At 29.1% G+C, this 72,089-nt stretch overlaps 4 protein-coding genes across 7 annotated transcripts; 2 read left to right on the top strand and 2 right to left on the bottom strand.

Moving 5' to 3' along the window:
* The first annotated feature begins 28,318 nt into the window (after positions 1-28,318).
* On the top strand, positions 28,319-32,603 carry LOC109803586 (protein REVEILLE 7). Of its 3 annotated transcripts, none has more exons than XM_020365220.3 (7): positions 28,319-28,487; positions 28,771-28,867; positions 30,371-30,493; positions 30,614-30,725; positions 30,814-30,875; positions 31,092-31,517; positions 31,607-32,603. In XM_020365220.3, exons 2-7 carry the CDS (start codon positions 28,856-28,858, stop codon positions 32,312-32,314), a joined length of 1,443 nt encoding a protein of 480 aa, XP_020220809.1. In that variant the 5' UTR covers positions 28,319-28,487; positions 28,771-28,855; the 3' UTR covers positions 32,315-32,603. The 3 variants fall into 3 exon arrangements, with proteins under 3 accessions (XP_020220809.1, XP_082930619.1, XP_082930621.1); XM_083074493.1 differs by lacking the exon at positions 30,814-30,875 and adding an exon at positions 30,141-30,264; XM_083074495.1 differs by lacking the exons at positions 28,771-28,867; positions 30,814-30,875.
* A 649-nt stretch (positions 32,604-33,252) lies between these two features.
* Positions 33,253-35,849, bottom strand: LOC109803991 (uncharacterized). The gene is made up of 4 exons (XM_020365714.3): positions 35,493-35,849; positions 34,420-34,488; positions 34,155-34,261; positions 33,253-33,485 (listed from the first exon to the last, which is right to left on the bottom strand). The coding sequence occupies exons 1-4, from the start codon at positions 35,803-35,805 to the stop codon at positions 33,438-33,440; spliced, it is 537 nt and encodes a 178-aa protein (XP_020221303.1). The 5' UTR covers positions 35,806-35,849; the 3' UTR covers positions 33,253-33,437.
* A 5,089-nt stretch (positions 35,850-40,938) lies between these two features.
* LOC109804248 (DHHA1 domain protein) lies at positions 40,939-45,416 on the top strand. 2 transcript variants are annotated; one of them, XM_020366041.3, is made up of 7 exons: positions 40,980-41,478; positions 41,586-41,684; positions 41,772-42,102; positions 42,855-42,989; positions 43,211-43,296; positions 44,832-44,937; positions 45,183-45,416. In XM_020366041.3, exons 1-7 carry the CDS (start codon positions 41,210-41,212, stop codon positions 45,258-45,260), a joined length of 1,104 nt encoding a protein of 367 aa, XP_020221630.2. In that variant the 5' UTR covers positions 40,980-41,209; the 3' UTR covers positions 45,261-45,416. The 2 variants fall into 2 exon arrangements, with proteins under 2 accessions (XP_020221631.2, XP_020221630.2); XM_020366042.3 differs by lacking the exon at positions 44,832-44,937 and having other exon boundaries at positions 40,939-41,478.
* An 11,753-nt stretch (positions 45,417-57,169) lies between these two features.
* NAC057 (NAC domain containing protein 57) lies at positions 57,170-61,372 on the bottom strand. Its single transcript, XM_020366283.3, has 3 exons — positions 61,091-61,372; positions 60,270-60,547; positions 57,170-57,785 (listed from the first exon to the last, which is right to left on the bottom strand). Exons 1-3 carry the CDS (start codon positions 61,245-61,247, stop codon positions 57,504-57,506), a joined length of 717 nt encoding a protein of 238 aa, XP_020221872.1. The 5' UTR covers positions 61,248-61,372; the 3' UTR covers positions 57,170-57,503.
* Positions 61,373-72,089: the final 10,717 nt, after the last annotated feature.

The raw sequence follows: 72,089 nt of genomic DNA, 5'->3' as shown, positions 1-72,089 counted from the left end.
GGCTACCTTACACATTACAATATGCCTCACATATCTCAAGAATTACAAGAGGAAAAGAGAAAATTTTTTAGCTATCCAAGACTTAGTAGATGAATTTTTTTGGTCCCGGGAGCAGTGCCCAACTTTCCTATTTATAAACGTCAGATCTGACTAGAACGGTCTATTCTAGTTTCGGAACGGCCCATTCTTGACCAATTTGTTAAGGCCAAAATTTGAATCTAGAACGACCTGCTCTAAAATCGGAATGACATGTCCTAGATTTGAACTTTTTTCTTAACAAATTATGTTGAAATGGCCTGTTCTAGATTGTGAACGACCCGTTCCGGACTCCTAATTCGCTCTTATTGGGCCTTAAGCCTTCTGATGTCATATGTTGAGATTTCCGTTGAAACACTTTTGTTAATATTTGTAAATTCGTTTAATTCTATCAACGGTCTCAAACACGGCAAGTATATCAGCCGTTCAAGTAGTAAAAATATCGTATCCACAGGGATTAGAAGGTAATATAAGCATTTATTGACTATTCGTGACTAAAGAATAATTCCAATTTCACAATTTGTGCAGTGAATTCAAAGTTGTGACTATTGGAATGAAAGCTGTAAATAAATATTGTTTTGTGAGTGGAAAAGGTAAGGAATGGTATTGTGGTATTGTGAGGTTGTGGGGGTCAGATTTCACCAAACGTAACACTAATGTATCCTTAATCTCTTGTTGAATTCATTGCTTAGTCAACCCAAGAGTTTACTCAAACCTAATCCCTTAGAGAAAGAGCCTAGGTGCGGATATTGAATATCAATCCCTTGAGTACCCAATATCTACACCCGCATTACGGGCTAGGGTTTAAGACTACTAATGGGTCAAGCTTTATCCCTAGATACAATCACCACTAGGCATATGTTTCAGAACTAGTTTCAAAGGTTATTTTCCAATACCCATGGAACCTTAAATCATGCAAAGGGTGATCAATCCAAAGCAAGCATTAAGAATAGAAATAAACACAACAAAGAATAAAACAACATGTATATATATCATTAAAACCGTAAAGATTACAATAGAGTACGTTGGTTACATCTAACCCCACAAAATGGGTGAAACCACTCACAACAATGAGGGCAAATACAAAAATAGAGATGGAAGAGGAAGTGAAGAACTGAAGGAAAGATCCGCACACGGACGATCCCAAGCCCTGGGAATCCCTTCCGCAGCTCCTGGAGGCGCCCAATGTGAGAATCAGGGTTTCTCCCCTGAAAATGGCTTCAAATACGAGCCAGGGAGATCAGATTAGGGTTTCGCGCCCGGCGTGTAAGTCTTCGCGCCCGGCGCGGACTCTTCTGTGCACTTTCTACCTCAGTGTAAGCCCGACGCAATTTCCTTTTACGCCCGGCGCGATGTCTTCCAGAGAGTTTCAAGCACTCTCTGTCTCGACCACGCCCGGCGCGTGTATTCTCTCGCCCGGCGCCATGGCTTCCAGACTCTGTTCTTCTCAAGCCCGGCGCGAGTCATCTTGCGCCCGGCGCAATTTCTTCTCTGCTCCTTAGCCTCTTGGATTCTCAATCCTAAGAATCTCCAATCCTCACTTCTCTAGCTCAATACCTGCACAAAAATGAGGTGTATTAAGGTATTGTTAGCTAAATTTGGGTTAGTTATATCTGCACACAAAATGAACCAAAAAGAGAACAATTATATTGCAATGGTTCAAAGGATGAGTGGAATTTGTTCAATAAGTCTCATCCAAAAAGAGGTAAAATTGAGACTTAACATCATATCGTATCGTTTTTGGGCTTACGGGAACTCCTTTTCTTCATGCTCAGTCCATTTCTTTGTTTGTATGCCTAGACGAAATTAGGTGTCTACAATCCTTAATTGTTTCTCATAGAGTTTTCCGTAAGAACCCACATAACACTCTAAATCATATCAAAACATATCCAATATCAAAATTAAACATACATTCATGCTCACAATCCATCAAGGAACCCATCAAAAGCATCAAATGTTAAAATAGAAGACGTTCATAAGTTGTCTGTTCTTATAGACATATATCAGGCAAGGGATTGGGGGGTCAATCTTACTACCTAAAAGATATTCCCGCACCCCGAGCGAGATTTCTCACTCCCTCCTTACCTTGATGAGCAAAAGATGAAGCACATGCAGAATTTAGTTGGTCTCCTTCTCTTGATTCTCCTTGGTCTTCAAAGATCGTAGAAAGGAAATGAACAGAAAGAAAATGAGTACAAGAAACTGACTCTAACAACTCCCTTTTACTCAATTAACAAAATAATAATAGTAATTAGCAAATTACCGCAACGTCCTTCCTTCTTGTTCTCATAAAATAATTAGTATAATAAAAATATATTTCCTCCCTCTAATAAAATAACACCGGTATTGTTCTTAATAAAATACATTTCTTAAAACCCGTCTCATTTTAAATAATCAAGATATTAATCAAAACCATATTTTGTATTAAAATAGAGCTCTCATAAATAATTAAATAGTATCAAAATTCCTTTAATAGACGCATTTAAAATATTAAAATAACTACTAAAATATTATTAACATAAAACATGAAAATCGAGGTGTTTCATCCTTAATTGACTAATAACATAATCAAATTAAAGTATAAAAGAGAGGAATAATATTTCTCACCTTACAAGATGATTTTATGAGGTTTAATTAGCCTTAAAATTAACATCCTAACATAATATTAGAGTATATCCTAATAATTGTTGTTAGGCATATCAAGTCATCATTGGATCATGTGCAAATGTCCAATCTTATAAATTTTATACTCAAGATGTCTTGTTATTAATATGAAGAATTGTACTAAAGATCTCACACTAAATAATATGACCAAAACAAAATATATAAATAAAGAGTAATCATCACTTTACAAATCAATTATATAATATTAACTTAAATTTAAATGACTTTATAATTAGCATTTGAGAATACTTTTGATGGAAATAAAAAATAAATTATAATTTAGTTACAAATGGATAAAAGTGTCTAGGCAGCTCACAAGTCACCTATGTGAATTAACTCCACCAAAACGAAAAGGTAAAAATTTATCGACACAATTTTCATTGACTTAAAAGAAATATTTTAATTCACATTCCTCAATTGATATTTCATTTGTTTCTTATTTAACTTTTGACGAAGTTGAAATATCGAATATAAAATATACCTACATGTGTAATGTTGTCGATGATATACATAAATGTGAGAGTGACATACTTTTTTTGGCCCTTGTGCATATACTTGAGAGAAGAGGTAATATAATGAATTTGAAACACATGATGGGGGCAAGGTGAAGTGGAAATCACGATGAGTTTTGGAACAAAACATGTCCCATTGTCCAACACCATGCAAATATTCTTTGTCTTCTCAAACCCATTTTGTTGGCTCAAGTTGGAACTTTAAGTTGTTTGCTTTTATCTTTCCTTCAACGGTGGGTTCCCACCTTATTTTACTATTTCCAGACACAAGATTAAAAGCACACATGCCGGTTTAGGAAAATTTCCCTAAATCATTAAAAGGGCCATTTTAGTCGAATCCAAGAAAATGTCATGTCCCTGTATATTTATTTTTTTAAGATTAATTTAAATTCATTCGAAAAATATATATATCTTAGTATTTTCTTATATAACGTGTATCTTTTTTCAGAGTTAACTTTTTTTTTAAAATACTCATAAACAAAATATGAACATCTCTTTTAAAGGAAATTCAAATTTAGATAGATCACATTATGGGAAATGAATGCGTTGTACTATAAATTCAACTTGTGGTTGTTAGAGTTTTTAATAGGAAGAAGCATGTGACATATTTGGATTCAACAAGGTAAATTCTGACAGCTCAACGATAAATTTATTTTTATCATTTTTCAATTTATTATTATTTTGTTTTCTTTTGACAACATTATTCATCGGTTTTCGTTTGTGGAAGCTTGATCCTTGTGCTCTTCTATGGACCGTGAATACTGGCCCGTCTCTGCTGTGCTTCTTCTTGTTAATTATTTGGGCTTCTCTTTTTCTGACTGCACCCCTCTTATTATTATAGGGGTGGTTAGAAAAAAATCAGATCATGATATATACACCTCCTTTTTTTATAAATACACTTTTTTTTTTTGTAAAAAAAATAATTAAATTCTTAAAATGTTCTTAATTTTTAATTTTTTAATTTTACACTCCTAACATTTAATTTAACACTTTTTTTACATGTTTCTTTCCTTTATTTTCACATGTACCCCCTTAATTTTTCTTCACCTCTACCTATTTTGGTAAGTAATTTTAATTTTTATAGTTTTATATTATTTTTTTACCTTTCCTCTTTCAGTTTTTTCACTGATTTCACTATCTGCATAGTACTTTAGAATAGTGAAAATGTATTTTTCATAACACTAAACTTAATGTTAAGATTTTTGGAGGGGTGAAAGAAAAAGAAGTGTTGAAAGAAAAAATGTGTGTCTAATTTGATAGAAATTGTCGAGAAAACTATACGTACCTACAATGTTGTCATCTACCAGTTTTGTGATTTGGGTGCATGTGAAAAAGTGAAAGAAGTGAGAAAATAAGAGTAATATACAAATCGAGAAAACTAAAATTACCTACTAAAATAGGTTAGGAATTAGAGGAAGACAAAATGGTACATGTGAAAACTAGAAAAAAGAAGGAAGGAGGTGTGTGAAAAGAAAAAATAGTAAAATAGTAAATTGAAAGTTAGAGATGTAAAATTAAAAATTTAAAGAATAAAAATTATAAATATTTTAGAATTTAAAAAAAAAATTAAAGGAGGTGTACTTATAAGAAAATGGGGGTGTATATACCATTAGCCAAAAGATAATGCAAGATGTAATTCCCCCTATTGGGCTTGGTCCATTTGCAGGATCCATGATTCACGTGTCACGTGTGGAAACCTAGGATACTATATAGTAAAAAATATTACTATTGAAGTTTTTGGTTATTATTAACAATTGTTAATGGGTGATGTTCTCTGGTCTCTCGTGGCTCAGTAGCCCACGAAACTAGGCTTGTTACTCAATCCAAAGTTAACTTATGTTCTTTTGTTTTGAATTTTGGGCCTATTGTCTCTAAAATATAGCACGCATAGTAAGTAATATACTAATGGTGTAATTTAATAAAAAGAAGAAAAAAAACCGCTTTGTGCAAAAATGATAATATATACTAATGGTGTGAGTTAATACATAAAAACCTTTTGTGTAATAATAATAATAATAAATAAATTAGTATTTTAAACCTTAATTCTTTTTTCGTTGTTGTTGCCCAAATGAATTGTGGGCTTATTCCTAAATCAAATTTAAATTGAAAACAATAAAGAGATGCGATGTCTTGATTATTTCCATCTTTTAAATATTTTTAAAATAATAAATATTTAAGGGTTTATTTAGATAAATTTCTTTAAAAGTATTTATAGGTAAAGAAAATAGGGGGAAAAAAGTCTATAAGCTAAAATTAACTTATGCTTAAGTTAATTTGTAGAAACCTCCTCATATTAGTTTGTCAAAAAAAAATATTTTTAACTTATGTGTAAGTTATTTTAACTTATAAAAAAATATTTTATTTTATTTTCATATTTTTATTTTATAAAGAAATTTATTTCAAGAAACCTTAATTTCAACTATTTTAGATGCACTTATTATTTGGCTACCATGAGAACCTTACACTTTGGTGTATGAGATGTGACATCTTTACAATTCTTATCTTTTCCTTAAAAGAAGGATCAAGGTTACTCAATTATTTTAATGCACTTTCTATCTGGTTATCATGAAAACCTGAAAATATAAATAATGATTTTTCATACTATTTTATGATAATATAATTAAAATATGTAAAATATAATATTTGCAAAAAAAATTATGTGACCGTAAGTTCTTCATTTAATTAGTAGGAGTGAGAATCAAATTGTCAAGCCAATTATATTAATTTTCTAAAAAATACGTGACCATAAGTTCCCCATAATTTTTTTTTATCACATAAGAGAATTTTTGGGTTATTATAATTTATCCTTTGAGATAACTATAATGTGTTTAATTATAAATTAAGAAAGTTACATACACGTTCAATAAAATTTAAATATATTACCATGTCATTCTATTCACAAATATGATGCACCGATAAATTAGTTCTTTTTGTGTAAAATTATTTTATGAAGATAGAATATGTATGTTAAATTATTAATCTCAACTATTGTATTCATTAAATTCCAAGCTACACTTACTCTTTTTTCATTTCACTGTACTAATAGTCTAGTACCTAGAAATCTTAGTCGAATCAACAAATATAAATTTGGTCATTTTAGACATTTTGTCTTTGTTACAAATTATGAAAATATTAAAAACTCTCGTCACTCTCGTGTACACTGCATCAATGTCGTTAACTTCTTAGTTTAACAGCTTGATCAACAGTGTAATTTAATTATCTCTAAAAAGAATCAGAAGAATTGCTTGCAGTTTCTTAATTGAAAAGGAAATAAGTATATGTACACTTAAATACTCCAAAGATATTTAGTCTAATTTCCCCAAAAATATATATATATATATAAAAAATAATGTTATGGGGGAGAACAATGAAGGTGGTCCAATAATAATTTACATCATGCCGACATGCTCACATATAGAAGTCAAGCTAAGATTTTTTGAAGAGTCGAATCACGCCCAAGATTTGAAAGCACCAATTTGACACATTAAACTTTGTTTATCACTATTAGATATTATTCATATAAATAATTTATTGAATATTGTATATAACTATATAAAGACATAGAACAATAGTTTTAGTTTGATATGTCGAAAGTTTAAGCTTTGATATAATTAACGAAAGAGTTTATGATGTATGCAACTTTTGAACCAACACTCATATCCTCATGGACGAAACTTGCTAAAAAAAACATTTAAAAATACATTAAATTGGACATGTTTTATTATATGGATAAACTACAAGACTATATATACGTACGGATGTAACAGTTATGTGTAAGTAATGAAGATGATTAAAAAATTGAGGATTTGAGTGATTAAATGTGATTAACTTATTTGAGTGGTTATACGGTTAATTGTTAATATTATTTCTATTATGTAAAAGAACTAAAGGTAAAATAGCATATAAAAAATTGGAGATGAAAAGTAGTTATAAATCGATTTACTTCTTTTATATAAACTAGTAGCAGGGTTGAGGTCTCTATAAATTTTATTTAAATAAAAAATATTTTAAAAATAAAAATAGTGATGTCACTCTATAAAAGTGGTGATATGCGGTTAAAAAAATTTTAAAACTAATAAAATTATTCATACAATTACTCAAAAAGATTAGGAGGGATCCATTTATTTTAAGAGTAAATCTTGACTTACCTTACTCAATAATTCAACTCTACATCAAATTTTAATAAATTAACTGTTAAATTAAAATTTATTAATATATAGATCAAGTTTGTAAATTTTTAAAAATTTAAAAATCATATGATGTTTCATTAAATAGATTTTATTCAATGTATAAAATATATTTTTTTATAATTATCCCTCAACTTAAATTAATAAAACGAACTGTCAAATAATTTTCAAATTTTTTAAAATTTACATACTTGATCTATGTATTAAAAACTTTTAATTCAACAGTTAAATTATTGAAATTTGATATAAAACATGAGTTATTGGGTGCAGTAAGTCTAGATAAATTTACTTCAATCAACAATTTATGTTCTATATCAAATTTATACATTGATTTAAATTAATGAAACGAAATATTAAATAATTTTTAAGTTTTTTAAAACTTTGCAAACTTAACATGTGTATTAAGAACTTTTAATTTAATGATTAGATCGTTGAAATTTGATGTAAAATATATGAGTTATTAAATAGAGTAAATCTAGATCCATAGACTTACTCTTAAAATAAATAAATCTTTATATAAATAAATAAATAGATAGATAAAAGAATCTCTTTATAATACGGTATCAGATTAAATTTATTTACTTAAAAAAAGGACTAAATTTTATAATAAATAAAATATATGATACAACAACCTGATTAGTTATTTTCATCTCTAACTAAATATATGTGTCTTGTGAAATTAGTTTAAAAGTAAGAAAATAAAATAAAATTGAATCATGGCGATCAGCATCAAATTGAAGCGACCCCACCACATAAAATGATAAGGAAAACACAGAAGTAGTATCTATATAAAGAGAATCGGAATAAGAGTACTTGATCAAAATAGGTTATCAAAATGAGTTGTACATGCATTAATAGGAGAATGAGGATGAAAGTTATTAGATTCTTACTAGACAAGGTCCTCATATGATTGGTTATTATCCAAAATCACTTGTGCCCTACCCACCTACCAACAGGGTCATCCACTACCACATATTTTTTCTTTTGAAATTGACACATATTTCCATCTCCAAGGAGCAGTATATCTTTCCGCAGCAGTAAGCCTGTCCCCAGTAAATATCTATGAAAATGAATAACAATTTTTTTTAATATTTAATAGTATGATGAATATATTTTTAAAATTTTGGTAACTTTTGAAATATACACATTAGGAAAAGTACATAGAAGGTGATTTATTTTAATAAAAATCAGCTATGAATTACACTTACATTCTTAAAGTTCTACAAAATTGTATTAATATATATTTTTTTATTTTAAGGTTTATAGTAATCTCTCTTATAAAGTTTTATAAGATCGTTTGTCAAATAATTAAGGAGTTAAAATGATGTAAAAGTTCTATTAGTATAGTATTTTTGAAACAATTAAGGGGAGTTATTTTGTAGAATACAAAAAGTATAAAGTATTGTACAATTTTATGAAACTTCATGGAGTATTAGTATAATTTACTCAAAATAAAATGATTGATGAAAGCTTCTAGGACTATTTTAAAAATAATGATGGAGGGATATATAATATATTTTATTAAACATTTTATACTTTTAGAAATAATTACCCATATATAAAAAAAAAATTAGTCTGAATCTAACTCAATATCAAAAGTCAATTCATGACATAGAGTTGTCTTTTAATTATATATTTATTTTAGTCATTTTTATGAAAAAAAAGAAGAAAAAAACACAAATTTATATATGTAATATTTGAAAAACTAAACATTTGTGAATAGTTTATTAATGAATTTAGAACTTGTAACTATATAGGCCTACCAACAATTATTTAGATATATTTTGTTATGATCTTAAAATTTATATGTTTAGTCTAACTCAATCTTAAAAATTATTCTAATAAAATATGATTTATTCTTAATTGTATATATTTTAGTTATATTATTATAATTAATGTGATATTTTTAATAAAAAAAATATTTTAATTTTAACATAAATATTTGAGTTTAATGATGATATATTTATATTGTCAATCAATTAAAAATTATTGTTGATATTTTTTTTTAAGTAATTAGGATAAAAGTTCACAAATTAACACATACATAATTATTTGTAATTAGTTGAGAGTGTAAAATTATTAGTACACTGTCAATTTTTTCGTAAAAATTTTATGTTGAATAATGTTTTATACTTTTATTATGGTCCTATGGATGATGGACACTCGTAACATTCTTTAATTCTAATGAAAAAATAGAAAATATAATGGCACTTCACGATGTGGAATTGTGAGATTGATATAGAAAGGTAACCCGTCATGAACACGTACGTGTAGGAACATGCATTATTATTGATAGCCTCTAACAATGACTAGATAGGTAATATTGGCCAAGTGGTTGTTCCTCAATCATAGTTCTTCTAAAGATCATAGATATTTTGGAAACAATCACTGTTGTATATTTCCATATTGTCTCTCCCCAATAACTGTCTAATGCCAATTGCATTCAGTGCTATAAATTCCTGGCTAGGGAGGTACAAGGAAAAATAATAGGCTTAGTGCGACATGATTAAGTAGGGTTAAGAGATGAGAATAACTCCACTAACTTGATATTAATCTAATTAATTATATCAATTTTAAAAAAGAGAAATTTAAAACAATTTGTATCATAGAGAAAGAGGAGAGAGAAATTTAAAGTGTAATAAGTGATGTGATAATAAATAATAGACATATAAAAAAAAATACAAGGTTGATGAATGATTTATTGTACGTATAATTACTTTTAAAAATGTTGGGTTGAATGAGTATAACAAGCTACACATGATGTAAAATTAATTATCATAAAATCTATTTATTTAGATTTAGTATTGAATTTGTATATAATTATATGTTCAAAATTAATTAACTCGATCATCTAATAAGTGTGATTTAGTTGACAATACATATTGAGTAGTGAGAGATGACTTGTATTTAATTTCCACATAACATATCTTTAGGGAGGGATAAAAAAACTTTATACTATATTGAAGTCTTGAATCAAATATTAGTCTTGTAATTCTTTTGAAACTTGTGAGAATATCTTGGTAACCAACTCAAAAGATTGAAACTTATGAGAATATCTTGGAGTATTTGTTGAGCTAGTTGCTATTTCTTGAGCCCCTATCAACCTTTGGATTAGCTAGTGAGTAGAGTTAAATTTGATCCTTTTAAAAAAGATTTTATGTTAAACTCTTATAGATTAAAAAATGGTTAGAAGAATATATCCTACTAAATAATTAGCTAGATTTTTGGATAAAGATTAATCATTAACTAACAAAGTTGATAAATATTTCACATTAGTAATATAGCTTAAAAAAAGCTATTAATACCGTATAAAAATTGCTATGCTATCAAATTAATTTCAATTAATTAAAAAATGAAAATTCATCTTCCTCCTTTTTTATTACTTTGTTGATACACAAAGTTACATCTCAACATGGTTTTAGGAGATATTCAATCCTTTGTTTTTGCTACTGATAACTTATCTTTCACTTTTCTCTGCTATATGTATAATGGAGAATCTTGACATCGACCTCACATTAATTCCCTTCAATTCCTTCAGCCCTGAAATAGTCCAATGACTTTTTTCTGTTATCCCAGCCTCTAATAGTTGACTATTATAATGCTTGGAGCGAATCTAAGAAGATTGCTATTAATTAATGCCAAAAATAAATTTGGTTTTATAGATGGCACCATCCTAAGTTTTATGGTTCTGATCCATAGTGCTTCACCAAGTTGAAAGCAATTTGAAAAGGAAAAAAAATGCTTGATGTTTGCTTTGTTTGGACCTGTTCTTGTGGTGGCGCACAAACCTTGATTGACAAAGCTAATAAATAAATATGCAATGACTTTCTTGATTGGATTACGAAAGGACCATGCTCAAATTAGAAGGCAGATTTTGAAGATAGATCCCTCCCACCCATTACCAAGATTAGTGATTTAAATAAAAAGAAAGAGCGATATGATGAAAACAACGTGGAGTTAAACATGATTTATGAGATTTTATCAAACAATTTATATTAATGTTTGGCGAGCAAATGAGATAGAATTTTGTCATGTTATATTCTTTTTTATTTTACCTATTTTAATAAAGTAAAAATACAACATTTTTAGAGAATCATGAAATTAGTACGAAATATTTATTGACTTTATCGATGAATAATTTTTATAAAGAAATCTGGTTAACTAACTTTAGTATAATTTCCTGTTATAAATATGTTTTTTTTCCTAAAACAAGACTCAAACTTGAAATCTTATTTCAAAAGATGAGGTTTAATACTACCCGGATCAATGATTTGGTAAAAAAAAATTGTTAGTATATTTTATATTTTATATTTTATATTTTATATGATAATTAAAATACAACAAACATATGTCTCATTCTAATACATTTACTAGACACTATCTTAAGTTTTGTGGGAGAGTTTATTTTAAAAAAATAATCCACTTTTTACCTTTCAAATTTTGCTGAGAAAAATACATTTAAAGAAATTTCCTCAAATGAAAATAAAAGAAGTGTGAATGAAACCTTTTTTTTTTTTTCCTTTCATAAGTACACGTATAACCTACTTTTTTTTCCAACATACATTCCACCGAGTCCAAAGGCCTAAAACAGAACCTAACTCAATGAAAAGATAGATAGATAGATAATTTGCATTGGACTGTTGAAGCGGGCCCTTGTCTATAATCAAAAGGGGCCTCAGAGGATTGTTCAAAATAAAGTATGAATTTATCAATGTCAAAGCCACATTGAATAACACAAATTAGGAAAGCTAGAATAAACGAGAATATACCATGAGAGAAAGTACAATAGCTATTGAATTCCTTCACTTTCGGTTTATAGTCCCCTCTTCCCATTTTTTGCACTATTTTTGGTATAATCTGACCTTATTTGGAAAAGGGTATTTACTACATACTACTAATAGTTACTATTCATTACAAAGCCATTCAATCAAAATTAGTTTTCTTGAAAACAATTTTAGAAAATGATAGAATTCTAAAGGAAAATTATGACCAATTCACACGAGGTTGTTTTAACTTAATTGATAGGTTCGAATTTAAATTATAGTAGGCAGCTGTATTAAATACTTATAGAATGAGTTTTGTTATTCTTAAAAATTTTATCCAACTTATACATGGTCTTTCTTCTATATATAGGGTATTTATTATCTTTACCAAAATTAGTCACAAAACATAAAGTGATGGTTTTCTGAACCATACCATGTATACAAAACTTGTGGACAATAATATTACTAGTTTTTTTTTTTTTTTTTAGCAAAGGAAGAAGATAAATTTCCTAGGAGACTCAGTTCTGTTTAGAATGAGATGGAGGATTTTTTTTTCTTCCCTTTTTATTCAAAATGCATATCCACAACGTGACCTATCAATTTTATGAATTTTTGTATTAGGCATATCCATCTCATCTTATCCCCCAACAAACCCATGTGAAGTTTGTTCAGTTGCCCATGTTTGTAGGTTTCCTCTACCCCCAAAACTAGAGGTCTCAATTCACTCATGCTATCCTTAAAGATCAATTTTATGGCCCAGAATGAAAACCCAAACCCCAAAAAGATAGAGGATCGTGTGATCCGCTGTAAAGGACTTGTCTAGAGAAAACAAACATTGTAATAAACATTTTAATATGTAAATGAAAAATCACAAGTACCCTAAGCTAGCTATTGAATCACAAACGAATTTTTCCACACAATAAAAATTAAGTACAAAATTTTTCACTAAACAAATCATTCTTACAGCACATGATGTCTCTAACAAGTATCTCATTTGCATGGTAATGAAGAGGAAAAGATGAAAAAATGGTGGGGCCAAGGACAGATCCGAATGGGTAGGGTAGGCTGAAAGGACATAAGACAGATCTGGCTGAGATTTGTGCTTGCGTTGTTATTGACTTGGAAGTGTTATCAAAGGGTACGTGTCACAAAGACCTTCAAGCTTTTCGATTTCTCCAACTAACAAACAAACAACTTGTCCTAAACCCTAGTGCATTTGTGGCTCACAATTTTTTCTTGTTTTTATATTCTGACCAGTTACTATATTTGAAAGCAATCTCTTCTTTTTTTCCTTATTAAGTCTAGTAACTAGTAAGCACCAAGCCTAGATACTTCTTCTCTAGATTTTTTTTTTTTTTTAAATGCCCTCACTAATTTCACTAATTCTTACCTTTTATAAATTTAGCCCGCATTGTATTTTATTATTTCCTCTTTAAATTCAACTTTCAAAAAAATAAAAGAAAGGTGTTTTTTTTTTTTTTTTTTTTACATGAAGAGATGATTATTTATTTATATGCTACTTACCCAAAGTTTAGATAAATGAGTATTTGTTGCATGGATTTATAGAGTAGAATATTTTAGAAGGTAGAATGCAAGATAAAAGAAATTTTTTTTTTTTTGTTCTTGTAGTATCCAAGATTTAATGCGGTAGCATATACAAAATAATATTTAAATTCTTCACTGCTTAAACGTGAATCAATTCCTACCGCTAAACCACAAATTATAATGAATGAGAATTAATATCTTACACAGGAAAGGTATGATAAAAAATAAAAATAATAAATAAATAAATAAATAAAAAAGAATTGGCGTTTACGGTAAATAAGGGGAAGTGGAAAGCTGAGTTGGCAATAAAGCGCAGGGGAAGGTATGGTGGGGACCACACCATGGAATCACATTCACATATACAGGCACCACAACTCACACCATGTCACCAACTAGGCAACTACCCCTCTCTGTCTCTCTTCTTTATTTTTAGTGCTTTCATTTACATTTTATCTCCTTTTCTTAAGGATCGAAATAATTAGAACCATAAAAATTTAGATTTAATTCTTGTTGTGATTATTTTTATAATTTTTTTTATTTAAAAAAAAATACTTTCATAAATAAATATTTTTATGTAACATCCTAAAATTTAAATATAATATTATTATATTATTATTAAAATAGTAATCAATTTTTTTTATGATATTTTATAATTTTAATTTTATTGTCAAAATTTTCAGAAATTAAAATGAAAATAGATAAATATTTAGTTAAGATTTAAAAATCTTGTTTATGATGTATTATTTTAGAATGATATTTTAATTATAAACTATTAATATATATATATATATATATATATATATATTTTGGTGAATTTAATTTTTATTTTTAAACATTTGAATTATGATATGAAGATACGTATAAATATATGCGGATCACCATTTTTCTTTTCTTGGAAAAATATTTATTTTTAATTTAAAAAAAATGCAATAAATGCCCGGATAAGAAGTGCAGAGTTAAGCCTCAGCACCTTATCCCCTTATCCCGTGGAATTCAAAACAATTCCAATATTACCTAATTCTAACTATAGGTACCAACATAAGTATAATTGAATGAACTTACCATTACATATTAACCAAGTAATCATTACTTGGAGTGCTATAAATAGGTTCACTTGTGGTAAAAAAATTGGAGACATCAAAACTCACGATAATAGAGCAACAGAGAGACGAAAGTGAAGAGAGAAAAAAATAAAAGGAGAAGAAAGAAAGAGAGACAGAGAGTGAAGTAAGAGATTTCTTTTACACAACCACTCTTTGATAAATCTACATTTTAAGGTAAGGGGGAGGAGAACTTTGTTTCTTTAAAATTTTATTTACTACTATGTTATTTATTTATGTTATTTTCTTGATACATTTATCTAGTGAGGTGCTCCTAACCTCATTTATTTACTTAATCTATGTTTATTTTTATCTATAATAATTGTTAATGTGTTCATATTTTATATTGTTTAATTATTTTATAATAACTGTTATATTTATTTATATCATTGATATTCTTAATATATTCTTGTTACGTAAATATATTTATTATAAATATATCTATAATCAACTATGATATAATTGTGATATCTTGGACTCGTCTTGTTGTTATTTTTCATGGACTTATGAAAATAAATATTGTTCTATGGCCATAGAAGATAAAGTTTGAATTATTTGTAGTTGGAGGTTTGACCTTGGGGATTTAAATGAGTAAGAAATGAAGGTGAAATATCCTCTTGTTGGTTAAGGTGAAATATCCTTTTGTTGGTTGGTATTATGATGATGCTCATTTATCCTAACTAGTCACTACAAATATAATTCAAATTTTATTGTATCATAAAAATCTAATATATGATCTGTATATATATTTATATTTCTATATATATATATATATATGTTTAATATTGGTTTTAAATAATTCTGTTTATTCTTTTGAATTATTGTATTTATTGGATATTGTTCTTACTCCTCTCTTTTCTTTGTTTTTAAAATTAAATATATTATAAAATAGATGGATCTACTTGGGATTCCATAGCATTTTGCAGTGATTATAGTTGTTGTCTTTCTTGGAAGAAATTGGAATGTGGAGGCTATTTAATGAATCTATTATAATTGTTATTGTAAATTTATTTCTATTATCAATGTAAAGTTTGTAATAGAAGTGAAAGAAAGAAATATTGTGTATAATAATACATTATTATAAATACTTTAGAACGATATGTTATGTATTAAATTCACAAAATATTCTGTTTCTTTATTTTTATCCATAAAAAAAATATTGTTAACGATATATTTGCGAAAATATTATATAAGAAATATATAATTATTATTATATAAATTGGGCATTAGAATCGGGCGTTACTTAAGTGGTATCAGAGCAAGTCGATTCAATCGGCCGTGAGTTATGAGTTTACGATGCTTGTTTGGTAGACGAAGTCTATAATTGCAGCGATTGAATCCAAGGAGGATGTATGTTGAGAATTAGAGTTTTAAATATTTTTTGATGAAAGACTTAAGTGTGCATCTCTATTATTTTTTTTTTTTTACATGATTTGGAAGTTATAAATTATTCTTAACTAGGAGGCTCTGCCACCTTTACTGGAATGAATTTATAATTTTCTTTATTACTTTTAAATTTGTTTTAATATGATTTTTGAGTTTTGATGCTTACATGTTAATTTTTATTATTAAGTTACGTGAGGATTCTATTTCAACTTCTAAACCATTTGTGCTAAATATGTGAGTTGTTTGGTTTAAGATTGTAAGAAGAAACTTAAATAATGGTTTGGAAGTGTTTTAAGGTATTTTTGGAGGCTTTAGACTTTGGTGTGTTCTTTTGCTAATCCATGCAGGGAATGTCTTAGCTGTAGTTTTATTGTGCCAGTACAAGTATTATATTGGCAGAGTATTATATTGACAGAGTTGGATTTTATGATCTTCATAAAAGTTGTAGTCTTGGATGTTATCTTTTTAAGGGCACCAAAATCAGGTACAATGGTGATCTAGAACTTTCGATATGACTATTTTAGTGAACAAAGGTCTGGCTGTTAAGCGCTGATTATATCTACTACAATTTTTGGAATTTTTAGCTAAGTATATGATCATTTTAGAATTTTAAGTCTTCATAAGAGTGATAGCTTATCTTGATAGCTTTCTTTTGGTAATAGGTTTGAGATCATTTAGTGATAGCCTGTATCATTTTCTATGTATCATTTTCTTTGATAGTTGTTAAAGGGATATATATGTTATCATGATATTTGTGAGTTATTAGGAAATCGATTTTATTCTGATGTTCTGAGGTGTTGTCTTGTGGATCAAAAGTTTCTTTAAGGTTGTATGATGTTATGTGGTAAAGGCTATTCATGTACAGGTTATACGTAGTAAACGGTAATTGATTCATACATGCTTAAGGATGGTATATATGAAGGTTTAAAGTAGGTATTCTAATATGATTTGATATGCATGTATGTTGATATGTGGATAAATGATCTTAGGGATCAATTAATGAATATTGGTGTGTCTAGTAAGATTGACCTTAGGATGTGGTATCATCATATTGAAATTGAGGATGAAAATATATTCAAAACAACTTTACACCAAGCTATTTAAGTATGAATTTCTATTGTATGAGGTGAACTTTCTAGGTCTTGTAATTTTAGTGGAAACATAATGTAGATCTATTTGTGGTAGAAGTGATGCTTAAGTGGGAGATACCAAAGTCAGTTAGTGTAGAGATGAGTTTTCTTGAATTAACTTATTATTATAGGAGATTTATTGAGAAAATTTTCTAAGATAACATTACCTTTGACTGGATTGACCATAAATAGATAGTTGCCTTTTTGGAATAGTGTAGTAACCCAATTTCGTCCGGGAAATGTCAATTTTTGTTTAAAAAAAAATAGAAAAAAGGTATATTCAAAAAAGAATAAAAAAGACAAAAATACGTAAGTCAAATGTAACACCTCATTGTTTATACTTTTATGGAGGGTAATTTACTATTTTTTATAAAATTTCTAGCCCAGAACGGGCCGTTCCCAATCTGGAACGGGCCGTTCTAACTTTCCAAAAAGCCTTAAAATTTATATCCCAGAACGGGCCGTTCCAAAAGCTGGAACGGGCCGTTCCAACCTTTCAAAAAAGCCCTAAAATTTCTAGCCCGGAACGGGCCGTTCTGAATTCAGAACGGGCCGTTCCAACCTTCCAAAAACACCTATAAATTCTAGCCCGGAACGGGCCGTTCCAAAACTGGAACGGGCCGTTCTAGCCTTCCAAAAAGCCTAATATTTCTTGCCCAAAACGGGCTGTTCCCAAAAATTGGAACGGCCCGTTCCCAAACTGGAACGGGCCGTTCCAACCTTCAAAAAGACCTATATTTTTTAGTCCAGAACGGGCCGTTCTCAAACTACCAAAATACCTAAAAATTTTAGTCCAGAACGGGCCGTTCCGAAATTGGAACAGCTCGTTCCGAAGTTGGCCGTTGTGAGTAAAATTGCAGCCCCGGAACGGGCCGTTCCGGATTCAGAACGGGCCGTACCGGTCCCTCCAGAAAGTCTATAAATAGCGCCCTTCCCCTTCCCAAAGGCACCAACACACACATCTCTCCCCCCTTGGCCTTCCCAAAGGATACCCTTCCCACACACATCTCCACCTTGGACCAGAGGGAACCCAGAGAAGGAGACCCACTTCTGTAGCGAAGAATTGTGAGTATATTAAACTCATTTCTTTTTCTTTTTTTTATTTTATTATTTTTATATTAGTAATATCTTTAGTCCTTATTTAAATTCAAAATTTGATTAAATATCATAATATAGTTTTAAAATATTTAATATAAATATATGAAATTATTGTATTAAAAATTTTATTGGAGGAATGGTTAATTAGATGTGACATCTTTTTAACCTTTGAATTTAAAGTACAAGTTGTGACAGCTTATCTTTAAATTTTTCCTCCAAAAACAAAAATGCCCGACTAAGAATTTTTAACATCATAACATCGCTAGCAATAATTATAATTAAAATTTTATTGAATTGACTTTGGTGTACACCTTAGTTAATTTTATATTTTTAAGATGAATGAGCTGAGACAGTTCAAGAATCTTATATTTAACAAAAATAAAATTTAATTAAAAAATATCAACACACAAATATTTTTTACAAAGAACTACGTGACTCTGATTCTTCATTACACATGAAGATACGTAGGAGCAAGAACTAAATCTTGTCGAGCCAAAAAAATAAAAAAATATATTATCCTCCTTTTTATATAACAATAATAATTTTAACCTTTTTTTTTCAATGCATAATTTAAATTAGTTAAATAAAACATATTTGATAATTTTAGTGAGATAAATATTTTATAAATTATAAATAATTAGTTTAATTAATTAAAGGTAATCGTCTTAGGACGAACGTTGTGAGGTGCTAATACCTTCCTCATACGTAATCGACTCCCGAACTCAAAATTTGGTTTTCGCAGACTATTTTCTATTTTATGGTTTTTCCAATGTTTTTCCGTAAAAAATAACATTGGTGGCGACTCCCTCTTTTTCAATTTATTTTTCGCCGTCCCGTCGCGACCGAGGTTGCTACAAATAGTGTGAGAGTATTTTCCAAACTCTTAAGAAAAAAAAAATTGACTAGTGTTAACATTACCGGACTCTAGTAAGTCTTATGTGGTATACAGTGATGCTTTGAAGACAGGTTTGGGTGGATTATTCCCATGACCTTGAATTAGAGGTTGTGATAGTTATGCTTGAGATTTTGGAGACATTACTGGTATGATTCTAAGTTTGAGATATTTAGTGATCATAAGGATCTTATATATCTGTTTGATCCAAAGGAGTTGAATATGAGACAGAAGAAATAGTTAGAAACTGTTAAGGATTAAAATTTTAATCTTAGTTGTTATCTGGGTAAATCTAAAATAGTGGTCGATGCTTTGTGTAGGAAACATCTATATTTATCTTTCTTTATGGTTAAAGAGATGTATCTTTTGGCTCAAATTAGGAATTTAAGTTCGACTTGTGAAATTATTCCTAGTAGTATGAGACTAGGTATGACTCGAGTAAAGAATGGACTATTGAAGGAAATTAGAAAAATATCATTAATTGATTCATTTTGATGACAAGACATGAGACCATAAGACAAGGTAGTAAATATGAGGTTGCCTTGGGTATAGATAAGGTGGTAAGACTTAGAGATTGATTATACGTACCAAGTAAACTTATGCTTAAGTACTTGATCCTTGGAGAGAGTCATAAAAATTAAAGTAATATGGTGACAAATGCCTTAAGTAGGATGATCATTCATTTTGATAATGTAAGGGTTGAATTTGATTGAGGAGATTACAAACTTAAGCGTGATGTGTAAGCTCACCCTTAGGAGCATTGAATTGAATATGTTGAAAGGACTAATAGATTAATGGATGTGTTTAGAGGACCCAGGAGTTAAATCCTTTCCTAGTAAGCCAAGTGGAAAAAATATTGGTAGAGGTATAGATAACCCTTTACACTTGGAAGTTGATGGTGTTTTGAGGTTCAAATATAGAATCTGTGTGCCTAGTAATCTCGAATTAAGGAAGATGATCTTAGAGGAATGGCATAAAAGTACTTTTAGTATTCATTTAAGAGATATTAAAATGTATCAGAGTGGCGCAATGGAAGCATGGCTTAAGGAGAAAAGAGAAGTAGAGGAATTTGTATACTAGTATATAGTATGCCAAAAGTTTAAGGAGGAACACTAGAGTCTTTTAATATTTTTACTGTCTATAGATGTCCTAATTTGGAAATAAGATTCTGTATCTATGAACTTAGTTGTAGTTATATGCTTAAGAAATTTGATCTTATTTGGATTATAAAGGATAGGTTCGTTAAGTTGCTCACCTTGTACTTATTAACATTAGACATTCGTTGGTGAGATGATCAATAAAGTAACATAAGAATTAGAAAGCAAGATGCGAGGAACATACCCATTTTTATTTTCAAAAAATTTCGAGGACGAAATTTCTGTAAGTAGGGAAGAATTGTAACATCCTAAAATTTAAATATAATATTATTATATTATTATTAAAATAGTAATCAATTTTTTTTTATGATATTTTATAATTTTAATTTTATTGTCAAAATTTTCAGAAATTAAAATAAAAATAGATAAATATTTAGTTAAGATTTAAAAATCTTGTTTATGATGTATTATTTTAGAATGATAATTTAATTATAAACTATTAATATATTAATATATATATATATATATATATATATATATATTGGTGAATTTAGTTTTTATTTTTAAACATTTGAATTATGATATGAAGATACGTATAAATATATGCGGATCACCATTTTTCTTTTCTTGGAAAAATATTTATTCTTAATTTTCAAAAAAAAAATGCAATAAATGTCCGGATAAGAAGTGCAGAGATAAGCCTCAGCACCTTATCCCCTTATCCCGTGGAATTCAAAACAATTCCAATATTACCTAATTCTAACTATAGGTACCAACATAAGTATAATTGAATGAACTTACCATTACATATTAACCAAGTAATCATTACTTGGAGTGCTATAAATAGGTTCACTTGTGGTAAAAAAATTGGAGACATCAAAACTCACGGTAATAGAGCAACATAGAGACGAAAGTGAAGAGAGAGAAAAATAAAAGGAGAAGAAAGAAAGAGAGACAGAGAGTGAAGTAAGAGATTTCTTTTACACAACCACTCTTTGATAAATCTACATTTTAAGGTAAGGGGGAGGAGAACTTTGTTTCTTTAAAATTTTATTTACTACTATGTTATTTATTTATGTTATTTTCTTGATACATTTATCTAGTGAGGTGCCCCTAACCTCATTTATTTACTTAATCTATGTTTATTTTTATCTATAATAATTGTTAATATATTCATATTTTATATTGTTTAATTATTTTATAATAATTGTTATATTTATTTATATAATTGATATTCTTAATATATTCTTGTTACGTAAATATATTTATAATCAACTATGATATAATTGTGATATCTTGGACTCGTCTTGTTGTTATTTTTCATGGACTTATGAAAATAAATATTGTTCTATGGCCATAGAAGATAAAGTTTGAATTATTTGTAGCTGGAGGTTTGACCTTGGGGATTTAAATGAGTAAGAAATGAAGGTGAAATATCCTCTTGTTGGTTAAGGTGAAATATCCTTTTGTTGGTTGGTATTATGATGATGTTCATTTATCCTAACTAGTCACTACAAGTATAATTCAAATTTTATTGTATCATGAAAATCTAATATATGATTTGTATATATATTTATATTTCTATATATATATATATATATGTTTAATATTGGTTTTAAATAATTCTGTTTATTCTTTTGAATTATTGTATTTATTGGATATTGTTCTTACTCCTCTCTTTTCTTTGTTTTTAAAATTAAATATCTTATAAAATAGATGGATCTACTTAGGATTCCAGAGCATTTTGCAGTGATTATAGCTGTTGTCTTTCTTGGAAGAAATTGAAATGTGGAGGCTATTTAATGAATCTATTATAATTGTTATTGTAAATTTATTTCTATTATCAATGTAAAGTTTGTAATAGAAGTGAAAGAAAGAAATATTGTGTATAATAATACATTATTATAAATACTTTAGAACGATATGTTATGTATTAAATTCACAAAATATTCTGTTTCTTTATTTTTATCTATAAAAAAAATATTATTAACAATATATTTGCAAAAATATTATATAAAAAATATATAATTATTATTATATAAATTTGGCGTTAGAATCGGGCGTTACACTTTTATATATTTTTCTTTTTTGTTAATACTGTTAAAAGATTTTAAATCATGCGTGAATTAAGCTCAAACACTTAAAAATTATATCAAACTCTATTTTTCTTTATGCATTGGTTGATGGGTGGTGTCTGGATTTTTCTTTTCCACCTGTCACCATATTGCGAAACCACACTTTTCAACCATTATACCACGATAAATGTTGATCATTCATTTCTCATACACTTTTTAAAATACATTTTTTTACATCAATGTTAATTTATATTTTTTGAGATATAATTTTTATTGATAAATATTGATTTAACACATACCAAAATTTATGTTACATTTAAATTTGCAGTAAAAATAAAATATTAGAATCCGTGTGTTAAATATGACTAGTTTCATATGATGATGACTCTTTCTAAACTTTACTTGTTTCCACACAAATTCTTTTTTATTGCAAAAAATTATTGATAAATATAACATTTAAATTTAGTTTATGCCAAAATTTTCACATATAATATGTATAACATAATTTGTATATTTTTGAGATTTTTATTTTTGACCGACGCATTCCAGAATATTACAATAAATTATCAGAAATTTTTATTCTTCTTTTTTTATTTATTTTTGTCTTTGTTCGTTGTTTTCTCTGGACGTAATTATAAGATTAATCTTCTAAGCTAAGGAGATAAAATAAAAAAAAAAGTTTACAGCTGAGAAGTGCATATGTATGATTTTATCTTAAAACTTCACTGATATGAAAGGTGATATTTAATTCTGATCCCAGCAATTGGAGAGATCCTACCCACATCTTATAATTGCTAAGATCATGTGACATATTCATGTACACACTTTATATATAAAGTCATAACCTAGTGTCATCTTCAAACAAGTAGGGCCAAGTTGTATGCAAAATTAAAGGGAAAAAAAAAGTTGTTTATTATATACTTTTATTTCAAAAATACAAAGATAGTCAACATAATGTTGTAAATTTTTATTTGTGTTAAAATAATATTTAATTAATAAAAATCATGTTTTATAAATATAAATTAGTCTTTGTTAATGAATATTGTATAAATTATGTATATATATATATATATATATATATATATTTAATTCTTATATGTGTGTGCAATTAACCAACTATTGTGTCATAGATTTCTTGGACAACAATTACTTGCATGAGCTATTGGCTTGGGTTATTGTGTAGTAACTCAACATCTTTTGGCCTATTTTTCATCGTATCGCGGCTATTGACTTGACTTTAAGATCAACTTTCAATTTGTGCACATGAATTGTGGATCTATTTCGAGCATATTCAATATTGTCCATACAACAAGATCAGAATTCTCCCTTAAGATGTCCTTTAATTTCACTTTGATCATGGTCAACAAGTTAGTTCATATTTGCATTGATTGTACGAGGTCCATGTTGATATGAAATTTTAAAATTCTTCTTCGAGTTGTGATCTCATATTAGACATTCCTTCATTTGTGTTGAAGTTGACTATTAGTATGTTAGTGCCTATTAGAGACTCTTGCCTTATTTTTTTGTAATTGGTTTTGAAATCTTCAAGGATTCTCTATAATAGCTTATGACCATGACCTAATCGCCTCAAGTTGTCATAGTTTTCCCTTCATTTAAATAAATTTTTGTTACCAAATGCATTGTAGAAACCATCACCCAAGAACAATGATGACGAGTCTGCCTATAATGATGTTGTATCATGTATGTTAATGGGCATTCCACCACCAAGAATTTGACTTTTACCAACTTGCTTAATGAGGCTTTTCCCAACATGGACACTTACTATTGGTGAATATCGATATGTGTGTAGGATGTGAATTAATGGATTATGTGATCTTATTATTATGTTGTTGGAAAGTCTTTTGTAGAGATGCATTAATCTACATTTATGTATTCATTCATTGCATTTGATTACTATTTGTGGTATGATATAAATTGCTCAATTTTCTTATTTATGTTGTGATAATATGTTAAGTTAAGCCCCCTTGTTTGTTTTGTTACCACATGGTGCCTTAGCTAAAAGCTTACCTTTATGTCTATCTTTCCCTATGTGTTTTTTTAGATGGCAGGTTCACTAATTCCTTCTGACACTATGATTATTTTGTTAGTTTCAAACCAACCAATGAAGGGTTCTTTTTGTTGACAGTATTTAAGCTAACATTTTGTTAATGATTTTATGATGCCATGTATGAAATTGATACTAATTAATTGTACTACTATTTTGGCCATATTGCAGTTGTGTATATATACTTATTTTTACAGACTAGCTATGATGTATATACATCATGTACGACTTCATGTTAATTATGTTATATTCTAATGTTTATACATATACAAATTATATTTTTATATAACAACAAAAATATTATGATTCTAGAAAAAAGATAGTAAAAATTTACTCCATATCCTATTTTATTACGTAAATGTTTGTATGCAACAAATATTCATATTTACATTGATGTTATTTCTTAAAGTATAAGGTAGTTAGGGTTAAAGTTGCACATTAAATGTGAAGTTTTGTTGTTTTTGTAAATCCTAATTTTCTTAACAAGATGAGTTAATAAGATAATAAACTATCTTCCTTATGTAACATAGTTACCTTTTGGCCAAATAATAAAAGTCTTTGAATATTAAGGAACTTGTTGCTTATTAGTTGCTCCAATTTAAGTCTATTGAGTCAATTTTTCTGTTTATAGTCAAACAGAGTGAACTTTACTAAACTTGAACTATGCTACCTTTTCTAGACATTATGTCAGGAAGGAAAAAAAAAAAGGGAAAGCATCCACAAGATCAATGCTAGGTTTGGTGAGGTAGATAACTGATGAGATCCATCTCAACTCAAAACCTCTTCCATCAAGAAATGGAGAGAATGATGAAAGAATGCATGTAAATTTTTAAAAATACCAAATTCTCCTTTTATATCTATTTTCTATTATAGGAATATTTATGTTATTTTATATACATTTTTTACACAACTAGACAACCTTTCATTTCTTTCTACTACCTAACAAATTGTCTCATTTTATACTATATATTTTTCTTCTTTCCTTTTCATTTCTCTCACTTAATTTCTTAAATTAAACTTCCCGATTCTTATGTCAGTCTAATACTGACAGTTACTTTAAGATATATGGCATAAGATGATACATTAATTTGACCTCTCCATTTAACTCATATATGTCAATATTCTATTTTTTTAATTATTCACTACGAAAAAAAATATCATGTAATGACTCATATTTTATAGTAATATAATTATTTTTATCTATATATAAATATAATATATATTGATATATTGTTAAAAAAATATATACATAGTAATTCATAATTATAATGATTTATAATGTATATTATTAAATATGATTCAAAATTAATATTAAAATTATGTGTATATAATATGTGTAAATAATATATATTGATATATTATTAAAAAACTATAAACTCATAATATATATTATTAAATATGATTCAAAATTAATACTAAAATTATGTATATATATATATATATATATTATTTATGGTGACACTTTATATATTATATAACATTTCTGGTAGAGATTATTTAATTGTGTACATATTGATTTGTATTTACGTTGTATATGCTTAAATATTTTATTCACAACTTGATTTATAACTTTACGTGACTCTAACTCTTTTTTATTTATTTATTAATTTATTACTTAATATATTAATTATATAATATTAAATTTACATTGAATTATTATATTTATTCAACTAATACACTGCGATAAAATCAGATATGAGTATATACTTGGATATCTTTGAAAAGTCTGATTTTTAAAATATCTATCACATATATAACTGCAATTATCACATTTATTAGTTCACATAAAAAATAAAATAATAAAATTGTGGCCTCGACTTTCACATTTTTCTCCCAAAAATCATTGTGTTTGACAAGTCTTCAACACCCACCTTAGATTTTGCTGGATCACCTGAAAGTGTGTTTGTTTTGTTGGACTGATCGATGTCCTGTGTTCCTACCTTAAGCTAAAGTAAACGCTATTAATTTATTAGTTTTTGTTCGTTGCTAGAGTATCCATCGCCGACAGTAGTGACTAATCTCCTCGCTACGTTGGAGGGTGGGATAGCTGGCCCTAAGATTTAACGCGGCTGCATACACAAGGCAGGATTCGAACCCCTGACCTTGTTTAAGGGTGGATCAACCCCTACCGCTGAACCACACGCTTGGAATTTTATATTATGCCATTTGATTTAATACATAAATAATTATCCTTTGATTTGAACTAATTGTAAGCTAACTATAACTAAAGCCAATTAAGACAAGCATGACTAGACCGGTGTGACACTCACATAATTGATGTGCTAAATATTAATTGGAGTCATTAAAAATATTATCTTGTTTTAATAATCATTTCAAACCCCAAACACAAACTATTAAAGGTCTATTATACTAATATTAAAGCTTATGTCAATTACTATACTTATTCTTATTTCTTTATTCATTTACTAAATATGTTTACAAGCATACTAAAAAAACTATTTTTCCTAGTCAAAAATAGTGGTTTGAAAAAGTCATTTTCATAATATATACCAATTTTAGTATTTAAGTATCAACCATTTGTCTAAATTTGAATTTAACTTTTATTCTAATAATGTATCCCGTTACTATTTTATTATTATACCTAAACATAAACTAAATGTCAATATGAGTGAAATTAGAACAAGATGTTTTCAAATGAAATCTCGTGTTTTAATCATGTATATGAAAAAAAATTATATTAGAAAATAAATTTTTAATAAAAGTGTTGAAATAGATTATGAGTAAATAGGTGATATACTATTAGTGTAAAATAATCTTATATATCATTTAATTATAAATTATTATTTACAATAATTTTATTAAATTTTAAATCAATAAATAAATAAATCATACCAACAATAATATCTAAATGATCAACAGCATGGCATTATTTTATATTATCAATACATAAACTTTAATCTCTTAAATATTTCAACAAAAAAAATAGTAATTGATAAAGACTTCACAACTTAATTATCAAAAACAAAATATTTCAATATTGTACCAGAATCCTACGGCCAAGATCAACAAATTGTTGAGTTAGTTCACTTAAATGAGATTTTAAGATTAAGTCTTGTTGATAAAGAAAATAACTAAAAATAATCAATCGAAACTTTTAATAATATTAGCCATATACGTATCCTCACAATATGTTCTATAATATATTAGGGAAAAAAAAAACACTCATTCAAGGTTCAGATTCACATGTTAGAAGTAGAGGAAAAGAAAATCAAAAATGACAATAAGTCAAAAAAGGCACACTAAAATACAGAAAAAAAAAATCTTATATCTTATAAGTTAATCACTTATTCACTGTCAATATAAAAATTTTTATATTAATAATCAATCAAAGTTATTAATAATATTTTTTTATTTTAATTTAATTAAATAAATAAATAAAAATATATTATTAACAAGTGTAAAAAAACTCATATTTTGTTATAATAAAAATCTTGTGAATTATCTTCTCAGCACGGATGGCTTCCACAATAAAATCTGCATCACCACATTTTCCAATTTCCACCAAATGTTTATTTTTCCCAATCAAAATTAAATATCAGACATCACAAGCAGTCGCCACGTGTCTTTGGGCCCGGACCGTTGTCAGCCACAAAACCTCAATGGCTTCTCGAATCCTCCATGGAAAATTATTTTTCCTTTATTTTTTCTCCCAAAATATTTTCCCAATCTGACGTGTCACTCTCTCATTTTTCCCTTATTCATTTTTTTATTTTTATTTTTCGTAATTTATAATCTCTCTCTTTCTCTCCTTCTCTTCCCCTTCTCTGCTCACACCTTCTTCCTCATTCTGTCCTTCTCTTCCGATTCTTCATCCGGGGTGCCTTGATTTTCTCGGAAAGTTTCATATTTTCCGAGAAAGTTAACGCTTTTACTGTTGAATCCAGATTTCCCGATTTGGGGTGTCCCAAATTCCGAGGTATCCATTGTTCTCAATTTTTGTGTTTGGAACAAGAACAACATGATTAGGATTCAGTTCTTTACGTGTTTTTGGCATTGGTAACTGATTGATCTGATTTGTGCATTGGTTCTTGAAGTTGTATTTGAAAGAAGAAAAAGAGAGCTGTTTTTTTTTTTTTTTAAATGGTATCTGAGAGATAACATGTAACATAGAGAGTGTGGAGATTATGAAAAATGCTATGTGATCTTTTTTATTTGCCAAAAAATTCACTTTTTTTTTGGTGTGGTTTGATTGGTGACAGCTGTTTTGTTGTTGGCTGCTGGGGTTGGTCTCTGTGGAGGTTTGGGTGTTTTCTGAGGCAGAGCTGACTCTCTCATTTTGCTCCAATGGAGATGCAGGTATAACAAGGAACAGTCCAAGCTGCCACTGTTTTTCGAACACCCTTTGCTTTTTTATTTTTTTTTTAGCAATTTGGGAGCTGAATGATTAGAAACATGGAACTGAGGGTGATTCTTTTTTTGGGAGCTGTTAGTCTTCTATTTGTGTAGAAGCTATGTCTCATATGTGGAAGTTGTATGGGAAACGGATTGGAACATTGATAGATTTATAATTTATTCAATAGTTTATCTCGAAAGATATCAAATTGACAAGGTGTTTGAATGGTAGCTCGATCACACAATTATGGTTGTGTAAAGTGCTTTTCAAATTTCCAGTTTATTGGCTTCTAATTTTTAGGAGTATTATCAATACAATTCTTGATCTGATCATCTTAATTCAGATTTCTAGTACTGCTTTGAGCTGTTATTCTTATGAGAGAAAAGGTAGATGTGTTTCGTCGGTGGCATCTAAATATATTATGGGGATTCTGAAGCATGGATATATCATTTGGTAATTGGGTATTTATTGAAAGAACAATGGCTAGGTGACTTGAATGTGACTCTAATTAAAGAAGGCGTGGCTTGGGGTATGGTTAGGTTTGTCTTATATACTACCTAGATCATTTTTTTCCAAAAAAGGTCGATAGTTTTTCAGTTAGGATTAGGGATTTTTTCGGTTTGGATCAGTTTTTCCTTTTTTGTTACTCCAATCAAATCCATTCATCCATTCTCGTGAGATGCGGATTTATTAATGTCTTCTATTGTACAAGTTTCACAATATACAAATATTTTATTCTATTTATGTTAGTTTTGAATTGTATTTTTAAAAGTATATTAATGGACCTTTACTTTTAATGTTTGAAGTTTATTTTATCCCATGCATATGTTGTAGGTTTTAAATTGCAATTGTGGTTTTAGAAAGTCCAAAAACCTTGATTTCATGAAACAGTATAATCAAATTTGGTCAATGTGACTGCAATTGCAGTTTCAAACCTTCATTTAAAACCTTGTATCGGGTACCAAAGTCGTACCCATATCCGTGCAACGTAGTAGAGAATTTTAACTACTGCTTAGAAGTTTTGGACAGGAACTACGTAAAAGGAACCATGTTGGCATCAGCTGATTATTTTCATTAATGACATTATTGGCCGAGTAGTTTCTAGTAACTATAGTATAAACGAATATTTGCTTTGGCTTATAGTATAGTTACACTGGTTAGCATGTGTGTTTGAAAGAGGTGACAACTAAGCCCTTGTAGACACTAAATAACATGCTGCTGATTGGTTGGAAGCAGGTCCCACTCGTCTTACGTTCACTCTTCTGGAGACTTTTCTCCTCTTTTAATAGGAAAAAAGAGAATTTCAAATATGAATTCATCCAGTGACTTTATTTCTTAAAAGGAACTGAAATATATTCTAGTGAGCATCATTTTCTTTCATGATGAAATTATCCATTTCTTTTTCATTTGTTCACGTTTTTTCATTGGAGGAAAGTTATTAATTCATTTGCTACAATTGAATGTAGGACCAAATAGAAAGCATTAGATCAACCATATTTGGCTCAGCTAGTAACGGCCATTCCAGTGGTGGAAAGCAATCTGAAAATGATGCTCATATACCTTCTGTTGGAAACAGCCATACCCCCAAGGTTGCTTTGCTTTACATATTAAAATGTTGTTTCCCTTTTCATGGAGCAATATGGCTGAAGAACTGCCACTATGTTCCTCTTCTAGCTTTGGTTCCTGAAACTTGTTTTGATTTTCATCAGGTGAGGAAACCATATACCATTACTAAACAAAGGGAGAAGTGGACAGAGGAAGAGCATCAAAAGTTCCTTGAAGCTTTGAAATTGTATGGTCGTGGCTGGCGCCAAATTGAAGGTAAACTCCATGTTCTATTTATTCATCTGAAGCAAATGATTATTTCATTTGTTGTCAAGTCAGGTGAAGTCATTTTCTCTTCATGCAGAGCATATAGGTACCAAAACTGCTGTTCAGATTCGAAGCCATGCTCAAAAGTTTTTCTCTAAGGTTATTATTATAATTGTTTATTTATTTAAATTTCAGAATATACTTTCTACTGGTATGATGGATGCTATTTTCATAGAATTGGATTTGATTGTTCCATTCCATTCCATAGACCTATTTCTACCAGAAAGTAAAGGATTTTGATCACTTTCAATTTAATAGCATTAAAGTTAGAGGCGAATTGGATTCTCAAACATCATGCTCTTTACTTGGTTTCAGGTTGTGAGGGAATCTGAGGTCAGTGCTGAGAGTTCTATACAGCCAATTAACATACCTCCTCCTCGGCCTAAGAGAAAACCTCTCCATCCATATCCTCGGAAATCAGTTAACTCTTTCAAAGGACACACCATATCAAATGAAACAGAAATATCTCCATCTACAAACCTGTTAGTTGCAGAGAAAGACACCCCGTCTCCAACCTCAGTGCTATCTACAGTTGGTTCAGAAGCATTTGGGTCTGCATTTTCGGAGCAGACTAACAGATGCCTTTCACCAAATTCTTGCACCACTGATATTCACTCAGTCAACTTGTCACCTGTCGAAAAGGAAAATGATTGCATGACATCCAAAGCATCCGAAGAGGAAGAGAAAGGATCGCCAGCTTCAGTTCCTTTATCCACTGTTTCTAACCCAAACACATGCATGGTATGATAAACTTCATGGTATTCTATGATTTAGCTTTTAAAATAAATCGTTGGTTTTACTGATTTTCAAATTCTCTGGTGTTACCACAGAAGTCCGAGTTTAGTTCTAAGGACACTGAATGTTTCATAGAAGATGCTGCCAACATGCCACAAACCACTAGTATTAAGCTTTTTGGAAGAACAGTCTCTACGATAGGTAATCAGAAGTCAATGAACCTAAATGATGAGAATGGTAAGCCAATAACTGTAAAGTCTGATGAATTGGATGATGTGGAGAATGAAAAGCCTGACCAGTCAGGCGAATCCAAGCAAGTAGATACACAATTGTCGCTAGGCTTTAATGGTAACTGGCCTTTAACACCTGATGCTGATGGAGCTAATGTGACCAGCATAGAGCCCCCAAAGGAGAACCTATGTTTCAGTGAATGTGCACCTGATGCATCATCATCTTTGCCGTGTTGGACTTTGTACCAAGGCCTTCCAGCTTTCTACATGGAGCATTGCAATCAGATCCTAAATCCCATGTCTATTAGGCCCTCTTTGAAAGTAAGATCAAGGGAGGAGGAAAGTTGTTGCACTGGTTCCAACACTGAATTAGTTTGTGAGATGGAAAACCAAAGCAAGAACTCAGATGTTGTTGACTCTCAGTGTCAAAAATATAATGAGGAAGGAGCTGCACCCAAGAAGCCTTCAAGGGGGTTTGTACCATATAAAAGATGTTTAGCTGAAAGAGATGGAAATTCTTTACTTGTTGCCATGGAAGAGAGGGAGGGGCAACGAGCTCGTGTGTGCTCATAGCCTTACATTTCATTTTTAGATGTTTCATAGTTCATGCTGTTAATCAGAAAAAAAAAAAAGAAAAAAAAAAGAGAGAGAGAGAGAAATAAGGACCTGATTTAGGTAGTTGTGATCTAATTGTCTAATTGACAAGCATCTGATTTCCAATTCTTTTTTCCATTATGATCTTTCTTCTTTCATTCACCTGAACACTTCATGTCCAATAACTCAAGTTCTGGCTTGTATCTTGTTACAGTTACTTAAACCAGAGACATATAGCAGCAACTCTGTCGTCACTGTTTTATTTCTACTTTTGACATTTGTGTCTTTTTAATTGCATGATTGCATCATTGATGAAGGGTGTACCCGGAAACGTAGACAAACACCCCATGTCACTAAACATCAAATACTTGTGGTTGTCATAACAACTGGCTCTTGAAAACAAAATGACGTGATGTATTAGTCTCAACAGTGTCACCTTAGCAATTTGTATATCTGCATTTTGTGTGTCATTTTTTTAATAATAGATTATAAACATTGTTTCTTCATCGTTGAATTTACAGTACTTGTGCTTGTTGAATTTACAGTTCCTGTGCTCATTCCCTATCGTCCAAGCTGATTACTAGAGTGAAATCATAAGCGTTCCTTGCTGAATGATTTGGTAATCAAAATAGTGATAATCCACTTCAATTCAATGTTTCCTAATAATTTGTTAGAAAAAGTGATAATATCCATACAGTGCTCTTTATTTTGGCTAAATGTAAAGTCAATACTTAAAATATAACCCACTTTTCCTATAAATATTAAAAGGTATACAATGATGATCAAAATTTATTAGTAACTAATTGATGATGGCAAGTCGGCATTCAAAATTCTGATTTCTGACAACAATTACTTAAGCAGACGTCATTGACGTTTGTAAGGTTTGACAATATAGCGCAACAATAAGGAAATGACAATTGGTGCTTAAATGAATTCCATTGCTGAAGCCTGAAACATGTTTAATCAAGTAGGGGTCTTTTATAGTGTCAAGTACAATGCAGCAACGATTCTACAGATTACACAACAAGATGAACATGTGGCTAATGTATCCTTTGGATTTTCATTATAATTTGGTGTCTTCCTTGTGCCTTTGGCATAGCTCTTATCTCGGTCTGGCAACTTCCACAAAGATGACCCTACCATCCAAGAACTGAAAAAGTGGGTTCCTTTCTTGTCAGTATCCAACATAGCTTAAAACTCTTTTAGGTGAATTAAATATAGCAAATAGGAAAGAAAAAGGAAACAAAAAATGGAGATTCAAATTTGAAGCCTGGGAACATCAAGATATTACATCAACTTAAACCCTGAGTCCAAGGGAGCATATTAAAATAAATTGTCTTATATTGATATTTGACAGAAAGTGTGTCAAAGTGAATAATATGCGAGTATTTGATTACATCAAATTTTAACCAGTTACAAATCTTCACAATTGAAAAATCAAATGTTTCAAAAACAGTGGATAAATCTCATCCAATAACATGAAGAATCCTGCAATATTTTTTACTCACTTCTCGCTTAGAAAGTTCAATATAGTTTCTGGATTAGTTTGCAACATAAATGAATCATGATTATGATTATATTATTCATTCACTTCAAAAATTCACCCTCGTAACCAAGATAAGCCTTGGGATAGCCATTATAAAAGTTAGTCATAGAATAAACACAAAGAATCAAGTAAAATTCTAACTTATAGTTAGCAAACCAGTGGACGTTGCAAAAACGCTGCCTCTCCATATTAGTCTCCTGAACAAGATAAACTGCCATTTATATATCTGAGCTTTCAAAAGTGAAAACGCCATAAGAAACAACAAATTCGTACCTTTCCATGCATTCCCTCAATAGCCTTCTGAGATTCTTCTTCAGTTGCATATCGAAGAAAAGCAAACCCTCTTGGTCTATTTGCGATTCTATCCATCACCAGCTTGACTGTTTATAAAGTTAAGCATATATTTAGAAGTAAGAGTGTTGCCAAATTGATTAGAAATGGCAAATCAATAACAGACAATAAACCCTAAATTCTAGTCAAATAGCATAATTGACAAAGAGGAAAAGATCAAAATTTTCTGTTCCTTCCTACATCCTACCTTCCACAAGTTGACCAAAATTCTTAAACGCATTTCGCAAACTCTCTTCCGTGGTACGAAATGATAGCCCTGAAAGGAACGCAAAATAACATTTATGACGTTATTGTCCAAAAATATACATATAAACAATTAATCATCAAAGAAATTGATAACAAATTGCAATAATTCAAACAATATATTCATCAAACAATAATGAATACTATCGATAGGCTGTAGCAAAATATGGCAAAGGGATACTGAATCAAGAGCAATCACATCTGGTATATGAATGACATCAAGATGATGTTACTGATTGCAGAAAAAATAAATAAATAAATAACAATACGATGTTAGTGTTAACACTGAATAGAAGCTAGAGATAATGGTCACCTTCTTCCGGGTTTAGATCTTTTCTTCATGTGAAATTTCTTTCTAGAAGAATCTTAGCCCTTAATTAAAAGTAAGAGAGAGAAGATTTTAATAATAAGAAGAAGAAGGAGGAGGCATGGGATTTTGATGGTGGAATCCAAGTGAAAATCTCACGCTAGAGAATTCATTCTCCCTTCTTCCACCGTTATACTAAATTATTGAGGGTAGCAAAACATTGTACAGTGCAGAATTTCCACCACTGAATTATGCTCAAAATCAAATCCACAATAATCCTAACAAAAATACCAGGCTTTCGCTTATGTTCTGCTGACCAAATCCATACCACTGCCCCTTTCCTCCTAATCTCAGTAACCAGTTAAACATGGCACCACCATTTCAGCCGCTACACAACATTCCAAAGCTTCCCAATGCCAAAACTCATATAAAACAACCTCTTCTCAATGAGAATACTAAACCATCCTTCACAATCAAACTAGTCCTCATCCTAAAAGTAAATGAAAAACCTTTTTTCATCCCAATTTCCCATTTGCAACAACAACTAAAACTGTTCGCGTTCAACACCACCACCAGCACCCAACTGGGGGGAGACCCACGAAAGGAAAAAGGAAAAAGCTGAAACCTTTACCACTCGCAGCCAAATTCAAGATCAATTTGGATAAGAAAAACGAAAAGGGTAACAAGCGGGATAAGAGAGAGTTACTGACCACTAACATAAAGCTTAGTTGGATGAGAAAGAGAAGAGGGTTTGGCAGTGGAAGATGAGGTGGAGGGTTCAGAAGAAGCAGGAGGGAGACACGCCAACACAAAGCAACTAGTTTTGTTTGTGAGGGGTGATGATGAGATTGAGAGGGTAGAAGGGAATGAGGTTGTTGTGTTTTTGGTTTGGGAGCAATTCAGATGAAGTGTGAGTCTTTGGCTCTGAATCTTATGGATGAGAGTGAGAGGATCACTCGTTAAGGGTAATGAAGGTAGAGAAATAGCAGGTACCTTAACAACAGCAACAACGTTGTTAGCCATTGCAAGTTGCAACTGTTTCCTCGGCACTGCCAAACTAAAGTTGGAGTTTATATGGGCTCGACTGAACCGGGTATTCGTTTACACCCTGAGTTCATTACCCAACTTTAATTTTATTTATTTATTTATTTAATAATAATCACAACAAGATGATAAATTCAGTTTAGTTATTATTATTTTTTTTTTTTTTACTTGAGTCCTTTGGGATCAATGTTACGATAAGTTTGTTAGTGTCTTTAAGATAACTGTATTTAAAATAGTTTATTTTAATAAATGTTGAATTGATAAGGTTTTATTTTTAAGAGGTACCATAATAAGTTAAAGGAAGAAAAATATGTATAAACTATTCCTAATCTAGATTCTTAAACGATATTAAATTTTTTAGATGTATTGAAACATATCTGATTAAAACTACTTTGCAAATTCACTTGTGAGCGTGAGATTGAATGGAGCAGTCAAAGAGATTCAACTAAAAAATTTGATAGAATTATTTATTCTAATTTGAACTTGACTAAATTTAGACATGATAAAAATTAGGAATAAAATTGACTAACTCAATCCTTTATCATATTTGTATTGTTGGGATAAATTTATGTTGAAATATTTTTAAAAAGAAAAAAATTAAATTAAATTAAATATATTTTTTTTAAACTAAAATTAGTTTATTTATAAATTAAAAATGAGCTATTAAAAAATTAATATGAAAAAAATTTACAAATTATGAAGAAGTTTCAAATATTTTTTTTTCTAAATAAGCTTATAATACAATTACATTGTAAAAGAAAATAAAGGCTTAAATATGTTTTAAGTCTTTGTAAATATCACTTTGTCTTGTTTTAGTTCTAAAATAAATTTATCACTTTCAAATGCTTTATATATATTTTTTTATTTTTATTTTTAAGTCTTTATTATTAACTCTAGTTAATTTAGTATTAAAATAGGTAATAAAATGCAAAATACTAATTAAAATAATTAAGGTAACAAAAATATTTTACATTAAAAATTAAATTATTTTTATGTTCATAATTTAATTAAGTAATGTATTTTTATATATAATTAAGGTAATTATATATAACTTACTTTTATAATTTATTTTTACTTTTATTTTTAATATATTATGAACAATGATTTTTATTAATTTAATTTTTATCAAAATTCAATTTTATTACATTTAATTTTATTGTTAATTTTCCATTTTTTATTTTTTAAAAAATATAATTTAGTTAGACCCATTTTTAATATCTTACTTTTAATACTGTTTTTAAATTTAAATTCATTAATTTTTATTTATTGTAATATAATTTATTTATTTTAATATATTATAAGTAGTAATATTGTCTCTAAAGATAAAAATAATATATTAAAAATAAATTATAAGTGTTTAAGTAAATTTTAATTTTTATAAAAAATACAATGTTAAAATGAATTAGTAGATTGAAAAGTAAGAACAATATTAAAGTAATAAAAAATAATCATTCATAATATATTAAAAAAATTATATATAATTATTTTATTTATATAAAATAATAAATATATAACTCAATTAAATTATGTACATGAAAATAACTTAATAAAAATAACTTAATTATCTTAATTTAAAATATTATTTGTTATCTTAATTATCTTCATTAATATTTTATATTTTATTAACTATTTTAACACTAAGTTAACTAGAGTTAGTAATAAGAACTTAAAAAAGAATACAAAAACAACGTTAAGAATTTAAAATGATTAAAAAAATTATAAAAATTAAACAAGACGAAAGAATACAAAAACAACGTTAAGAATTTAAAATGATTAAAAAAATTATAAAAATTAAACAAGACGGTGTGATAATTATGAGAATTAAAAATATATTTAAGTTTAAAGTAAATATAACAATTGTATTATAATATATTTTAAGATAAACAAAATTCTCATAAATATAACAAATATAATATTACAATGTTCCCAATTTTACCTAGTAAATTTTTTTTATTATTAATATATATTTGTTAAAAAAATTACGTTTAAATATGTGTGAGTAGTTAACAATTAAATGATACGAGTAATTTTGAGTAATTATTTAAAGAATGTAAGATGTTTTGAGTAATTTGAGGATGTGGTTTAGGGCTATAATTTATGTCTCAAACCCTACCCATATCTTGAAGTTAGTCGACCACATGCTATTATGCTCCTTCCGTTTTTTATTCATAGTTGTTTTGTCAGAATTTGTCGTTTTTTTTTATTGTCATTTTACTCCCTCCGTTTTTTTTCATAGTCATTTAAGGTTTTTCACGAGACTTAAGGAAATCATTGATATTTTAGTTTTCAAAAATATTTATTACTTACTTTCCTATTTTACCCTTTATTTTTTTTTGTATTTTTGAGACTGTTGAACTGCAATCTACTCTATTAATTATTAATGTATTGATTACACGTGAACTGTAACCTAATTATACCTGTCCCTTTTTTTGTTTTTTTATAGTATTTTGTTGGAAACATATTGCTCTTATAAATACACATTAACTTTATATGGGTAGTTGAAGAAAAAATAGGTAGACATTAAAAATAAATACACACATTATTTAATAAACATGTATTAATTATCAAGGGTAAAAATGGAGAAAAAAAATTAATAAGTCATTAATTTTAGTAAAATGACAATGAAAAAAAATAACAAATTCTGACAAAACGACTATGAAAAAAAAAACGGAGGGAGTATTAAAATCAATGACTTATTACCCCCTCTGTTTTTTATTCATAGTCGTTTAAGGTTTTGCAAGGGACTTAAGGAAATGATTGATATTTTAGTTTTCAAAAATATTTATTACTTACTTTCCTATTCTACCCTCTATTTTTTTTATAGTATTTCGTTGGAAACATATTGTCCTTTTAAATGCAACATTAACTTTACATCGGTAGTTGAAGAAAAAATAGGTAGACATTAGAAATAAATAGTCACATTGTTCAGTAAACATACATTAATTATCAAGGGTAAAAATGAGAAAAAATAATTAATAAGTCATTGATTTTAGTAAAATGACAATGAAAAAAAAAACGACAAATTCTGACAAAACGACTATGAATAAAAAACGGAGGAAGTAATTTTTTTTTCCTCTTTTTTATCCTTGATAATTAATGTATGTTTACTGAACAATGTGTCTATTTATTTTTAATGTCTACCTATTTTTTTTCTAACCACTTATGTGAAGTTAATGTTGCATTTAAAAGAATAATATGTTTCCAATGAAATACTATAAAAAAAAATAGAGGGTAGAATAAGAAAATAAGTAATAAATATTTTTGAAAACTAAAATTTCAATCATTTTCTTAAGTCATGTGCAAAACCTTAAATGACTATGATAAAAAATGGAGAGAGTAATAAATATGTGACTATTATCCAGAACATTAGAGACTTCATGTGTAAACCTTGGAACTAGCAAATGGTTCATACTCTTAGAGAAGGAAATTGTGCTAATTTTTAGATAAATTGGACCCGAACGTTGGTACTTTGTTGCTAGAGTTGCCCCAGTTGAGTTAAGACTCTATCTCTTAGCTAATGCCAATGGAATTCTGTCTTTGAGGCTGTAATTTCTTTGCTTTTTTGGATTTTTATCTTATATTACCCAAAAAAGGAATAAAAGCAAAGAATAAAACTAAATAAAAAATGTATGGGAGAAAAAGAGTATTTTTAAAGCTAAGGAACAAAATGATCAACAAAAAATGTACATAAAAAAATGTGTATCATTTTTATTAATAATATAGATAGATTAAAATTATATATTCATTTATCTGTTTAAATATTGAACACGTTGACTTGACTTGTATAAAAAAAATCAAATTTATAAGGTTATTGAAAGATAAATCTTGTTCTATTTAGAAATTTTATTACAAAATATGGTTTTAAATAAATTATTATTAATGTTATATTAAACTTAAAAAATATGTTTATATATAAAAATAAACAAAAGAAATATCATTTTTTTAGTTTCTACTTCTCTTAAAGACATATTTACCTTTTAATAATCATAACCCTCTTTTATTTGTTAATATCTTATATGTCAATTTTACATTCTCTCCTTAAATAATCCTAACTCTCTTTTAAACTGAGTTCACTTTTTTTTTTTTAATTTTAATTATTATATTACATGTATTAAAATAAACATGAAATATCTCATCTCCACTAATATCATATAAATAAATTAAAGTCCATTTTTATAAAACCTAACTTGTTTATTTTCACTTATATCTTAGTCTTAAATTATTACAAAAATAGGTTCTTAAACAAATATTTAGAAGATTATCTAAAAGTCCAAATGTGTTTTTTTCTCTAGTGAGAGAGATTAAGAGTCTAGATATCTAAATCCAAACAATCTCATTCAAACATATTATTTGGGAGACAAATTAAGTGACAATGACAAATGCTATGATAAAATATGAATTATCTTTATCCGTTAATAATAATAATAATATTTTTTTTTTTCATTCTGCATCTTCTTTTAAGGACACTCAACTAATGGGAGATGCTTTTTGTATTGCTTGCGCTTGTGGGTTTTACATTCATCTAGGACAAATGTTATATAGACATCCCTTTACTAATAGATATTCCTGACTTCTTTTTCTTCTTTTTTCAAAAATTTCCTTAAATACCCTTTTAATTTATTTATTTTAAATAAATTTTATTTCTAAAACTTATATTCTTCTATCACCCTTTTTTTCCTTCACTCATTTTCTTACATTCTCTTTAATGACTCTTCATATAGCTCCCGTTTTCTTTTTTACGTTTTATTTCTTGATTTTTTTTTTTTTTTGGTAATCAAAACACACATTAGATATAAATTTGTAAATGTTATGAAGACATCATTTCTAAATTATTGATTTTATTATGAATTATTAATTAAAAATAATATTTTTTTCATTATTGATCTAAAACTATATTTTCTGGTTCTTAAAATATATTTTAAAAAAAACAAAATATTTTTGTGTGAAAAGTTATTTTGAAAGTATATGTTTATCTTATGAAAATATTTTTAAAGTTTTTTTTTTCTTCCTAGATACTTTCTGGAAGTGTAGTTTGATTCTTAATATCTCTGACCCGACCTTACGAGCTTTCCAAATCCGACTAACCTAAGCTTTTGTAGAGGAAAATAAATAGATATATCTATCTCTTTCCTATATTTGAGTGCCGTCTCTGAATCCCTAACTGAATGTATCTCATCACAGCTATGTGAAAAGAATCACCTACTGCACCCAATCCTAGCCATAAAAATTAACCCAATTTTATCATACACATAATTTCAAAACTAAAAGTGAAACAATAACCATTGGATTGAGAATCTGTACCACGTGTCGTTAATCTCAAACTGCACTAGATCCTCTTCCCATACACACAAGCATAGTGTTTGTGCCACGAGACATGATATGAATGAATGATGTCACAATCCAACAGAACCGAACCTGCTCCATGTTGCTGTCACAAGCCAAACTTCACAACAACAACAACATTTCCAATGCCATCATAAACATGAGTATGAAGAAGAAGGGTAACAATAGCAATAATTGTTCCCCTGCTATACTGTATCACTATCCTTGTCCCGATGGTGCTTTTGCTGCCCTTGCTGCACACCTTTACTTTAAGGCCACTTCCTTGTTCTCCCCTCTTTTCTTTCCCAACACTGTTTTCAAACCCCTCAGGTTTTGCCTCATTCAGTGTTTACTCATTGTGCCCTTCATTTTGATTTCAATCATTGCCACGATTCTTGTTTCATTGTTTTTTATTTGGGGTGTTTTGCAATTTTCAGTGCAGAAGATCTTCCTCTGAATGAGATTGATGATCTTTACCTCTTAGATTTTGTGGGGCCTGATGGTTTTGTTCAGGAAATCTCCACCAAGGTTCCAAGGTGCATTTTGAAAAAAAAAAGTTTTTGTTTTGGAAGGGTAATATAGAATTGATTTATCTTGGTTTGTGTTGCTTTGTTGGGGTGTAGGGTGATTGTTTTGGATCATCACAAAAGTGCCCTTGAGAGGCTAGGCAATGAGGCTTCACTTGGTGAGAATGTGGTTAAGGTTATTGACATGGAGAGGAGTGGGGCTACTATTGCTTTTGATTACTTCAAAGATAAGCTTTTGAGTCCTGATGCTGTGGTGAAGCACCCCTCAGTGCTTGATGAATTTGACCGTGTCAGGCAACTTTTTCAGTATATTGAAGACGGTGACCTTTGGAGGTGGAGACTCCAAAACAGCAAAGCTTTTAGCAGTGGTTTGAAGGATTTGAACATTGAATTTGATGCCAGGAAAAACGCTTCCTTGTTTGACCAGGTTATTGCCTGACCCTCTTTGTCTTATTACTTTGTTTTCCAACTTCCATGTTTTATTGTTAGATTTAATTGGAATACATCGATAGTGTAAATACTGTCATCCAATCATAGGTTGTCATATAACTCAGAATTGTTGACTTTTATAATAAAGTTACAAATCTTTACACTACCAATATATTAAAATTAGACTCTTATTTTAGTAGTAGTGGTAGCAGTAGTATTTGAGTTTGTGTTGTCTAATTTGAACGCTAAGTTGCAAAGTGCAAGATTGCTCCCTTGTTTTCTCCTAAAAATATGTCCATGAGTTCATTGTGGTGATTCTACCTTATTCTGAGGTTTGTGGACACTTCACTCTTGGTTCTATACAGTTGTTTGCATGATTTTTCCTTGCCTCAGTAGGAGTGATAGTTCTTTGTTTCACACTTGTGTTGCTGAGATAAGTGAAAACAGGATAGGTTTTTTTTGTTTCGTAAACCAAGATATCCCCTCATTGAAAGCTAATCACGAATCAAGTTACTAAGATTCATTTAAGGAATTACCCTCTCCTAACAAATGTTTTTTCATACACACTAATCAAATCCAATCCCTGATCACATATTTAAGAAATAAGATTATCTATCACCATGTCACATCACACCTTGTTGGTTGAAAACAGGATAGGTGCCACCATGATTGTGAGATGCGCTGACATTTTTTATGTCCTTCCTTTATGTAGATAGGTGAAATAGCTGACAATTTTGTGTATTATGGCAGTTGCTTTCATTGGACTTGGATACTATTATTAGTAAAGGCATTTTGAGCTTATCACACAAGCAAAAATTAATCGATGATTGTCTCAGCAAGTCATATGAAATCGCCCTTGGAAATGGTGTATTTGGTCATTGCCTGGTATGATTGATGTTTCCTTCTTTATCTCTCTATTTCCTTCCCTTCTATGCCTTGCTTTTGCAGTCAAATTTCTTGAAGCCATCATCTGCAATTTTGCTTATGCATGCATGTTGCTAATTTTTAATACATATATTTTTTGTTGTGTTTTCTGCCACCTTTTCATGGTTTGAAGGAGAGAACAAATGAAAATCTTGCTGTTTTCAACCATTTGTATTTTGTAGGCTGTCAATGCAGATATTACTCTTTCACAGTTAAGAAGTGAATTGGGGCATCAATTAGCTACTAAAAGTCAGAAAATGAAGTTGAGGTTTGTTGATTTAATTTTCTTGTCACTGTTAGTTAAATCACAATGCTTTATCCTCTATTTGAGTTATTGGAAAATCCCTTATTTAGTGATATGTCCTAGTTGTAGTATTAAAAAGGTTATATGGTAGAAATTGAATGATTTTCCTCTTCCCCTCTTCTTCTTAACAAACCTCTAAGAAGGATATTGATGTGAGGGGAAAAGTGTTAATTTGATTGAGTTCAGGAATTAATTTATATAACTGGGTATTTGTTTCCTCCTGAAATCTTTCAACAAATTTGTTTCATTGAAATTAACTCTGTGACAGCAAAAGGATTCTCAATACCATAATTTCTTAGTGTTATTGTTAGGCTCTTATTTGTTTATTTTTCATTCAATTTCCAACTTCCTGCGTATTACCCTTGTAATCAGATCACTGTTCTTTGAGCATTTTCTCTATTATTTCACAGTATATTCAGTTCCTATCACATAATCACAGGAATTAAACCCTTGATAATATACTTAAAGATATAGTTAAAATCAGTTTGATAAATAAACTTCAAATTTCAAGGGTAGACATCTAGAATTTCTAAAGGAGTAAATAATTAAAAAAAAAATGTTTTTAATCTCTCAAATTTAAGATAAATTTTTTTTTAGTCTCTCAAATTTAAAACCGGTCTTTTTTAGTTACCGTAATTTTCAAAAATCTTGATTTGTTCCATCATGTCACCAATAACATTTAAATTGAAACAGTTATGCAATATCAATTTTGTTTAATGTGACATTATTGAACAAATTCTTTAAACAAAATTTGAATATAAGGACTAAAACAATATTTTTTTAAAATTAAAAGAACTAAAAAAATAATTATAAATTTGAGATATCAAAAATAAATTTACCTTAAATTTGAGAGATTAGAATCATATTTAAGCATTAAGAAAATATAGATTTCCTTGCGGGATTTGTAAGGGACTCTTGCCGATGGAACTCAAACATGAAATTTCGAGTCTATTCTCTAATCAACATGGTGGTTTAATACTTGTTTTACATGTTTGTACATCTTGTGATTTTGCAATTGCATTGACCAAGAATCTATGTTATCAATTTCTCGAAATTGTATATGTATACCATCTTATCATATTCTTATACTGTGGATTCAAGAAGCTGTTGATACAATGTGTAAAGAAATCAAACCAAGGAACTTATAACTACCATAATAGGCTAAGATTATTCGAATCCCTTAATTAGGGGAGAATCAAAGCACAGTACATGTAATAGCTTCATATCTTCACCAAATCATCTATTAAAGCTTATGCAAATTTAGAAACTGTTTGAATAAACTTATCCATAAACGCTTATAAACAAGTTAATTTAGAGAAATTCTCTTATGTTAGTTTTCTGTGAAAACTGATTTTGACTTGCGTATAAACTAATTTTTGTTTATGAAAAACTTTATTTCATTTTTTTTTCCTTATTTTCTTCTCTTATTTAAATAGGGTCTTTCTGTTTTCTCATTGATTACTCATCTTTGCAATGCATTTAATTATTTTTACTTTTAGGGGTATTGGTGCTGTTGTGTATAAAGTACCAGAGCTTGAAAATGACCAAAGGCTAAAAATAAGTCTGAGGAGTGTGGACAGTATAGATACAACCCCCATCACTCAGGTTACTCCTTCATCAAGTTACATCTTCTATGTGACTATTGTTAGTTATATTTTTTTTTCTTCCATGGACATGATCTAAGTAGTATGTCAAAACTCACAATTAAGAATTAATCTGTCTTGACAGAACCTATCTTTCATTAGTCAAACATTATTTTACCACAAATGAGAATTTAAGAGTACCAAGTTAACCTCCCGAATGTCAGTTATATTATACTTGTACTTAAAAGCATTTTTCTATTCTGTTAGGAATTTGGAGGTGGTGGACATCGAAATGCGGGCTCATTCATGTTAATGGCCGATGAATTTGAACAATGGAAGGTGTGATTGTTGGATTTTTGCACTTGACATGGGAGATGGAGTTTACACATGATGTTGTGTCGTGGGAAACATCAGTTACTGTATTATGCAATTTTATTAACTATTTATTGGGTATCAATGTAGTTGTTCATTTTTATGTTATTTAGAATCATTTTTGAATAATCTCTCTAATGATCTATATATAGATTTCTAAACATTTCATTGGATTGAAATTTTCTTAATATTTATCTCGTCTAGTTATCATTAGCTTTTAGAAATCATGGATTTATTAATAAAAAATTGTTGATTCAAGAAAAGGTTGTGTATTGATCTTAGGATTACAAATGATTTATGAAAAATTATAAAATAAATGTGATTTACAAGTTAATAGAACATTTATCCTTCTTAATTGGTTTCAAAATCATTTGACATAACATTTTGGGTGTCTAAAATCTCTCTCCTCTTCCTTGTCTACTTTTGAAAAAATGTTGTGATTATCAAGTTGAGACTTGTACAATCAAGTAATGAGGGCTCTCTTTCTCTGTGGAGCTGCAAACAAAATTGGTGGTTGACATGGAATTGAACGAGTAAGAATTAAAATTTTATATACATAAATGATAATATGAGGTTATAATCCAATGTGATTGTTTACGGGTGAGGATATGAAAAATATTATGTTAAATTTCACAAATCATAAACAGACTTGTAATTTTGGGGCTAAATTATATAAAGATACATAAAAAATAAAAAAAAATAAAAACTTGTTCTAAGTTTCTTTAGTTTAGAGAGGTAATCTTAAACTTTGTGTATTATATCTCATCTCTACCATTAGGTTCATCTTAGTAATTCTAAAGTATTTTTGACATTATTATATAAACTAGTATTTGAACCACTAGGAGATTACATTCATATAGTTTAAACTAATATTTTTGACTTATCACTATAGGGATTAGAACTCTAACTAGATCCTTTGTAGGAGCTAAAGCCTTCCTTGTCCTTTTTGATCGAAGGTTTAGGGATAACAATTCTCAGGCCATAATAGGGATAGTTGAAGTTGACCTCAACCAACCTGTTTCCCTTATATACATAGCTCCTAACTTTACAATGAATCTTGCAGATTTTATTCAAAATATAAATCTGGAAGTACAAACTAGAGGTTTTGGAGAAAATTTTGAAGGAAATAATCTCCACTTAGATATAACCTTTATAGGAAGAATAAGTGATCATATATCTCCCAGATATAGGATCAATACAAATCCACTGATTACCTCTCTAGGATCAAATGGAATACAATTTCTTCCACCACAAATCTTTGAATCTAGAAGAAACCAAGGAATTGAATGGCAAACCCATCTTAATTCCGGATCCACTAGAACTGCTATTACAGCACCACAAACAGCCATCATGACAAATCGAAGAAACAGTCTTTCTATTAGATTTGCAGATTATGATGACATAGTTGAACACAATCCCGAAGAAGAAGAAGAACCTCCTAGAAATTCTTTCATGAATTTATGGACAGGATATTCTTACATTCCGGATTACACCCAAAACAAAGAAGAAAGTTCCTTAGGGAGAAGCCGTCTCTCAAAAGAACTGCTCATTGCAGTAGAAAAATGGGAAAAACAAAAGGAAGTTGCTTCCCAAAGTTATAAAAATGAAATCTTTGACTCTGAAGATGAGGAAGATGATTTTATTTTTAAACAAAAACTCTTCTCACAACTTAGTGAAGAATGTGAAGAAGAACAAATTATCCTCAAAGAAATCGAGGAAGATTCTGATTTAGAAAACTGGTTGGAAAATGATAAAAATTTCAAAAATAAATTAGTTTTTGAAAAGGAAGAAACTAATTCTGTAGTTTCTGAACCAGTTTCCGAAATCCAATCTTACAAAGGTTATGTGAGTATGTCCTGTAAGGGTTTGTGAGGTTCCTGTAAAAGGAAGGGTTTGTGTTTGAGTTCTGTTTGTCATTTTCTAGGTTTGGCTAGAATATATTTGTTAGAACTGGTGATTGTGGAGGTATTAGTTCCAAGACTGAGCTTAGAAAGTTGTTTAGAAATTTTTTCTAAATCTCCGTTTGTTGGATGAGATTTTGTTTTCAAGATTTCAAAAACCTGATCTATTTTTTCTTCTAAATATTTTATCCTAGAAAGGATAATATTTTGAGTTTTGTTAACACTATCTAGATTCTCTATAAGAGTTTCTAGATCTCTCTTAGTGGCCAGAACGTAACCGCTCTGATACCAGCAAAAACTGGTACCAGTGTATTTTGTTGGAAAAAGGGAGTGTCCCTTTTTTTATAATCTAGAAAAAGGAATAGTAACTATACTACTATATTGATTATAAAAATAAATAGCAATATAAAGATGGGGAAAAGGAAGATTATATGATATTATATGTAAATGACCGTTAGGAAAATAAAATATCATAAAATACCCCAGGAAAGGTGGCAGGGCCTCCTAGTTAGGGATTTTTAAACAAAATATGTAAAATCAGAGTAGATAATGTTGAAGCGGAAGACAGGGAGATAAGTATGATAGTTTTTAGAAATACACAATGAGTTATAATTTTTACACAATATAAAATATAATGAAAAACCTGGACCTTTTATTTAAAAAGATAATGTGGATTTAGTGATAAGGAAAAATAGTTTACTTGCATCTTCTGGCAACTTAGAGGTCTTACTTCAGCCCACTCCTTTGGGTCTTACAACTGCCTCAATTCTACCTGCAACCTAACTATCTTTTCCAAAACAGTTATCAAGGGCACACCTGAAGATTCAGGCTTACAAATCCCAGGTTTTCATAAACCAAAATTTTCTTTTCAATAAAGCTCCAGTATTCTAAATTATATTTGCATGTGTTAAAAGAAATAACTACGGCATTCTAAAAACTACCAAAGAGATAATTTAGCCAGCCATTGTATAAGAAATACTTACAAATATTACTTATGAGAGGAGAAACAGTACAGACACAAAGAACACACTTAGAGAAACACTCTTAGCACACTCTAGATATTCTTGGATTATTTTTCTCGTCTGTTTTACAAGTGAACCAAGGGGGTTCTTTTATAGGAAACCTAGATACTAAAAGACAAAACAAAGAACAAAGACACTTTTGCCCCTTCAGTCAAGTGAGGTAATTACTACCACACATTTACTCTTTCGTAGGGCGACAGACTCTGACAAAAGATAAAATTTACAACACGCCTTATCTAAAGTAGATTCCTTTTAGATAAGGGTTTTGTCAAGACAGCTGTATTGATGCTGTCCTTTTGTCGAGGTCTTAGTCTTTTATTTTGAGACTAATATTTCTTCATCTTCTCCGGCATCTTGCATTTCTGATGATCCGGCCATAGACTGTGTGTCTGTGGGTGTTTGTTGTCCAAAACATCCACCATCTTCGTAGATTTCTTTGTGTCTTTTTTCCCTTTGGAAAAATTGCACAAGTTTGTTGTTGTTCTCTATCGGGAAGGGGATAAAGAACTTTCCGTTTTCTCCAGGGAGGAACAACTTTGTGTTGTGAGACTCTTTAATCAGGTTGAAATCTTCTTCATCAGTGGTTGAGAAGAACCAATTGTATCCCATTATTTGAGCTCTGTATAGGCAATACTGATAATGTGAATTGCCTTGGACGTCCCATGATTCATACCCATCATGGTATAAAACTCCTGGATAATCTTTGTGTCCTTCAGTAAGCAGCTTCATTACATGAGTTGGATACTGATTTGTTGAAAAATTACTTGGACAAGTAACAATCTTCACAGTAAAGTGGCACATGAAGATTGCTTGTATTGAGTTAATGGCTTCATTAATTGAAGGGTCGAAACCATCGAACTTTTCGGTAGGATGGATGAGAACAGAATCCAAACATCCATAGTCCAGTAATGTTTTAATGTTTATAGGCAAGTCTTCGAAGATGACAAGCCTGAAATTTTCTAGATCAAGTTTTGCCTTTCTGAACAAAAACTTGATTTTGCAAGGGCATCTTCCATTTTTGATTTCCTTGCATATAGGAGATTCTTCTATACAGGCAAACCTTTGGTTGAAGTAACTTTTAACGGCTACATATAAACCTGTAACAGAATGAGGATCTCTGTGTGCTTTTGATAAAAACTTTTGTAGAACCAAAAACTTCTTCAGGTTCAATTCCTGAGGAGAATTTGGGTTTTGTCTCACAGCCTCCTTAAACGAATTTGGCTGAGGTTTTCGCAAACTTGCATGAATGACATTTATTTCAGGTTCTGGATTCAGAGCCTTTTTTATTTTTGTCCAATCAATGGTGTCCAGTTCCAAAGCCTTTTCTGCTTCTTCTTGAGAGTAAAAGCCTTTGTAACGAGGATTTTGTAAACCTTCCTTGGCAGTGCACAAGTCGGTAAAATTTGTATAAACACCCTTTTAGGGGCCAGATAACAAGACAAAATATGTATATCCTTTTCCTGACGGAGAGGCTTTGTTTAGGAGTGGAACTCCTTGGTTGTCTGTTATACAAAATTTATATAGGGCACAAATGATACCTTTTTTAATTGAACAAATTAGTTGTTCATTTGTTTCAGTACATCTGGGGATATTCCAAATGTTATCAATTATGCAATTGAATTTTTCATTTGTATTTTCTCTACCAGGGTAGAGAAATTCATTTGTTAGTATTGGCAACTTTTGGTTACCAAACTTCATTTTTTGTCGCACGCCAGGGTATGAAACCTTAGATGGTTTCATTGTCTACCATTCCTGCAAAACGGGAGAGAATGTCAGCAGCAATGTTTTTTTATTCCTTTTATATGTTCAAAATTTATTTTTACCCCATTATGATAGATAAACTCTTGGAATAAAAGTCATCTTTTATGCGGTTTTTTATCAGAATTTATTTGTGAATTACTATAAGCCACAATTGCTTCACAGTCAGTTCTAATGGTAATTTCTTTTTTGTTTATCAAAAATAGTTCAAAAGATTTTAGACTATTGATGACAGCATTTACCTCGTAATCTGTTGAGGTAGAATATATTTGTGGTTTTGTATGATATTTCCCAGAAGCATATCTACATATTTGTTCTTCGGAAATATTTTCAAATTTGTTCTTTTTCTTTTTAAGGATACCACCCCATCCCATTTCGCAACCATCACATTCAACTACTAGGTAGTCTGAATCGAGGGGTAATGATAAAGAAGGGAGGGTTTTTACCATTTCTTTTATCTGCTTAACCAACTTTATGTCTTCAGAATTAAAATTCCTTTCCTTTATAAAATTTCTTGCATAGTTAAGTAATCCCAAAAATGCTCGGAGAGTTTTCACATCTTCCATTTTATTTGGAAAAGCAAGAATTTTTTGTGAGATGTGGAGTTGGAGTTTTATTTTACCATTCCCAATTTCTGTTCCTAAAAAGGAGATATGAGTCTTACATATTTCCATTTTGGATTTTGAAACAATTAAACCAAATTTTTCAAAAAGGTGTAATACTTGTTTCATGTGAAGAAAATGTTCTTCTTTTGTTTTTGAAAATACTAGTACATCATCTATATATGTACAAGTAAAATTTTTATATTCTCCAAAAATATTATCCATTTTTCTTTGGAAAATTTTGTGGTGCATTTTTTAGTCCGAAAGGCATGACTTTCCATTCGAAAAGTCCTTCAGAGCAAGAAAATGCAGTCCATTTTATAGAGTCAGGATGCATCTTGACTTGATGAAATCTTGATTTTAAGTCGAACTTAGAAAACCATTTTGCTTTTTGAATTCTATTTATCAAGACTTCTTTTGAGGGTATAGTATAACCATCTATATGAGTATTATCATTTAGACGTTTATAGTTGTATACCATTCTAGTCTTACCTCTTTTTTGTTCGGAGTGTTTATTTACTATAAAAGCCGGACTCCTATGAGGGCTTGTACTGGGTACAATAACTTTTAGATCTAGAAGGGCTTTTATATGGGATCTACATTCATCTTGTTCGAAATTCCCATAAAGAATATCTTTTGTTTTGATGATAAGATCAGGATTTATTATATCAAGTTTGCAAATAACAGGGTCTTTTTCCCAATACTTTGTAGGATCTTCTCCTATTATACTGGATTTGTTTAACCTGTCAATAATTTGTTGTATGTTATCAAATGTTATAACCTTATTAATTCTAATACAGCTATAACAATCAACATCTAGATTTGTTAAAGCTAACTCATAAGAATTATCAATTTCTTCAGAAAATTCAGAGTTATCAGTTAGCATTTGTTCGGCTTCTTTTATTTTACAATTTCCTGAAATTTCGCAAAGACATTCAGTAGTTTTTTGAGGGGTATAAAACCAATTAGATCGACCCAGGACCAAACATTTACAATTTTTGTAGTGTTATACAAAGAATCTTTACAGCCCAGTCCGTAAACGATGGTAACACAATTAGACAAAGAATTTATTTAGGAAATCTCGAAAGACTTTCCATAAGTTACTTTGGAAAAATAAAAGAATTTACCCAAGATTATCTAATGTATGCTTCTATAGCTGGAGGTTTTACAGATAAAAATTTAGGAGAAAAACTTTTCCTAAAACTTCCGGGTAAATTAGGCCAAAAAATTAGAGATAGCTGGAATGATAATCAGGTAGATCCTGTTATGAATAATTTAGCTATCAGAATACAACACATCATGAAAGTAATGGAAGATACCTGCACAAATATCCCCATTAACAAACAGATAAAAATGGCAGACACCGATATCTGCAAGCAGATATACACACCCCAACAATACCACAAAGAGGTTAGAAGAAAGAAACCTCAACAAAGGTATTCTCCTACCCCTAGAACAAACAACTCTAGGAAGAAACAACAAACTCGTAGGTACTCCATTAGGGCATCTAATGCTAGAAAACCCACCTTGAATAAAGATAGGCATGCTAGAAAAATTAAAAACAACAAGACATACACCAAGCAATTAGAATGTTTTGCTTGTCATCAGGCTGGTCATTATTCTCGTGACTGTCCTAACAAAGCTAATCTCTTCACTAGAGATGCTGAACTAATAAAAAGCTGTAGGATGAATCTTATTCCTATAGACGAAACAGCTTCTACTGACTCTGAAATTTACTCTGTAGTCAGCTGGTCTGATTACACCTCAGAAGAAGAAGAAACTAATAAAGATTACAAGATTATAAATGATTTTACAAAAAATGAGTATAATCATTTATATCCTTCAATAAATGAAAAATATAACAAATATGGCGAAATCCTTGATGATCTAGGATATAGCCTGATGAATATCAATGAAGAACAAAACATTTGTAACCATGAAATACAATTTTTTGCAGGACCAGAACACATTGAGTGTTACCATTGCAAAAGATTTTTTTATAAAACTTTAAGGGCACACTGCCCTCTGTGTTACAAAATTTTTTTAATGGGAGATAGTTACAATGGTAGTAGCGTTACAAACCAAATCCACCATTTTGACTATAGCACCGAAGACTACAATCTAGGATTTATCCCTAGAGAACAAATAGTTACTCCTACAGATTTCTCCATAGGAGATAACATAAAATCAAAAGGGAAAAGATTGCCTATAGAACCCAATTTCATTATGCCATCTCTTCTCTTGAACATAGGAAGTGTTGATCCCCAACTCTTACCTAATTACATAGAACAGTGGACTTCAGCTGTTATAAGAGACTATAGGATTCATCATGAAAATCGTCCTAAGTGAACATATCTCCTTTGGGTACTTAGAAGCTGTCTACCAACTGGTTCAGAGATTAGTCTAATAATCTCATGTTGGTCGTCGGGTAAATGAAAGTCATCTAAACGACGATATCTATAAAGGCTAGTTCTGTCTGAACTAAGCCAATTTAGATTGTATAGTTGTCTAGGATTTAGAGAATCTATCCTAGAATTTGTTCCAATATCTATATTGGATTGTATGTCAACTATCTCTTCTAGCTGGCGTGTGTTTGAATTTGTTCTTCTAAGAAATCTGTCTAAGATTCCAGGTTGTCTATTTATCGATTCTCCTATGGGAGTATGTCCTGTAAGGGAGTGTTTAGGGTTTAGGGTTTAGGGAGGTAATCTTAAACTTTGTGTATTATATCTCATCTCTACCATTAGGTTCATCCTAGTAATTCTAAAGTATTTTTGACATTATTATATAAACTAGTATTTGAACCACTAGGAGATTACATTCATATAGTTTAGACTTGTTTCCCTCATTATAATTCTTACGAATAAGAATACTAATAATTTAACATATATATATTATACAGGTTAAATATTTATTATATATAAATTAAATTTATAAAATAAATAAAATTATATTTCAATATCTAAATTATATTAATTTAAAATTTATATAATTAAATACTTTTTAATTTATAAACCATATTTTATATTTATGAAAAATTATTTATATTATAACACAAGATTATTTTTAATTATTGATAATTTATTTTAAAATTATAAAAAAAATATATAAATATATATGATAAATAAAAAGTAAAAAAAAAATTCTAAAAATCCTTACATCAAAGATAAACACCTAAAAATTCCAATGACAACACCATGATTCAAATTTAAGGTATTATACAAACTATCCCAACTTGTCATCATTAGATCATTCTTAATGGTTCTATAAATAGTTATATAACAAATCCTTTAAAAATTAAAATGAACTATACCAAACAGAAATTAGTTGTGAAAAATCTATTATATGCTACTATAACAATTGTAGAAGTTGTAATAGCATATAGTGAACTACTACAAGCACATCTTAGACATCATATACTACTATAATTGATGCAGTAGATGTTATAGTTACATATAGGGATGGCAATGGGGTCCCATGGGAGCGGGTAATAGTAAATCTGCCCTCGTTCCGTTAGGTGAAAATTGTCCCCATACCCACCCCATATCCGCGCGGGTATCCATTGAGCGGGTATCCATGAATTTCTTGAATACCCACGGATATCTATGGATATCCATGGATATTTATAAATTTTTAAAAAATTTTAAAAATTATATTCAAATAATTTTAAGTCTATATTTAATGTCATTGAAATATTAAAAATAAAAATTCAATGTTAATTTTGAACTTGTATTTAACGTTAATTTTTTTGAAATAATAATAAAAACGTAAGATAATCAATGACTTAAAATACATCAATCTCACAAGTAAGTCAAAGTCTCATCACAAAGCTACAATAATTCAATCTCATAATTCTAAACGAAAGTAAACAACTTAAAATACATAAATTTTATTGGTCAAATCAAAGTTAGAAAATTAATCAAATTATATCCAACATAATTCTATAACATGCTTAACATATGTTGGTAACTTCATCAACCTTACTTTTGTAAGAAAATAAGACGAAAGAGTGTAGTTTTAGGGTTATGTGGTATAAAGATAATTAGAATATTTAAGAAATATTATTAAACGGGTACCCGCGGGTATGGATATCATCATACCCACCCCCGCCCCATTTATAAACGGGTAAAAAATTATCCGTCCCCATTATCCGCGGGTATCCAATTAGCATATCCATTTATTATCCATAGCAGATTTTACCCGCAGATACCCGCGGGTGCAGATATTTTTGCCATCCCTAGTTACATATGATGCACTACTACCTATATTGTTAGTGCTTCATATGCTACTACAACAAATATAGTTGAAGTTGTAATAGTAGATAATGCATTACTATCAATATTATTAGTGCATTATATGCTACTACAACTAATGTAATAAATTAATGTTGTAGTAGCATATGATGCACCACTACAACTATTGCTAATATATATCATGTGTTATTACAACGGATGGAGTAGAGTTGAGGTAGTTGATTATAACTATGGTGAAGGATTTTTCACTCTTGGTAAGCGGACCAAGCTTCGTTGTAGTAATTTGATATCGTCTTTAGGGGTTTGAGAATATTAATAATTTCCTTTCTTGTTTACAGAGAACATGAATGAAATATTGATTTAAGTTTATAATAAAGCAATTAAAAGCAATAGTGTGAATGTAACAGAAAACCTTATACGAGAAAGAGATTGGATTCAAATGTACTTTCTAACTCTTTTAATCTTCATCAAATAAATATGATTCCACTTCAATCACTTCCATGTTCAATAATTAGCTCAACCAGATTCCTCAAAATTGAGCCCTAAGGTGATTAACCCTAAACATGATTCCTCTATGATTTAAGATTAACACCTTGCATTAAAACAATAACTTGAACCAAAATGGCTAACAAAATCAAGTCTATTCCTAGAACAAGAGATTATTAGGTGAATGATTTTGTTCAGGGTTTTGAAAATGTTTCCCAACAAAGTTCAAAAACCTAATATCATAAAACGGGTGATCAAACCGGATTAAGCATTAAAAGAAGAATCAAACACAAGTAATAGAATTGAATATCATATAGATCTAAGAAGAAATAGAGTTAGTAGTTATATTGAATCCAATCCAAGAGAAACTAGCCACTCATGGTGAGGGCCATAGCAAATAACAAGATGAGATTACACAATAGAAGAGAAGAAATGAAGATGGATCCTCGTTCCCAAGCAAGCCAATCTTCAAGTCTAATCTTCAAGCTCTCCTTTTCTCCTGGGTGATCTTTCTCTCTATTGTTCTTTGGTTTCGTTTCGTTCCCTTTTTCCTTCCTTGCCCTAATTAAAATACGTTCTGTCCAGGTGAAAGTTGGGATTTTTAACCCAAGGCTGCAGCTCTAGATGTGTGGCTGCAGCTTTAGAAGTGCTGCAAGATGCACAAAGCTCCAAGGCTGCAGCTCTGGAATGGGGGCTGTAGCTCAGATTTCTGGACTGCCCAAAATGTTCCAACGTTGGAGCTCTGGTTTCATGGCTGAAACTTCAACTCTCTGGAATTGGTTCAGGCTTTGTGGCTGCAGCTTTGAATCTGGAGCTATAGCCTTAACTCTCTGGAACACTTCTTTTTAGTTCAGGCTTCATGGTTGCAGCTTTGGCTTTGGAGCTATAACCTTGGATTTCCAACTTCATCAAAATCTACACAAAAAGGAAATATTTTCAACCAAAAAAACTACACTCTTGTAACTCTTTAGATTAATCTTAGTTTATCTATTTGGATGGTCAAATACAACTAAAATTACTTACATCTTACATCACTCCCAAAAAAAGTGCCAAATTAAGCACAAAAATATGCAATTTGAGCACTTATCAAACTACATTTTGTAATTCAACTAATTATCATATATATGTAATTCCAAAGCGATGAATATAATTCCAAAGATTAAAAAAAAACTTGACAAATAGTTATTATAACTAAATTATAACATTAATAAAAAAAATTATCATTTTTTTTATCTTTGGAACTACATTCACAACATCATGTTCGAATTTAAGATTATGTATATATTACTCTAATTTCTCCAATAATAATTCAACTATTTATAATATATTACGTATAATTTGTTTTTATAATATTTTAAAATTAATTAGTTATTATAAAACCAGTTAATTATCATTTATCATTATGTTTAACTTTTATATATATGCAGTTATCATGTTGAGCGTAGTTGCATCTAAATTGTGGTGATGAAAGGGAAAGTGAGCACAGCAGTTCCTTTGTTTGTTCTTCTCACAAAGGTTCCTTCATTAACTGTAGCTAATGAATTTGAACAATGGAAGCTAGATAGTTCTATCATTAACAGTATTATGCAATTTGCTTGACTATTTATTGGGTATCAATGTAGTTGTTCATTTTCCTTATGCAATTTAAAATCATGTTTGAATAGTCTCTCTAATCATCTAAACGTTTATTGGATTAAAATTTTCATAACGCTAGTATATATTGTCCATGTAACAATGTAGCATTAAGAGATCAATTAGTTTCAAAATTACTCCGTCTAAAATTCCGTTAAACAAACTTAGTTAATTATACATTTAACTGCCTTTAACTGATGAAATTTCTTCTCCCAATGAAAAACACGATGAAAATAATTAACACTTGAGTTGTGATTTATATTTATTCCACAAATAACACCCAGATCACCTCGAGATAGAGGTTAGTACAAAAATGTATAAAATCAATGCCATAGTATGACCCTAATTAACAAGCCCACCAAACCAAAACAAACCAAACCATCCTCACCAATTAAGTATAATAATAATCAGAAAAACAAAAGTTAAATATCTCTTAATAACAGTTATGGCAAAGGTATAAATATTTTATTATATGATGAAATGTATATATTTATATTTGTATTTATATCCAGCTCCCAAGTTATTCACCACCAATCTGGCCTTCCATTAGGTCTTCAAAATATTAGTTTGTAAATGTAACATGTGAGACTTCTTCACCACCAATCATAGCTGCATTAGAGGAATACCATGCATCATCTGTGATGAACTGCATCCATGAATCATCTTTGTCTTCCTCTTCCAAGCATGAAGATGATGCCCCTGGTATGTCAGGAGACATGGTTTCACACTCATTAATAATGGTTTGGGAGCACTCAATTAGTGATATACTACATTGTCCTTGTTGTTCTTCAATATCAGAACAGATTCCATTTTTCTTGAACACACGGCACAATGCATAAGTATCCTGCAAGGAAGTTAACCAAGCTAGTTAACTAGTGTGTACTAAAGGAACTTCATTTAATTTGGACTTTTGTTGGTGACACTTTTTTCTCTTTTGGGTTTACATAAACTAATGCAGCCTAAAGTGACACAAAGCATGATAGTGTAGGATTTTCCTACCAATTGCTTTTGGTCTTTTAGCCTACATTTGAAATGATCAATTAAAGCAGTGCAGTCAAAAATTGAGGCCTACACGGATCTACACAATGTGGTAGTTAAAACCATGAAACACAATCTCTGAACAAGTCCGTGACATAAAGATTCTAAGAGTGCTAAATGTTTTGTCCATGTTTCTTATTAAGAATACCAATAATGCTGGTACCATATCCTAATTGAGTGGACACTTTTAGGATACTAAAAAGGGTGGAACATATTATGAATCTGTTAATTTCATTGCTAAGTCCCATGCTATAATCATCATGACCTCATTGGCATTCTGGCTTGATGAGGCATATTTGGTTGGTACAGATTGACTGGTACCATCCCTTTCTTCTTTTTTTTTAAAATTATTTTTAAAAATTCTGGGGGTATAGTATAGTACCTATTGGTCTGTTTTGATGTTTAGGAATAAAGTAAAAAGTGACCGACACAAAATGAAAGTGATGGGAGAATTGTAGCTGCTTTATGGGCTGCACAAGCCTTCATGGCTTATATAGAATCTAATAATTCTAGATCAGGAATAGGAGGGTTGAACAGATAATAATGACAATTGACAAAGACCAATAGCTAAAGAATTTTAATCAACAAGGGATATGGATCATTAGGAAGGATAGTACTTTTGTCTCATTTCATAACATTATATTATATTTTACAATGCATTAATAAAAAGAAAGGACAAGGTGCAGCAGAACTTTGTCATTTTAGCGGTATTAGAGTATCACAAGTAAAGAATATGTCAGCTATACGTTTATAGAGTACATACAATAAACAAACATAAAGTAACATGAGAGAGAGAGAGAGAGTGAGAAGGAATAAAGCTCATACAAAAGTTCAGGCTTTCCATGCACGCCATGCAATTTTCACGTTCTTCTACTATGTACACTCTTCATATACTCCAATTATTTCTACAGTTTCAAGTTTTATTCTGATTTCTCACTGTGTTTCTAGTGTGTGACTCTGTTTAACTGATCATCATGGGAATATGGAACTAAAGCTTATCTATCTTTTTTTCATCTTCTTGTCTTTGGTGTAAAAGAGGGGCTGAAAATAATCAATGAAAAATGCTTTTGTCACTCCCTTAAGCATCGAACATAATGCTTTTCAGTTCAAATGTGTGATGACAAGTGTGCATATTACCACACAAACAAAAGAGAGTTCTGAAAGTAGGTAAAGGCTCAGGTGGGCACCAAGACTAGTTTTAAAGACAACAAAAACATTCACTTTTCTAAGATGTGACTTGTAAATTGCTTTTGGAAGGTGTAACTAACTAATTTGCCATACTCATGTACCACCACCACCTGCCATCCCCTTATTCTCCAAGGCCTCAAAATCACCTCCAGTTCTTGACTTATTTCACTCCATTGGTTGCAGAGAATTAGAATCCAAAAGAATTTAAAGTTGTTAGCTAATGATTTCCTAATAAAAAGAGTTTTGACTGCCTTGTGAATATGTACATGACATGACAAAGGGACTACACAAGCTAACTGCATGATTAATTGGTAATGCATTCTTTTCAAACAAATAATCATTTATTAAAGCTCTTTCAAGATCCTCTCAAAATAATTATTTCTTTAAACTAAACTAAATTATCACTTGATTATGAAAACTGATGACAAATGAAATACAAGAGTAAAGCTACTTGTACACCTAAAAAGCCAACAACCAATTCTAACATGAGTACAACGCCCACTAAAATCTCAAGATAATTTTAAAATAAGTGCGACAAGCACTTTATTAACTTTTTTCAATTATTATTTTAATGTATCTTGAATTTCTCATTAATTTTGTATTATAGGTATGTATTAATACAAAAATTGCTACAGGGGTGATAGTTTATCTCTCCACATTATTTTTTTTGTCTTCTTTTATTCACTTTTGATTGTGAGGAGGCATTAAGAGCTTTACTTTGTATAGTGCTATCATATATACATTAAGAATAATGTTTTGTAGACACCAAATGCTAGTCTACACCATGAGAAAGACGCATAAGAGGAAAGAATGATAATTTGGAAGATGATAGGATGTGACAAGAGACAAAGAGAAGAGATGTTAAATAGTATATATATGGGTTTAATAGTCGTGCACTTACATTGTCATCCAATACAGTCTACTATAACTATTAGTTAACTTTTTATACTAGCTACCTTAAAAGTTATATAAACTGTGTGATTTCTGATGACTGTAAAATTTTTTACACTGGAAATATAAGACCATTAAACCCTGTTTATATTGTTGAGATGTCCATGTAACATTGTTGATATATTGATATTGATTCATTATATATATATACCTGTAATCCAGTGGTGTCCTCACACTCTTTGTCATCAAGGCGATACTCATGCATAACCCAGTCAGTTCTGATCCCTTGAGGGGCTCTGCCTTTATAGTACACCAAAGTCTTCTTCATACCAATAGGTCTGCTTTGGCATGAGACTCTTCTGTCTTTCCCAGTGGACTTCCAGTACCCTGCACGAGTTGCTCTATTTGTCCTAAACCCATTGGGGTATTTCCTATCCCGGGGTCCAAAAAAATACCACTCTGGGTCTCTACTTGGCAAAAATGATTTCTCTAACCATGCAAAACAGTTAAAAATGTTCCACCAAAATCAGCCAATTAGTTAAAGAACTTTTCCTACTTGAAAATGTAGATAGGAAATATATGAAGTAAATAGTAAATAAAGCACATGCATGATCCACCAAAGATATAGCAAGTTAGGTCCTTCTATGGGGAGGTAGAGTTTTTTTCCTTATGGATTACCTATCCTACTGTGATACTTTATCTGTTATAACTAGATAAATGGCAAACACATCATTATGATCGAGTTAGCAGTTCGGAGTTTGGATAGTTTTTTTTATCTGTACGAATTACAATGATAACACTAAAGTTTAAATCTCCGTAACCTCTCACTAGACAGAGTGGTTTGGATAGTTTGTATATGAGGCGTCAAACTTCTTTGTTGTCATTGTACACAGAAATAAGAAATAAATGGAAAACAAAGTTTCTAGCATGATATTGAAAAATAAAAAAATAAAAAAAAATTGTTGGAATGGTATGAGAGATAGAAATGTGAATGTGAAAGAATTGAAAGGTAGCTATAGGGAAAAAGAAAACCTGCTAATTCCCATGGTTCACATTTGTAGAGATCAACTTCAGGAATGATATCAAGTTCAATTTCTTGGGCATTGATCTTCCTCTTGAGATAATAGTTGACAAGCTCTTCATCGGTTGGATGGAACCTAAAGCCAGGTGGTAATCCAACTGGTGACATTATTTTTCTCCTTCCCTTCTTTTTTCTCTTCTTGTTACTTCTGCTAAAGTAGTGTTTTCACTCATCACAACCATCATTGCTTATAAATAGAAACCAAAAGGAACCAAAGTTCCTTATCTTTGAGTTTTTTCCCTCTTTTTCTTTTACAGATTTTACAGATTCTGGCATAACGTTTGATACAAGCCTTTTCCCTATCACTAAATAATATAAACTTCCTTGTATGTAGGTACTTCCATACATGTAATAAGTAAATCATACAAATCCTCCATAATCCCTTGCTTTCCTTAATATACTTTAATTGATGGCCCTTTTTCTTTCTTTTGTGAAGACATTTTGAGACAAAAGAAGTCATGCCATTGGCCTGTAGAGTGAGGGATCTTTAGAGTTCAAATATATGCTAATTAAATGTATCTATCTTGATCAGCCAATCATGATTCCAGTAGACAGCACGCTTTTTAGAAGCAGAAGATAAGTTTATATATTATTTAATAAATGTAGCAATTCAAATAACACCTCTAAACTAGCTAGCTCAGAATGACAGACACCCTGTCCCAGTGTTTGTTTATTTAATAATTGAATAATTTTATAATCAGGACATTGGTACAAAGTATTTACCACAGAAAACACTAATTAATCTTTATCAAGAATTGTGATTGTACAAAATATAAGTATTTTTATTCCATCATAACTTATTTCATACTAAAAATCAATATTCAAATTATGGACAACTTGATTAAATGACACAAGTATTATTGCTTGTGTCAATGTTGATTTAATAATGAAATAATATGCCTTATTACAGTTGTGTGGTGGTTCTTGAAACAATTAAATTTTGATATCCATAAGGCTAAAAGCTGCAGCTTACTGAAATTGTTGGTTTCCCGGAGGTGATCCATAGAGTTTAACATGCATATGTTATAGATGTCAAGGGTCATTTTAATGATAGGTAAAATTGATTTCAATAGAATTAATTTTGAATCATTTAACGTAATTGGATGTGCATTTAAATCAATCTTAATAAGAGTGATGATAAACATGCTCCCAAAAAGGGTGTATGGATAGAAAGAAGAGTGAAAAAATAAAACATATAACAGAATTTGTGATAGGAATTAAGAGAAAGATAAGTAGGAAAAAATTGGGTTGGAAGTGAGATGGAAGAGAAAGTGAATGTATATTTGTTAAGTATTTTTCATAAATTAACAACCTAATGCATTAATAACTATAATGAATTGTTAAGTTTAATTAATAATTTTAAATTGAATCCTGATATGCAATTACATATATATCAGATAGGAAAGTTTCGTCGTACAAAATGTTGTCTTACTAATTTCAAGAAAGTTCGTCTCATGAAAGATACACATAGTTTGTACCTAAAAGAAATAATAACCTTAACAATAGATTTACGTAGGGATATAACCATGGGGTTGGGGTGGTCCAAGTTTTACTATCACCATTCTGGTCCCGGATTTCTCATTCTATTTGGGTCCCCAATTTTGTACTTTATCTTAATTTCTGTTCTCAATATCTTCTGGGTATAAAATTTGTATTTTATTTTCACCTTGTTCAGATATTGAATATATTTATATTTATCTAAAAAAATTTAAATATATTTTTTTATAAAAATATTAAAAATATATATATTTCAATATAGAATAATAATTATAAAATTATATTAGTTATAAATTTTATTTTATATAAATTTAAAATATAATAAAAATTATATAAATTTTAAGTAAATTCTTAAAAAATAAATAAATTAAGTTTCTAAAAATTTAAAGTGAAAATATAAACGAAAACAAATATAAGATAGATAAAAATATAATCATTATTAAAATTGAGACGAGTTTGAATATTATTTATAAATACAAATTTATTTATAATCTTTAATTTATGAATGATGAATAAATTATAGGTGATATTAAACAGATAATTAGTAATTTACTAATTAAGTTTAAAAAATTAAATTTACTCATTAATATCATATTTTAACAATTCAATCATAAAATTTAATTTATTAATTTTCACACGCGCTCATCGGAGTATCTTGAACATGTCTCACAAGAATATCTAGAAATGACTAATTTTCCACACTTACTTGCATGTCCTCAGAATATATGCACACAACAAAGGTTCAAAAGAATGCATGGTTATGGGTTGCAGCTTTGAAGTTTGAACACATTATGTTACAACTCAAGTTTTTCAAAGCTTCAAAGCTTAACTATATAACGTTGTAAATAAAGTATATAGGATTTGACTTTTCTAAACTACTAAGTATCAATAAAGCCATTTCAGTTAATAATAAAAAATTAATAACGAAATAATAGAATAAAAGTGTTATTAATACTTCTATTATAATCAATGTCGGCTGAATTACGGAGTTAAAAAATATCGACTAAGTTATACTTATAATTTTTATTTTTTTCAATTTATGATTTTAGTCTTTATTTCTTTTTTTAATTTATAATTTGTCTCATATTTTAAATTATAGAGATACTTAGTCCATTATTTTAAAAGAAATACAAAATTTTAGTCTTAATGTAAATTTGATATTTATTAATTATTAAATCTTAAATTGTTTGGTGACTTATCACCACTTTAGGTGAAGTGGTATTTAATGATGTAACGTCTAATTTATAATTTCCAATATTATATGTATACGTATATATATATATATATATTGAAAATAAAAATGTATTATTAATAATATTATACGTGATAATAATAAAATATTTTTACAAATAATATTTACAATAATGTACTATTTTATACATTATTTCTTTCTTCCACTTCTATTACAATATTTACATTGATAGTGGAAATAAATTTACAATAACAAATAAAATTATAATAAATTCATCAAACAACCTCCACATTCTAATTCCTTCCAAGGAAGACAGCAGCTATAACAACTGCAAAATGATCTGGAATTCCAAGTAGATCCATCTATTTTGTAATATATTTAATTTAAAAACAAAGAAAAATGAGGAGTGAGAACAATATCTAATAAATACAATAATTCAAAAGAATGTACAGAATTATTTATAATCAATATTAAACATATATATATATTATATATTAAATTTTCATCTTACAATAAAATTTGAATTATAATTGTAGTGACTAGTCAGGATAAATGAGCATCATCATAATATTAACCAACAAAAGGATATTTCACCTTAACCAACATGAGGATATTTCACCTTCATTCCTTACTCATTTAAATCTCCAAAGTCAAACCTCCAGATACAAATAATTCAAACTTTATCTTCTATGACCATAAAATAATATTTATCTTCATCAATACATGAAGAAATAACAACAAGACAAGTCCAAGATATCAAAACTATATTATATTTGATTATAAAATATATTTATATTAAATAAATTCGAATAATATTTACATAAAAAGAATATATTAAAAGTCTCAATCATATAAATGAAAATGACAATCATTATAAAATAATTAAACAACATAAAATATGAATACCTTAATAATTATTATGGATAAAAATAATCATAGATTAAACAAATAAATGAGGTTAAGGACACCTCACTAAATAAATATACATAAAATATAACATAAATAAACATAGTAGTATATAAAATTTTAAAGAGATAAAGTTCTCCTCCCCCTTACCTTAGAACATCAATTTATCTGCGTAAAAACTTCAAGATCCTTTTCCTACTTTTTTTTTCTCTCTTTTCTTCTTTCTTTCTTTCTTTCTCTCTCTCTCTCTTTTTTCTTTCTCTTTCTCTCTCTAAGTTTTCACCTCCGTTTGATTTTAATTTTTCACAGCCGCTCCCTCCTATTTATAGAAGTCTGGAGTGACCAGAACGGCCCGTTCTAAATCCGGAATGGCCCGTTCTTGACCCATTCATTATGTGTAATATTTATCACTGAAACGACCCATTCTCAACACCAGAACAACCCGTTCTTAAACCAGAACGCCCCGTTCTAGGGTTGATATTTACTCACAATGAACATATCTAGAACGGCCCGTTTCCAACTATGTTTTTAGGCATTTTTAAAAGCTTGGAACGGCCCGTTCCAGTTTGAAAACGTCCCGTTCTGAGCCTTCAAAATTCTAAAATAATATTTTATTATTTAATTATAAAACCCTTTTAATAATCTCCATAAATATTAAAAATAAATAATAATCAATTATTAAAAATATCTAAAATGTTCTATAAAACCCTTTAATTAATTAATAACTATAAAAATAATTTCTATAAATATATAAATAATAATTAATTATTGTATAAAATTTGGGATGTTACAAATAACGTAATATGTAAAGATAAAATTTTTTAAAAATACATACAAAAGATCTTCATTTGTATTTATTTTAACAAATAATTATATATTTTATTAATAAATCTTATTTTCATAAATTATATTACATCACTTAAGTATAAGTAAACATTAAAATTTAACAATTACTAGATGTGAATTTCATAGGAGAACCAATATTTCATATATGAAAAATTAAAGGGACTAAAATTATAAATTGACAAAAATAAAGAAATCAAAAATATAATTTAATCATTAATATTTTAATATATTAATATTTTTATATATAGAGAGAGAAATAATAATAACATACTTTTTAAAATATATTTTTTAATTGGTTAAAATTTATTAAAAATTACAAAATTATGAAAAATAAAATTAAATAAGATACAAAAATTTTATAAACTTTAATAAATTTTAATCGATATAAAATATATAACTTATAAGAGAGTACGTTACAAACGATCGTGAATGATACGAATATATATATAGTACCACTAATTAATAGATCTGACAAGAATGATACGAATATATATATATATGCATGGCCTTCTATCAATTGTTATTACTTATAGTTAGCAAGACTAATGGGATTCTAAAAAGACAGAATCAATACTCAATTAAAAAATAATGATTTAATAGATGTTTAGTTAACTTTTGATCTGAGTTTTTTTTTTTCTTAAGAAGAAAAAAAAACCTAAATAATAATGATCGAAAGGTAGGCACTACGTACAACATACTATAGTCTTTATTCACGTGGGATCATTTAAGAAATTTGGCAGAGATTCCAAACATTGATCCACACACCCACCAATATATCCAAAGTAGAATTTGAGGATGCATGTAAATTTTCATGTTTTAAGGAACACTTCCCACATAGTGATTCACAAATGTTTTCCTTTTTATGTAACACAACAACAAAGGGATTATTTTCTAATATTGTTAAGTCAACTGGATACTATAAAATTGAGTTTTTGCATTGTATATATGTATATTTTAAATTTAATTAAAAATTTAAAGAGGAATTATTTTCTTAACCTTTGATTATATAATAATCACAATATTTATACTCATAAATTAGTGTCTTCAGTTTTCTATATGAAGATTAATTTACAAACAATAATAATCAAGTCTAAATATAAAAAAATTAAGGCTCGATTAAATTTTTGGCATTTAGAAAATCATGCTTATTTGTTCCCTCTTTTTTAATTTTTCTGAATATATATCAACTTTGATCCCTAAATTTAGAAGAGGTTATATTAGTCCTTAAAATTAAAAATATATATATATATATATATATATATATATATATATTAAATAAGTCTCTAAAAATGTAAATTCACAATTACATTAGTTCAAAATTTAAAAAAAAATGTGACTAAAATAATAATTTAAATATATATTCATAGACAAAAATAATAGTAAAAATAGCTAAATTTAAAGAGTTATTTAATATTTTAAAGACTTACTTGAAAATCAATTTTTTTAATCTCTAAAAACTAATAAGTAGGAGTGATCAAAAACTCGTGACTTGCCTGCAATCCATATTAACGACATAAATTTAAGTTTTTCAGTTGAGCAAAAATTCATCTTCGGATTTTCAAAACAAATTTTTCAATATAAATGGATAACATCGAGCAGGTGCAAATTGAAGAAAAGAATCTGTAAAAAAAAAAAAAAAAAAGTCCGCACCCGACCAAATATATATATATATATATATATATATATATATATATATAACTTCTCTATTTATAAAGCTAGTTAATAAATTAACATAAGGAACCTTGTGCCACTGATAAGTGAATAGAAAATTTATACCTAGTTGGCCACCTCATCATTTCATGATAACAATTTTGAAATTTACTACTACATTTTGATTCATCCATTAAATCAAATCTCCTCCTTTTTATTATTGATTTCCACTCTCTCATCTATCTTTTACTCTTAATAAAAAATATTAAATTAATCAAGTGGTCACTCTCTTATCTATCTATCAAAAGTAAGCATCTTCTCCTTCTTATTGTAATTATTGTTCTATGAAACAAAATATGTTCTTTCTCCTTCACTAGTGGTTGTTTCTCTCGCATGAAACATGATAGGTTATACTTTTGAAGCACAGTTTAACAACATCGACAAAGATTATCAGATGTTTACTACCTGTTTAAATTGAATTGACAAACCCATAACCCGTGTAAATTAAAACCTACATAAATCGATTACTTACATGATCGAATTTGATCTTAAAAAATACAAACGATTTAGTTTGGATGGTAGTTTTTGAACCCGAACCCAACCAAATTCGTCCAATGCTCAGGCCTATCAATAAGACAAGTTATTTATTTTTCTTTTACAAAATGGAGTTAGGCTCCAAATGAAATAATAGGATTGAAAACCTCTTGGAAAAGTCAAACAATAAGTATAAGCTAAAAAGTAAATCTCACAAAGATAGTATAGTTAGTTAAATCTCTTTTCTCATAGTTTAAGATATAGGATTAAATATGATTTTTCTTGTGTTTTATATTTTTTTATATGGACTTATATTAAAATAAGGTAGGCACTTCATAATTCCACTAAAAATTCTCAAAAAGAATGATAGTTAACTCTGATCTTATATGGAGATGTGTCTTGTCATAAATTAAACTTTCTTATAACCAAAAATTTGAGCTATAAAGTAAAAAAGAAATAAAGTTGGAACAACATCATAGATCTTAAGATGAAAATTCACATAAGAGGGTTAAATAAATATTCAAAACGTTCACCAAACCCTAAAGTTATAAGTCACGATGTTTATCTTCTCTGAGCTATGTATAGAGAAAATATTCATGAAGAAAATGTCAAAAGTCCTTTATTGCACACTATAGAAGTTAAATCATTTTTTTCATTTTTTTTCTATGCTTTTGCTTTTAAGCATTGACCACTTTGTTGAATTAATTTTAAATATTTTTCAGTTATCATAATCATGTGAATGTAGGTTGTCTAAAAAAGACTTAAATATGTTAAGATAATTTTTTTATAAACAATTTTAGAAAAATAAAATAAAAAGTAAAAATAAAATAAATTTTTCTCTGAGCTATATATAAAGAAAATATTCATGAAGGAAATTTCAAATTTCCTTTATGTAACTAACTAATTACATATAATATTATTTTCAAGCACTTGTTAATATTTTATGTTTAATTTTGAATGACATGTTACGCATGAATTAACATTACTTACACTAGTGGAAAAAGAACTTTTTATGATGGAGATTTATGTTGAGTTTAATCCACATGACATAGAAAATAACGCGATAGTAAAATTATAAATATGACAATTTTTTTAGGTTGGGTATTGTTTTATCTATCATATAGAAAGTCATTTCTAAGGTCATTACACTCATCATAGAAAGGTTGGGTGAACTATGAAATTAACCATTCCCAACATATTTTATGATGGGTGTAATTACACCTAACAGAGAAAATTTTTTCTATAATAGGTGAAATAACACCAACATAAAAAGTACTTTAAAATTTCGAATTGAAAATGCAATTCATGTTTCAAACTTGTGTTTCTAATTTTGTTTTCTTTTCTTCATCATCCTCCTTCTCAAACATCCAGATCTAGGTAAATTATTTTCTTCTTTTACTTTCTTTTTTTGTGTTTTCTATTGTTATTATTTAGGTATTGATAATGTGGTGGTTTATAAGTAAACATGGTAGTGTTGAAATACAAAACACAGTGGGTGCAAATGAAGATGTGAGAACGAGAGGGAAAGAGGGTGGCAGAGAATGCAAAGAGATGCGACAAAAGAGAAAAAGCATGATAACAAAAGGCAAAGAGATGCAACGAGAGAGAAAGAGCACGGTGGTGAAACATGAAAAGATACGACAAGAGGAAAAGAACGTGACAATAAAATGTGAAGAGATGTGACAACAAGAAAGAAAGAGCGGCACGATGACAAAATACGAAGAGATGCGACGAGAGACAAAGAACACAATGAAAAAACATTTGTTAACCTGAAAAATAACTTTTTATGTCAATTATTTTTAATAATCGACATACAAAGTTAAGACTTTTTATTTTTATAATCAACATAAAAAGTCAAAACATTCTATGTTTCCAAGATCTATGATGAGTCTAAACTAACAAAAAATGTTATTTTTACTTGTGAGTAAAAATATCATGTGCATCGTGTTAATTTCAAAACTATAGAAAAAATTTATAAAAAATAGAAAAATGAAATTATACATTTGTGTACTGTATAGATCAAAAGTTGATTTAAACCTATTTCAATTTAGTTATATATGAATGAATCTACAATTCGTTTTATTCACCCTCTGTAAAAAAAAAAATTCCATAATTATATTAAAGACAATTCGATAAAATTTAACATTATTATAACTTTGATAAATAGTCAAGGTTAAATTATGGTTTTTTTTAATGCAGGAACTATATTCTAAACTTAAATATATTTTTAGTTTATATAACAAGTAAATTTTTATTTTGGTCATTGTAAAATAAGATTTTTATTTTTATTTCTCTAGAATTTAGAATTATTATTTTTGACTTATGTAAAACAAGTAAATTTTAATTTTGATCTTCGTAAATATTTTTTATTTAATTTCTCTAAAATATAAATTCAATATTTTTTCTCTATCGTTTATTTTAAGATAATAAATAAATTTATTTAAAGGATCACAACACAAACTTTTAAAAGAATTACATGCTAATATAATGTCACAATTATGAGTAGTACTAATTAGCTATCCGTCTTTTTTCTTTTTGTTACCAAAAAATTTAAAGCAAAATAAGATACTACTTTATATAAGACTAGAGCCAATCACCAAAATTTTCAATGAGATAAACAGATAACTAGATAAACACTAAGATGAAAACAATGTTGTATACAATGGTGATTGAACCACTTTTAAATATAACTAATTCGGGTACCAAGATCTCTTTGAAATAAGACCAATGGTAAAAGGAAAATGTACAAGTTAAAGTCAAGCGGCAGAACTATTCATTCTCATTCAGTTGTTTCAGTAACTTTTCTTTTGCTTCACTCTTTTCTTTTCCTTTCTCTTTTTTTTTTCCTTCATCTACATTTTTTTAAAAAAATTTCACCTTGAATCAGAGAGCTTTTGCTTTATAACCTAACTTTCTACGTGATTATTACTCAGCAATAATCCCCATATATCTTATGGGAGTTTACTTTTGTCACTTTTCTATTCGGATGATTCTAATAACCCTTCTTTTCTGTTTTCTCATTGCTTTAATCTTGTCTTTGATCAAGATCTCTACCTGGCTAGCATATTATGTCTTTCTTGTTACATCTTAACTTTTTCAGATTTTGCATATGTGTTACAAAAGAAGAATGTACTCATTCTTTAGACTTGTTTAGTTGGTCTATATAAATCCAAAACTTTAGTTTCTTGCTCTAAGCTTCAAGTATAAGGTCAAAGAAAAAGTAGCCTAACAATTATTTGATTTATCAAATATTACAATGGGATTCCCCAAATTTTTCAATAATCAAGGAGAATGATTTTCAAGATTCCAAAATTAATTCCACTTATCTCAATCAATAACCTTAACCTTCTAAGTTTAGTTTTAAAATGATTCCCTCCATACTTTGAATCTCTTTTTTCTTTTCAAATTTATTGGCACTTAAATACAATGTAAATATTTTTATATTGTCGACTAAATACAAATTTTCTTGTATGATATAAATTCTTGTATATGATAATTTTTTAATAATTATTTTTAAAAAAATATATCCAGTTTAGTTTCTAATTGATTGACCATTTAAAGATTTTGCACAAAAAGTGTATGAAAATTAAATTCATTAGATATTTAATACAATGCATGTATATGAAAACATTTTTTCTTATGAGAATATTGACGATGCTGCTTTAGCTCAACACCCCCACTGATCTGATGTCCAAAAAAAATGAGTTGTTTCACTCAAGTATCATGATGAAATCATCATATATTATTTTGCTTAATTCAACTACCAAGCCAAAACATGATTTTCCCTCTAATGTAGTTAGATCACTCTTCTAAGATGCACATTTCAATTATGATTTTAAAACATAACTTCTCAATAGCAAAATATTGGGATTTCTTTGCTTCTGCAATATACGTACTTTTGGTAATTATTTGCCAACTGCTACATAAGCCATCTCATTAGCTGTATAGTAAAGTACTTATAAATGCTCTTTAAGCAAGATAAGACAATTTGCTTACACAAATTCAAATGAGAACAATTACTTAGATCTGGAAGAAATCAGATACCCATCACGTGGATGTTGGTCCCATCCCATTCATGTGTCTGCTCTATTTTCTTAGCACACAGCATTAATTTTAGGCTTTAACAAGTGATTTTTAGGGCACATCTTTCTTTCTCTTTTCTTTCTCCTTGATTCTTGAATAGTGCATGTCTATATATACTTTCTATTGGACATGTAATGACTAATAAGCTCATTATGAGATTCTACCAATTTAAGATTTTGGGGATGTTAATCACCAAAGCCTTTGTGATTTGGTGAATAGGAGTTCGATCCTTATTATCCTTT

The sequence above is a fragment of the Cajanus cajan genome, chromosome 1 (genome assembly GCF_000230855.2).
Source record: "Cajanus cajan strain Asha chromosome 1, NIPB_CcT2T_4, whole genome shotgun sequence".
NCBI lineage: Eukaryota > Viridiplantae > Streptophyta > Magnoliopsida > Fabales > Fabaceae > Cajanus > Cajanus cajan.
The sequence above is the reverse complement of the archived record's forward strand: the minus strand, read 5'-3'. Positions and strand labels throughout refer to the sequence as shown.

What these genes read in the sequence shown, in the direction of transcription:
- LOC109803586 (XM_020365220.3), top strand. An exon ending in TGGCTGGCGCCAAATTGAAG is followed by an intron (nt 30,726 to 30,813) that starts GTAAACTCCATG and finishes CTCTTCATGCAG; the next exon opens with AGCATATAGGTACCAAAACT. An exon ending in CTCAAAAGTTTTTCTCTAAG is followed by an intron (nt 30,876 to 31,091) that starts GTTATTATTATA and finishes ACTTGGTTTCAG; the next exon opens with GTTGTGAGGGAATCTGAGGT.
- NAC057 (XM_020366283.3), bottom strand. Translation starts at nt 61,247, where the DNA reads ATGTCACCAGTTGGATTACCACCTGGCTTTAGGTTCCATCCAACCGAT. An exon ending in TGAACCATGGGAATTAGCAG is followed by an intron (nt 60,548 to 61,090) that starts GTTTTCTTTTTC and finishes TTGCATGGTTAG; the next exon opens with AGAAATCATTTTTGCCAAGT. An exon ending in AGGACACCACTGGATTACAG is followed by an intron (nt 57,786 to 60,269) that starts GTATATATATAT and finishes ACTTCCTTGCAG; the next exon opens with GATACTTATGCATTGTGCCG.
- LOC109803991 (XM_020365714.3), bottom strand. Translation starts at nt 35,805, where the DNA reads ATGGCTAACAACGTTGTTGCTGTTGTTAAGGTACCTGCTATTTCTCTA. An exon ending in TTTTGGTCAACTTGTGGAAG is followed by an intron (nt 34,262 to 34,419) that starts GTAGGATGTAGG and finishes CTTTATAAACAG; the next exon opens with TCAAGCTGGTGATGGATAGA. An exon ending in TTGAGGGAATGCATGGAAAG is followed by an intron (nt 33,486 to 34,154) that starts GTACGAATTTGT and finishes CCACTTTTTCAG; the next exon opens with TTCTTGGATGGTAGGGTCAT.
- LOC109804248 (XM_020366041.3), top strand. Translation starts at nt 41,210, where the DNA reads ATGAATGATGTCACAATCCAACAGAACCGAACCTGCTCCATGTTGCTG. An exon ending in ATCTCCACCAAGGTTCCAAG is followed by an intron (nt 41,685 to 41,771) that starts GTGCATTTTGAA and finishes GTTGGGGTGTAG; the next exon opens with GGTGATTGTTTTGGATCATC. An exon ending in GTGTATTTGGTCATTGCCTG is followed by an intron (nt 42,990 to 43,210) that starts GTATGATTGATG and finishes TGTATTTTGTAG; the next exon opens with GCTGTCAATGCAGATATTAC.